The sequence below is a fragment of the Dermacentor andersoni genome, chromosome 8, assembly GCF_023375885.2.
Source record: "Dermacentor andersoni chromosome 8, qqDerAnde1_hic_scaffold, whole genome shotgun sequence".
NCBI lineage: Eukaryota > Metazoa > Arthropoda > Arachnida > Ixodida > Ixodidae > Dermacentor > Dermacentor andersoni.
Window position 1 is genome coordinate 134,105,591 of NC_092821.1, and position 71,091 is coordinate 134,176,681.

The 71,091-nt window shown below is 46.4% G+C and overlaps 4 protein-coding genes and 1 long non-coding RNA gene across 6 annotated transcripts in view; all 5 read right to left on the bottom strand.

The window, feature by feature from the left end:
- Positions 1-822: 822 nt before the first annotated feature.
- LOC126525723 (uncharacterized) lies at positions 823-20,100 on the bottom strand. The gene is made up of 8 exons (XM_050173641.2): positions 19,554-20,100; positions 17,697-17,985; positions 15,841-16,004; positions 10,868-11,074; positions 8,406-8,771; positions 6,022-6,345; positions 2,816-3,112; positions 823-1,622 (listed from the first exon to the last, which is right to left on the bottom strand). Exons 1-8 carry the CDS (start codon positions 19,833-19,835, stop codon positions 1,506-1,508), a joined length of 2,046 nt encoding a protein of 681 aa, XP_050029598.1. The 5' UTR covers positions 19,836-20,100; the 3' UTR covers positions 823-1,505.
- A 3,897-nt stretch (positions 20,101-23,997) lies between these two features.
- LOC126525757 (uncharacterized) lies at positions 23,998-26,686 on the bottom strand. Its single transcript, XM_050173679.2, has 2 exons — positions 26,536-26,686; positions 23,998-24,438 (listed from the first exon to the last, which is right to left on the bottom strand). Exons 1-2 carry the CDS (start codon positions 26,683-26,685, stop codon positions 24,241-24,243), a joined length of 348 nt encoding a protein of 115 aa, XP_050029636.1. The 5' UTR covers position 26,686; the 3' UTR covers positions 23,998-24,240.
- Positions 26,687-34,895: 8,209 nt separating this feature from the next.
- On the bottom strand, positions 34,896-38,562 carry LOC126525729 (uncharacterized). Its single transcript, XM_050173653.2, has 2 exons — positions 38,406-38,562; positions 34,896-36,670 (listed from the first exon to the last, which is right to left on the bottom strand). Exons 1-2 carry the CDS (start codon positions 38,545-38,547, stop codon positions 35,361-35,363), a joined length of 1,452 nt encoding a protein of 483 aa, XP_050029610.1. The 5' UTR covers positions 38,548-38,562; the 3' UTR covers positions 34,896-35,360.
- Positions 38,563-51,191: 12,629 nt separating this feature from the next.
- On the bottom strand, positions 51,192-54,735 carry LOC126525726 (uncharacterized). The gene is made up of 2 exons (XM_050173646.3): positions 54,596-54,735; positions 51,192-52,960 (listed from the first exon to the last, which is right to left on the bottom strand). Exons 1-2 carry the CDS (start codon positions 54,690-54,692, stop codon positions 51,273-51,275), a joined length of 1,785 nt encoding a protein of 594 aa, XP_050029603.1. The 5' UTR covers positions 54,693-54,735; the 3' UTR covers positions 51,192-51,272.
- A 12,801-nt stretch (positions 54,736-67,536) lies between these two features.
- Positions 67,537-71,091, bottom strand: part of LOC126525756 (uncharacterized) — a 21,555-nt gene continuing 18,000 nt past the window's right edge. For both annotated transcript variants that reach the window (XR_008611144.2, XR_011889947.1), the window contains 2 exons: positions 70,522-70,692; positions 67,537-67,946 (listed from right to left, as the gene is read on the bottom strand). This is a non-coding gene — a long non-coding RNA (uncharacterized lncRNA). The remainder of the gene's footprint in view (positions 67,947-70,521; positions 70,693-71,091) is intronic.

Below are 71,091 nucleotides of genomic sequence, written 5' to 3' on the forward strand. Positions count from 1 at the left end.
AAGTTATCGATCGACACAGCCATCACTGTATTCGTGCCAAGATCGCCACCGCAACCTGTTCTCGCGAATTGGCTCACGTTATAAAAATAAATGACTCGAAATAGTGTCTCATGGTGACTGCGCATCCAAGAAAAGAAAAAAGAATAGGTTATCGCACGCATTCTACTCCTTAGCAGGTGGCCTTTAGCATATGCAACCATTCTTCTCCGTCTAACGAGGACAATGACACTGCTTTTCGGCTTGCTGCGTCAGCGGACCGCATGTGCAAATGGAGCATTTATTGCGAAGTAGAAGCATTTCGAACCCCATATCAAGGCAACTAAATAGTTCAATTGCTGGCTCGTGCGACGCCTATGCCGTTAAGGTACAAGATAAAACATTAAACACAATTCCCAGCACAGCTTCACAGTATACTGGCCTATAAATTAGATTTGTCCATGAGCCTTCGTAGGCTTCCGACGTGAGGAACTTATAAAATTCCGTGTAGTAGCAGAAGACGAGCTTGACGCTGCATGGGACCAACCCATCAAGTTTCTCGCGATGCGATGGAGACTACGGCTTACTTACTGCTCTCTGTATACGGGAAGACTAGAGTTGTCTGAAGGCATGCGGAAAGCTATTGCTCACGGGCATGAATATACCAGGTGGCGGGCCCAGGAGGTTGCACAGGTAGCAGGGAGTCCCCACTCCTCTCGAAGGCGCGAGAAATAATCCCGATTGCGTGTTCATTTTTTAAAACCAAATGATGTTTGTTTTCCTGCTGCACGTAAGTATACTGAACAGTGCAACCAGAAAAAAAAAAGGAAACGAAGGAACAGCATGCCAAGAATAAGCAAATATACTTGAAGGAAAAGAAGAGAAGCATGTACGTCAAGCTATTTTTTCACGCTATTTTTTCACGCACTGCGCACAATAAGCATCGTTGACTCCTTTTGTCCACAGCCACACACGGGGAATGAGGCAGGCATGCAGTTTCTTATTGCATCAAAAACAGGTGCCGGAATCAAGTTGCTGAATATAGCGCAAAAACAAAGTAAACGTGTTGTAGACTACGCAGATCATCCAACCAGCACAATGACAAGCACTTTTACTGAGCACGTTACGGTGGCCGTAATCAAGCGCGTAAACACAAGTTTCATATTTCAAGTACGTTTTATTGTATTTGGTTAAAGTAAGCCAGCGGTGATCATTGAACGGCTGCAGAAGCAGCGATTCCAGGGGAATCGCAAATTGAACGACAGCTCAGTCTGTCTGTCTGGCGCAATAGCAAAGCATACGGTCTAGATCGCCGCAAATAGCAAATGCCGATAGTAGCGACGATCAACTCGGCTTCCATCGACTACAGTGAAGACGTGAATGCTACGTAAGATCGCGTTGCGAAAGCGTAGAAGGAAAAAAAAAAACGCTTTGGACGCCGCGTGCTTGCTCCTCAGGTGTCCCGGAAAATGTACCGATCGAAATGCGAGCACGACGCTGCAGCGGTGGACGAAATGAGGCCGTGGTGGTCACTCCAGCGACGGCTGCTCGGAAAAAATCGCCTCATTTTTTTTCTTCAGCTTTGGATCGTCACTGGGGCCGATCGACGAGCGTGGCTCCGAGAAGATGTCAAGCTCAGTTGGCACCTAGCAAGGTAAAAAGCAAAACAAAAAATGATATTGTGCCATAAGACATCGTAGATAATTGCCAAAGCTAGCGACAGCTTTCATGCGTGGCCCTGCTGGCTGCCTCCATGTTATCTCGTGATCCACGGCAAACTTAAGTTATGACTGAACCAACCGACTAACTGCGAGATAAAGCACAATGCTATATATCTGGTTACGTTAAGATGAGGGTGTGCTGATTTTATATATTATATATATATATATATATATACATGACGGGAACCATATACGCACATTGTCCACGTGATCGCGATGATGTCATGCAGCGCACGTGCGTCAGGAGCGCGCTTTGCTTTCATCGCTCCTCGCCTTATCTCGATGACGTCATCGCGAGCAGAGTGCCGGAATGGGGGGATCCTCCGTTCCATTCCCAGTCTTTTCCGGAGAGAGTGGAAATTCCCCGTTAATTTCACTCTCCTCTTTTAACTCCTCGGAATGGTGTGAGAGTTGGACCATTCTCACTCCCGCAGTGGCTGAACTGAACAATTCTATTCCTCCAATTCCGGGAAATCAAAACTCTTGGTCTACAAATGTTGAGTGCTTGTGCGTTGCGTGCCATTGAACTAAAAGCGTGTTTTGGAAGTCTTAAATACTTTACAAATAACGTTACGCACAATTTCTTTTTTGGCACATGGAACACGTTACTGTGCTATTTTTTCTGTAGTGCGTTATTCCCTGTAATCACTCTCACATGAACCGTCTTAAAGCGAAGCTTTCTTTTCGAACCGTCCCGGACTTTTCTGACCGTAGCTGTTGACCGTTGTCATGCTGAAAAGGCCAAGTTTAAAAAGAAAAGGCAGAAAAGTGAATTAGGTGCGAGATGGTGGGATCGAAGTCAAGGTCAAATCCACAGCAGCTCTGTGATCTAACCACCCCTGACTGGCCAACCACCAACGGCAAAAAAGCTGACGCTCCGCCGCTACCAAATCTGTCGCGGCCGCTATGATCCCGTTTGGAGAGAAGTTGAAGCGGTTGTTAAACGCAGCAGAGCGCGTCGTCCTCCGTAATACCCAGGCCATTAAGAGCAAAATGTCATCAGCAATAACAAAGAAAAAGAAATAAAAATCGTCATTCCTCTCTAGGCACCTTTTCGGTCGGGCAAACTCAAGGGAGGGAGTCTCGCGCATAATTGCAGTTTCGAAGAAATTTCTTACCTTCGGCGAGGCAGGTCCTTTCGGCGGCGCACGGTATGAACGCACCGAGTGCATAGACACGTGCGAGGCACGGCGCTTCATCAGGTCCTGCCGGAGCTGCTGCACAGTCTGTTCGTCCAGATCGCCGGTCTCTGACGCGGGACCTGCGCCGGAGGCGTCGGGGATGGTACAAAGTGGCAACAGCTTGACCCTGATGCCGCCGGCCTTAGGGTTGGCGTCCGCATTGCCTGGCGAACCGGCTGCGGCATTGCTTTCCGACAAGCGTTGCTCCGAGAAGATGTCGAGCTTGGCCGGAACCTGGGCACAGAGAGAATAAAGTTAAGTTTTTTTTTTTCATTTATCAGCCAAACAGCAGGTGACCGCTGAAGCTGAGGCTGGTGAGTGCTACAACAACACCGTGCATCTAGTCACAAAGAGAGGGTTGCGTAAGTAATCAGGGCCGGGTCGGTAACGGTACGGGTCAGGGCGACTGGCATGGTCGCAACATTTCCTTCTCGTTTCCTGGCCTCTGAAAACATTTATGTAATAGGCTCTATAAACAGTCTGCCTGATGCTTCCTCTAACAGCCCAACGTACCAACTCGGTGCATTGAGATCTTAAGCGTGGATGTTTCGGTTTATTACGACGAAGACATGAGGGGCTGCCGTGAAACGCGGCGAGAAGAATGCCGCCCTCCGCCTGGGAAAAAAGAAAGCGGAACTTAAACCCTTTGAGTTTTATCAGGTGGCACTGAGATCATGGATGATCGCCGAGTGTGTGGTCAGGAATCGAGAAAAACTGGCACAAATGTTTCGACGCATTCGTACGTTTATGAGCGTCCACAGGCGATGTTCAAAACAGTCAATACACGTCTTCGGCGCCTGTAATCACTTCCGAAGCCTCCACAGCGGGAAAAAACAACCCCGATCATTGATTTCCGTTAAGACGAGGGAGTCATCGACTAGGCGTGCGATATTGGCGCCAGCTGTTGCGTTCGAGACTTCCTTATTTTAGCCTCGTGACAAGCCGTTCGTTTGCATGCGTCAAAGTATGTTTAAATAATTTCGAACGACGTGCTGTCATGAATAAAGAACAGCGTACACTGCCTGAAGCCAGGAAAGTCCATGCCACTGACCATAGCGAAGGCTTTTTGTTGGTGGCTGGTCATTCATCTCTCGATATCGAGAAGCAGTATTACGAACCTTCCCCCCCAACCCCCCGCCCCTGATAACACCGAGACGTTGATGCCAACGTGAGGTGACGGGATGCGGAAGCCTACAAAACCATCCCGTGCTTGTAAAGTTGCCGGATAGTGGAGAATTTGCTACGTATTTCCTCTGAAGAAGGCAGGCAGGGCGATGCCAGGTGGAGCAATGATGTCCTTTTCACCATACCCTATCGAAAAAAGAACAAGAACAAAAAGAAAAACAAACTATATACAACTAATATTCACCGTAACCCTCATATCCAATAGCCGCATTAGAATATTAAGAGAACCCCATAAAAAAGAACGTGTGTTCTTATTTATCGTGTGGGAAATTTGGATGTGGAGGTTGGGAAGCATAAGATATTCTGTTTTTTATCATAAGGCGGAATCAGCGGGAGCCCTAGTCTTGTACTGCTTCGGTAGTAAAAAAAACATATTTTGTTATCTGCAAACACATAAAGTTCGTATAAGAAAGCTGGAAGATATGTGCAGAGAAGTATGCATGGTCTCGTGAACTTTCATATTGGGAAAATGGAAGAAAGGTTCACTTGCTAGCTGGAGGGTTACGTCTAGAATAACTTAAATTGTGAGATTCAGCATACCAAAACTCTCCAGAAGCTTGTGAGGCACGCAAAAGTGTTTAGCGTAGTATAGCGCTGGATTAATCTAGACCACCTGAGGCTTTTTTGACATGCTACCAGTGCGTTGTGCACGAACGCGTTTGCATTCTGTCCCCACAAGAGGGAGGCGCCGCCGCCTTCGCGAACCTGCCTTCGTCTGGTCTGCTGTACAACGCCGTAAGTTGAAGAAGAGTTACCGCGCCTGGAGGGTCACGTCCAACTGTGAGAACTGATAAGAATTTGAATACTGTTTATTAAGTATGTTCACGAATACCGTCCTTCTGACAGGGGCCACTGAGCATGGATGTTAGTCCAGTATCTCATTAACTAATAAACCAAAAGGACAAATGGATCTCCCTGAAACTTTCGATTACCCTTACCTCAGCCAGCTGGCGTTGACTCTGTTGCTTTCTCTTAGTACCCATTATGTGATGCTAACAAGTTACCCGCCGTTTTTTCAATGCACTGAACATCCGGACCCATAAAATTTTATCTTCTTGATCTCAACCAAACCACATTCTAGTGGTGTTTGAATCTTGATCTATACTACTGTCTTTCGGTGCCTTTCAATGCCCATGTTTTCAATGAACACTCAAAGTAAACTTTTAATATTGTACGTATGTCAACCTTTGGGCACAACCATGCCGTTTTGTTTGTGTGCCAGAAATAACCGACCTAAGCGACCATTGCAGATAGCGTAAGAGTAGAGGTGTATTGAACTTGTCCTGGTTGTAACAGAATAGATAACTGGGCTAGTTGGTTTACCTGCATCTTGAAATTGCAAAAGCGTCCAAAGACGAGAAGGAAGATAGTGGACAGGAGAAAGTGCTTCCTCTTGTCGAATGAGGTCATGTACGTAGGCACTAATATGTGCCGGCAATTTTTGAGGCGACGCTCCCCTGGCGCTGATTTCGTCCTTTACTCGCGGAAAGATGGTGTCTCATTCCCAAAAGATCACCAAAGCAGTATGAGTAGTTAGACATCAATAAACTTTCCCGGAAGAAAAATCCAGTAAAATTGGCCAATGTATCTTTTTTTTTGTTGTGCTAAAACGCAGCGGAATTAAGTTTTCTACTACCGTCGGTCGATTACAATTCACAAAATATAAACGGGAGTTGTCGCATCAGAATTGCTAACGCGTTTTCGCGTCTTCGTCATTTACATCGTGATCTCAGTTTTGAAACAATTCTTTTGATAATATTGGTACAAAAGTCTTCGCAACGCAACTCCTTGCTTTATCTTGGACTTTTTCCTTTGGCGTATGACGTGGCACCTGTCAGTCTGCGTCGCTCGTTGCAACGGATACGTAGCTTACGCATAGTTTATACGTAGGATACACAGAAACTCAGTCGAGTGTTACAAGAGGCTTTACAGGAATGAACACGAGCGCACGGACGCACCTTGGCCGCATCGGCCACGTGACGTAGGGAGCGCACAGACACGTGTGATGCGCGGCGCTTGAAGATGTCCCGCCGTAGCTGGTCCACAGTCGACTCGTCCAAGTCGCCGGTCGGTGAAGCAGCACCCGCGGCGGTGGTCCCTGTCTCGGCCCCCCGAGGACCGGAAGTCTCTTGCGGGCGCGACGTCGAAGTGGCCGGCTTGTGCTTGTGCTTATGCTTGTGCTTGTGCTCGCCGCCCGTCTTCGACTTCTCCGGTGGCGAGGTGGTCTCGAGGACACTCGCCGAAATGTGTTCGTCCGAGAAGATGTCGAGATCGCTCGGCACCTGTGCGAATTAAAGTGCGGCGGCGAGGTAATAATCAGACGTTTCTGGGGACTTGGACGAATAAACAGCGCCCGGATGGAACAACAAACTGACGGCCCAGAAAGAGCACTGTTTGTCTGCTTGTGCCTTGAGTTAGCCTTTTCTCTGTGTAACTGTAATATGGAACAACCAGTATAGTTCCACACCCGGCCACAGTTCTTCAATAAGCAGTTAAGTGGTAGAGCTGACACATCGTTACGAAATGTCCAAACACATGCATGCGAGAGCCTAGAGAGCCCTAAGCCCTGAGGCGTAGCTGCACCAAGAAATACTGCAAGGCATCCTTACTGTGCCCCAGTGTCTTAGGAACCAGAATGGTCTTCATTAAGAAATTCAATGAATGCTCTTTTTGCATCTTCTAGATGCTCTATTAGTCAAATGCTGAAAATTCGGCACGCTACAAGCCACGTCACTGCTCACTCGTCCCTGAGCATAATGCAGACGACAAAAATCTAATGCAGTGACCAAACTTCCTTTACCATGTACATCGGCTCACGCAAAAAAAAAAAAAAAAAAAATCCGGCAGCTCGGTTGGCAAGCCCTGGCAAGCGCAATGCGGCATAATCATAACCTCGAAGACAAGTTGCGTTTGACGCTCTGCGTACAACAGGACGCTGATGCATTTTGGTTGCCATGCAAAGCCACGTTGTCGTACTGCGTCAATGTGTTACAGAGACGGAAAGCTTTTGGTAAAAACGGAAAGCCTTTGCACTGCTTCAATAAATTCTGTACCTCAGCGCTACAAGAAACAGCTCGCGCAGGAGCTCTTGTTTTATATTGTTTGTGTATTCTACGAATGAGTTTAAATACTTCCCGAAGACGACCAAATTAACAGCGTAACGGACACCAACTATCTTAAATACAAATATGGTTCCAATTCTGACGAAGTCAGCACAGTAGAAAACTTCGCGAAGACATCATAACCCAAGGCGATCCAGGCTACTTTGCTGTCCAAACAAGATTTAACTCTTTGAAAGGAAGGTGGAAAGCGCGCTCGCGTGCAAAAGATCGCAATCAGTTTTTTTAGTTGCATAAAGTAATCCACGTTGCGTTCTTTCTTGGCTTCGCACACCTAACGTGTTAACTATACATTTGATTTTCTGATTTTGTTTTTGCTGTCGACGTGAGGTCGTCTCCATGGGCGCTCATTTGGGCGCTCATTTGCATATGGGCGCTCATGGGCGCCCATATACGCCCAGCACATGGGCGCTCATTTGCATATTCGAGCACAGCGTGTGCAAACGGCGCAGAAAACCATTGACAATGTTCTGGTAGACTCTCGCAGTATTAATTCAGCGATAACTGGGGACTTATTTACCCTGTACGAAGCCTTGCGTTTTATGGACAGTGCATGAATAGTAAGTGGATCTGCGGTGTTAAAACGCAAGGTACTGCCTGAAAAATTAATGGTAGTGCATAGGAAGGAGAAAAAAAAAAACACTCAGTGTAACGTACTTAGTACATCAACTAATATGTAGCTTAACAAATACCAGTACTTAAAGGTTTATATACGACAGAAGGCTTAAAAAGCGTGAGCTTGGAGGTATGTGTGATCACGTTGCATCACAAATGCATGATAATAGCCTAACCACGTTCCAAATGCGCTCCGATTCTATGACTGCAAGCTGTCGTTGTAAGCGTTCGACTAGCTTCAATCAATGCTAGCCGGAATCGGAACATGTCCTACAGGTTCTACGAGTTTGCGCTTTGCGTGGGAGCCGGTGGTACTGTTGTGCACAATGCGTAATTCCACCACGTTGCCAACTTCCGCCAATCAGAGAGTGCCGCCAACCTACAATCCAACAGTGGCCGACAAATATGGCGCAGTCGACAGACGCCACCTAGCGCCTGAAAAGACCACTCGGTGCCGCTTGGACGCCACCTGTCTAGGAGGAGGAAGATGAAAAGGAAGGAAGGAAAGGTAGGGAGGCCAACCTGACACACGTCCGGTTTGTTACCCTACAACCACCTATCTAACATTTTTAAGGTCCATGTGTACCTCCTTTTCTTGCGTTGCGTACCTTGGCCACACGCGGTGTGGGCCGCAGGGAGTGCTGAGACACGTGGGATGCGCGGCGCATGGAGATGTCCCGGCGCAGCTGCACGAGGGTCGATTCGTCCAAGTCGCGGGCCTGCGAAGCGGGGGCCACGCCGGCGCTCGTCCCAGGCGGCGATGCGGGTCCCGGTGGGGGCGACGTGCATTCGGACGTGGAACCCGAGAACGCCACGTCGGCGGGGACGAGGTTTGAGGCCTGCCGCGAAGGCGACGACTTGCGCTTGTGCTTGCGCTTGTGCCCGGAGTGCGACTGCTTCTCTCTCACCGCCGCTGCCCGGGCTATGCTCGCGGTCGAGTGTTCTTCCGAAAAAATGTCGAGTTCGGTCGGCACCTGCGCCAACGAAGTGTTTGCTCTCTCTCTCTCTCTAAGAATATTATTATGCAGAAGACAGACACAAGTGTTCCATAGCCTGGCGAGGAACAATAATTCATGATCGCCAGCCAGCCTCTAGAGTATGTGCAGGTGTACGCTTCTCTAGGTTAATTACTCACAGGGGACCCTGTTTAAGAGCAGAAAATTTGCAGATTAGAAATGGGTTGGATTGCATACAGCAGGCTTTATCGAATCCTGGTTGGGGGCTTATCATGGTCGTTAAAAGAAAGTGCGCATTGCATTCTACCGGTGCTTAACATATGGGGTCGAAACTCGGAGGTAAAGAAGGTAGAAAACAAGTTAAGGGTCACGCAAAGCGCGATGGAACGAAAAATGTTAGGCGTAACACTAAGAGACAGCAAGAGAGCGGTGTGGATGAGAGTAAATGAGGGTGGCTGGTGTTCTAGTCGACATGAAGATGAAAAATTCACCGGTGGTTACGATACTCCCTAATGCAAAGTTTGTGCGCAGATTTATGCGTAATTTCATTTTGCGCGATATATTGGCTGGTGCGGCCAATCTTTTTCGTGTGGAGCGAAGTTTGGCGCGACGGCCTAGATAATTGGCTAATAGGCCAAGGTACCGTCCTTCTGTGGTCTCTCACCCGAAACGTTTGGGATGCACCTATCTCGCTCGTCAATCCGATTTTTGGATCTATAAATATATAGGTACTTCGCTCCGCTTCCCGTTCGACACAATTCTTTTTCTTTTCCTGAAACTCAAATTGAGAGCGCAGCGCCTTGGACAAATAGGACCTGCATGACACCGGAAACAACCAGCGTCTCAGTTTGATTGAAGAAGCCCTTATATTCTCCTCGAACTCAAGAAAAACCCAGCGTCTAGAACTGCTACTTTCGCGAACAATGAAAACGCAACACATTGCTTACCGAAACACCACGATCACCTGAGCAGCGAACCAGGTACATGCTCGCGGATAAAGAATCGGGCTTCTGGCGTACTCCGCTTTTCAGTACCCAGAAAGTGGAGGCATAACATTGTGTAGCCATTCATTATGTGCACACTGTATCCTAGGCTGTTACGCAGTCTCGGGGGGAATTCGCACCGTACTTCAAAGGCGCGCATCATGGCCAAGGAGAATTTGGCGGTTTGGCGCAAAATAACGGCGATTCTCTGCAAAAGCGGTGACTATGAAATCCTCGACTTGTATTGCCGCAGAATGTAGTCTGCAGTATGACGAACCATTTAGGATTTATTTCGTCAAATAAAAAGTTCCAATCAATCTTGCTTGCGTTCTCCATATGCAGCGCTGCTAGCCAATTATACTTTTCCCGTGAAGAATGCCACACACAACTCGACGCACCCTAGATGCGCCTGATGAAAATTTCGCTGCAGAGTGATAGCCTAAGAAAATGCGCACAAGATAGATGGCAAACATCGTTGGAGGACAAGATAAACCATTAAGTGTGTAAGATTTCCCAAAACTGCTTATGAGGCTTCAAACAGGAGCGGTTATCCCGGCCACGGCGGCCGCATTTCGATGGGGGCGAAATGCGAAAACACCCGTGTGCTTAGATTTAGGTGCATGTTAAGGAACCCCAGGTGGTCAAAATTTCCGGAGTCCTCCACTACGGCGTGCCTAATAATCAGAAAGTGGTTTTGGCACGTTAAACTCCATAATTTCTTTTAAACAGGAGCGGGTATCTATGTGGTTTTTGGTTCCATTCAGAATAAGAAAATCTGGCGTTCTCGAGCGAGGTACAAGGATCAGAGGAGGATGAACTCTCATGACGTTTAAGTCGCAATGGAACGTATTTTCAACGCCTTTTCGGCATCGACTGGGCGACGATTTTCACCCGACATGCTGAAGTCGTACTGTTATTTGCGGATGGAGCGCGTGATGTAAGCATGTATGCTTTTATTGTCAACAACCTCGTGGAACGTATTTCACACATTTCGGTCAGAATTGTAGTGCTGTTACCATGCAACGTATGTGAGACGAACATGCCGAGGCGAGGCGGTACGACGGCGAAGGTATACGTTAAAGAAAACGCTCCGCTCATGGTTGTGGCCAAACTAATAGCTCAGTCACTCACCTTGGGGGATTCAGCCGCAGTACGCGACCGGGCTGAGCGTGTAGACACGTGCGAGGCGCGACGCATCATCACTTCCTTGCGCAGCTTCTGGAGGGTCGAATCGTCCAGGTCGTGGGTGTCCGAGGCCGCGCCGTGGTCTACGATCGCCACAGTCGGGCTCTTGGTGCCAGGCCGGGATGCTTGCGCTACCGCTTGGCTCGGCTGCTGCTGTTGCGAACGCGGGAAGTGCGTTAGCCCTCAATCCCGACTTAGTGTCCTTGAGAGGACAGCGCTTCATGCCATGTCGCCTACTTGTAGATCTGATGCTAGTGTATTATGTACGATTGGTCGCGGTAACTTAGTGTCTATGGCGTTCTGTTGTTGGGATCGAGATCGCGGCTTCAATCCCGGTGACGGCGACGGCATTTCGATTGGCTCTCAATAATATTTTATAAATGTATGCGCTTAGATTGAGATGCTGCTTAACGATACCCAGGAGGTTAAAATTTTTCCCGAGCTCATGTCTGCGCCGCCTAGGAGCCCTAGAGTTGCTTCGGGGCGTTGAACCCAATTAATCAATATTGAACTATTTATCTGTTATATGTTCGTCCTTCAATAGCAGCGCTTGACTCAACAGGTAAATCGTCTTAAATATGCAGATCGAGCATCGGAATAAAGGAAAGTAGAGATTATACTACAAGTCACTGAGAAGGTAAAGCGGCGCCGCAGTGTTCAGTGCGTGGAAATCACGTGGAGTGAAGTGTTTGTGTTGGTATGTCTGAGTTAGACTCGTTGAAAAAAAAATTATGTTCAAAATCAAAGTGTCCGGTTTAATGTGCCAAGGCAACATAGGGCATATTCGAGGATGCCGTAGTTGGCGATCCTGGATTATTTTCGACCCACGGGTGTTCCATAACATACGCCTCAACGTGAGCGTTTTCGCATTCCGACCCCTCAAAAGGGGATTGCCGTGGATGGGGAATTGAGCCCACGACCTAGGTGCTGAGCAAGAAAATGCTATAGGCACTGATTTACAAAAACATTTACCAATCGTTTTCAGCTGCTTGACTTGTTTCTAATGCGCTTGCAGTTAGTAGCGGTAGCAAAGATAACAGCTGCTCAGTAAAAAAAAAAAAAAGAGAAAAATGCACATTCAGAGTTTGCTTTAGTTATTTGATGTACCATGACAGTAACATTGCTGAAAAAAGAAAAAGAAAAGCATGCCACCACACGCACTTAGAATGTTGCGTGCCCAGGATGAGATACAGAGGTAAGAAATTCATTAATTAGTCTATGCGCAATGTAATCCTACTCAATGATTGAAACTTATTGTACAAAGTTTGACTGACCCGTGCGCTCGTCGTTAAATTGCTGCCGTACTGCGGCATTCGCGGCTGTCATGCAGCAAAATGCTTCGGAACAAGCCCTGCTTTTGTCGGACTTTATCGTCCCTAGTACCTAATAGTAATCCCTTATATTCGAAGAGAAACGAACACTTCACAATTGTGAATTATTGATTCTGGGATATACCGTATGGACTCACGTAAAGGCCGCTGTCTGCTTTTCGTGATTTTGATGAGGCGCGGCCCTTACACGAGACTGGGCCATTCAGTCAAACTTTTCTCGCTACGCGTTCCGAGAACATGTACGCTTTCCCGCGGAACGCCTTTCTCGATTGTGTTCGTTGCGGTGAGCTCCTCTTTCTTCCTCAGCCACCGAGGTGTACACTCGTCGTTTACGCCGAAGTTGCGGCCGGCTGCCCGCTTGCTACGCTCGTCGGCCTACGCGGCCGCCTTGGGCCCAAATGCAGCGTAGAAAAAAACCGGCGGAATCGGAGTACCGTTCTAGACGAGATGAAAGCGCGGTGCCATTCTAAAACTCAGGCGTATCGTGAAATTTGGTAATCGCGGCATTTTGACCCAATCGGAGAGGCCCTAGCAGCCCTCTAGGTCCGTTCTCGGCCAATCAGAGCTGACAAGATGTTGAACTCGACAATACGGCGGTGTTTGTCAGTGCTCAGAATATAGTACCCCCAGTTCATAGGCGCGACCCGGGACGATCGAGGTCAAAGGGCAACTCTACTAAATGCTGGTGCGTGCGCGCGGCATAAGCCCACGCAACGGGATTGGCTTCTCGGTCGTGATTTTCACGGCGAAGCTGTTAGCCTCTCGGTGGTCGGCATTTATCGTGTCCGTCCGTGGGAGGAAATTGTAACCATCAGCAATGGCTCACACCCACGTAAACAAGCAAAAGATGCAAGGGCTCATACTCCCGTAAGGCAAAGACTACAAGCGCTCGGCAAAGTGAAGCGAACAGTGCGCACATTCATTGAAATCACCCATACAACTCAGGAACAGCATACGTTTCAAGAACAAACAACCTCAATACAAGCATCCGAACCATCAGTGAAGAATCGCACGCCCGTCTCAACAGTTATAGTGGTGGTTTTTCAGGAGCTTCGCTGGACAACTATTTTCGCGGGGTAGGAATGGCGAGTCACTTTTATTTCTTCCAAATTTCGGACTGGCAAGTTCGGGGTGCGGCCTATACATCGATACGGAGCTTACTTGAGATTATAGTGTACTAGAAAATTGACAGCGAAATCTACTAGATTCGTTATTTGAAATGCCGCATATGCGCGCACCCCTCATACACAAGCTTGTCGACCTAACACCTATAAGCTATACTGACTGCATATATGGGAGCCTTGATGTAGCAACCTATTAAACCTGTCCTAGAAATTCAACTACGGTTGACATACGCAAACGTCCCCCGTTAATACCGATATCACGCAGCTTAATGGACTGCAGATGAGAATATGTAGTTTTCATTCAGATCTTCGTGTACCTGTGATCGCCTTACGGTTTTGAATTGCATGCGAAATTTTAGTACTATCATTTGCGACGCTACTGCTCCAAATATGAAAAATTTGTTTTCACTTGCTACGTTTTAAATAACCGTTTTCAATATGGCCTGGTACCTAAGCAGTGTGTCTTGTGAGCCAGTGTTCAGTTTGCGATCCACGTGCTGAATACTCAGCCTCCGTGAGAGTTATCTTCTGTTGAATTAGTGCACAAAATTCTTAACAGATGTGCTGACGCTACGGTCTGCAGCTATATTATTCAACGGCAAACTCAACCTTCGAGTCACTAAATTTGATTGACGGACGAGTATGTCGGCACACACTCTCCGCCAGTTTGAATCGTCGTGTGAGCCCAGTAATTCGAGTTGTGTTATGGAAAACCAATGGTTTGCCATGGCGCCTGACTTTCAGGGAAGCGTTATTACGTCAAGTTATTTAAAAAGGGAGCCAAACGTTCTACGTCCCGGCACGCCTGTGTTTTCACAGCGCCGTTCAGTGAATTTTCATAACGGTGGCGTCCGGACTTTATGTGGATAGTATCATGGGAAAGTTAATGACAGGTTGTCCAAGCAGCCGCTGTGAAACACAGTACTAGCTTCCATTATGCGCAATGTCTCATTTGTGACTGAATTGTCGATGCCTCTACGACAGCTGATGCCTTACCCTTCATACCCGTCGGCCATTTACTGTTGTTTAGGGTGCAGCGCACTCCATGCGCGAGCTTCTGGCTCAAGACAGAAAATCTAGTGGCTGGCTTCACATAACTCGCTAGATCGCTCGTACAGCGTGCGATTCCGTGCAAGTGACTCTCTTTTCATCGCGGGAGGTTTAATTAGTGGAATATTTGAGCAGCCGATAAGTACCTCTTTTACTCTCTCTCTCTCATATATATATATATATATATATATATATATATATATATATATATATATATATATGAGAGAGAGAGATTTTTTCCTTTATTCATTACTTCTCTCCACCTTGCGGGTTTCCGCAGAGCTACTACGTCAAATATATATATATATATTTGACGTAGTAGCTCTGCGGAAACCCGCAAGGTGGAGAGAAGTAATGAATAAAGGAAAAAATCAGACATCCACCCGTTTGTAGCCATTGCTACAAAGGAAACCCATACGGATTCCTCGACAGAAAAGCCTCATAGTTGAAGAAAAACTCGTCCTGGTCCGGGACTCGAACCCGGGATCACCGCCTTTCCGGGGCAGCCGCTCTACCATCTGAGCTAACCAGGCGGCTAGCAGATGGCAGGGCGAAGTCGAATTTGTCGACAACACGAAGCAAAGGCAAGAGTTTGACGTAGTAGTTCTGCGGAAACGCGCAAGGTGGAGAGAAAAGGAAATATATATATATATATATATATATATATATATATATATATAATATAGAACTCCTTCTGAAAGGGTAATCCATCAGTGAGAATTTTGTGTTTGCTCTAAGCGCCACAAGATGGGCATGAAAAATCACTTGGCTCAGTGACAGCCTGAAAATTCTATAGAAGCTCTGGCTCCTTGTGTTTCTTCCAAGTTCCTCTTTTTCGTAGTTACTTCCTCCGCATCCCCTCTCCCGACCCATTATTCGCGTAATGCTCTTTTTACCCACATTAGAACGCGGGCTAGTTCAACTACACGGAAGGCAGACAGACAGTTGCAGTGACAGCGGCCACATCACTTCTACCATCCTACTAGTACTACGTATATTGATTTTATATTGTATTAGCAAATATTGAATGTATCAAGGAATGAATGAACAAATCAGTCCATCAATAAACGCGTACTGCACCTTTCCTTTGTGCATCCGGTCCACACACCATTTTACCGAAAGCCGGCTATACTGAATGTTGTTAGCTTTGATGTCACGATAATAACGGCAGGTTTCGACAACCGAAGTTACGCATATTTTTCGACATTTACATCACTGTATTTGCCACTGCTTCTTTCTGTTGCCACCGATAATAAACCTGCGGCTAAAGCCTGCTTGCTGTGCGGCTGAGGTAGGGGTGGCCTGAAGAACACGGGATCGTCCCTTCCCTCCGCCACACTGCGTTAGCAATGGCTAAAAACACGGCCAAGGTCAAGCCCTCCTAATTTGCCTCGTCACGTTTGCGACTCCTTACCAGTAATGCTGGCGACGTAGTATCGCTGGTAGGCTCTTGTGGGACACCTTCAGATGGCGATGTCGGCGAAACTACCCCCGCGTCCGTGGTCGCGTTCGCAGCATCCGGCTGCGTCCCAGATGGTTTGGATCGCTTAGGCTGCTTGCTCTTGCGCTTCGAGAAACCTGCGCCAGGCACGCACCAGGCACAATTGTCATTGTCTCTGCTAACCGCGCATGTGTCTTATTATGGCCTTAGCATTAGGGGCGTCAAAGTGGGAAAAAGTGTGTGTGAAGTAAGGGATGCCCGTCGCGGTGTAGGGTTAGAGAAGGGATGGGGAGAGCTTAGAAGAGCGTGTATGTATATGTGTGCATATGCATGAATGTACACACACACACGCACACACGCGCGCACACACACACACACACACATACACACACACATATTATATATATATATATATATATATATATATATATATATATATATATATATATATACTCCGGGTCTCCCGGAGGATACATACTCCGGGAGTCTACTCCGGGTCACCGACAGTTGCACTTCGCTCGTCGAAGAGGCGGGAATGTGTGTTTAGTCAGCACCTGAACAAGAACTTTGAAATGTGGCGAACGTGGTTTAAATCATGCATCCGGGACTTCAAAGTGTTGCGAGGTAACGCTAACGCGTTTCTCTCACATTTACCGCTTAATTGCCACTGTATTTTTTGCACTGAGGAAACAGATTCGCCCTGCGCATTTAACTGAACTATTTAGGAACCGACTGCAACGACAGGTCGTTTTGCGCATTCGGGTGCATGTTTACTCGCATTGTGAGCGCCTGAAATCAATGCAGTGATGATTATATGAACCTATGCTTCCTTGTCGAATATTACAGTCCTTCAATAGATTTTACTGCCCAGTATTAGTTTTCTGCAGCGCCGCGTAAGCTGTGGGTCACAACAGCCCCCCAGAAACGAACGGATGCATAGCGTTCCAATGAAGCGTCACCGAAGAATTAGCTTACATTGGGCGGGCCAGTCTTGGAGCCGAAAAGCGCAGCCGGAAATCATTACTGATTGGCTGGACACTATCTCTAATATTCGCTGTACTGCAGAAGAATGTTGATGCGGATTATGCGTTTTTATTGGAGGAATACTTTTTGCATGTTTTGGCTTGGGAGTGCGAACTTTTACTGGCCTATGTGCGACACGCGTTATGCATATAAAGAAAAAAATACTTTTGCCCTTAATGTATCGATAACACTCGTGGTCAGGGCGACGGCAGCCTGCAGTTAATTTTTATCATGGAATATTGCCTTGCAAGCTGGCATTTAAATGATCACTTAAACAAGAAATTGAAAAGAAATGTAAGGACAGATACAACAGATGTTGCAACGGGTCGTAGCATCAAACACGATTTTCTCTCCAGTTTGCCCACTGACCAATTACGCACGTGGTGTACATGAGCGCCTGTCTTTTCTCACGCTCTAATACCCCCATCAAACCTTGTCAATTTTGCACAACGTGGTCGATCCTTGGCTAACACCTATCTTCTTCAGTATATGTGTCATCGAGAAGAATAGCGTAACGGTAATGTCTAGGAGGTGTTCAGTAACGTTTCGCAGCGTTTGTAATGCAGAACCAAGAACATATTACACAAGATAGGCTTGAAATCAATCAATCAATCAATCAATCAATCAATGAATCAATCAATCAATCAATCAATCAATCAATCAATCAATCAATCATGATAAATACTGTGGTACTCTCAAAGACCGGATTAGTCAATCTGCTCAAGGTAGCCGGAAAGCCAAGATGAAAAAAAAAAAAAAAACACAGATGCCCAATTTTCTAACTTTTTGATTTGAAAGAAGCCTACCGGAGTCTACAATTGTGGGCGAACGCTGGTCGGACTTCTTGGGCTTCTTCTTGCGCTGCTCGCCTTTGGGCTGCTGCTCCTTGTTTTGCTCCAAAGATCCAACGCCAGCAGATGAGCCCTCACACTTTTTGCCACTAAGAGCTTGTGCCTTCGCCTCGACTCCTTCCTTGTCTGCCACTTGCTTGTCGGCGAGCTTGTCCGCTGCCTTGTCCTTTTTCTTGTCGGTCGTCTTCCCCATTGGCTTGTCCTTTGGCTTCTCTGCTGACGCCAGTTTTTCGCCCGGAGAAACCTGGGAGTACGAAACCAGCAAGACTCTCTACATACATGTTGTAGTTGAATGCGTGTGTCCTTGCTAGACACAATACAAACCGCGATCTATGGTCACGATCGCAGCACATGGTCCATGACGATTATCAATAGCGAATAAGGTGCGCTATAGAATATGCCATGAAGTATACCTAAACCACCAACATGCTACATGACGTGCTAGCGAATTGAAGCTAATTGGAAGGAAAAGTGCGAAGGATCGCACACGTTAGGCTGCTAAGTTTGCAGTGCGGCACCTTACTATACCGCACATCAGCACCTAGCCAAGGAATGCGCTGTTCCAATTCTGTCAGTGTTCTGCATTTTAGCCCTAACGGATCCCTATGGTTGCAAACAAATGTGCACTACCACTCATCATAGATGCGACCCCCAACCGCAAAAGTTATGAGTACGGGACCTGATAAAAAATGGCTGTGGCTTAGCTAAGGTTAAGCCGAGGATGCGAAGCATACTAGCCTTTATTTTAGTTGTTGAACCACTGTTTAGCCTGGTGAACTGCTGTTGCTTGGCTATATTTGGTTCGGCTAATAGAAGAAACAACTCATGCGTTACTCTGCTTCGCCTTCAAGAGTGGAACGCGACAGCGTTCCCGTCGGCTACGGCGCAGCGACTACGCGCCCCGCATTGGACGCGGTGAGCGTCGAGCAACGCAGCGTTCGGCGCGGCAACGAAATGTGCGCCTGAGCAAGCGACGCACGCCTGAGCCTTAGAAACAGCTCGTTTCTAAGGCAACACCGCATTCACTAGAGGCGCTTTTGTACCGCTTCGAAGCATCGTACTCGTGGCTCAGTGGTAGCGTCTCCGTCTCACACTCCGGAGACCCTGGTTCGATTCCCACCCAGCCCATCTTGCAAGAGTTGAGCCAAAGCCACCTAGAAAAAGCGCAGCTGCTTATATACCGCCGCGACGCCGCGAGCGACGGCGCGAGTTGGAGCCCCGTTTCTCCTCTGTCGTGACGTCACGGCGTCACGTGGTATTGAAGGCGACACCGCCGCGCCTGAGGAGCTGGGTTGAGCTCTAGTAATATGCTTCGCATAAAAATGAAGTTAAGTTGAAGCGTGTGCACTCTCCTTCAAATTGAATGGTGCAGTCGATACTTGTAAACAGAATTATCGCACTGCCCATAAAAATTCCAGGAATTGGGGCCAGGTAGTGAGGAAAGTAAGCACTTTAATGAAAGTTGTGCTCCGAAAAACTTTTACGGTCGACTGTGCGATCAACCGCAAATGCCCACCAACCGTGAAATCTAAATATCTCAGAAGCGTCGGAACGTACTACTTCGATATTCGAATTCACAGCCTGTAAATGAATGCGAACAACGTAGCGTTGTGCAGTTTCACTGTACATACGGTCACAAAGTGCTCGGGAATTCGTCGTTTCTTCAGATTCCGAGCTCTCTAAAGTTTTGCGGTTGACTGTGCGTCATACTATATTAGCGTGAAGGCTCCGCACTCCTTTCACGGTAGTCTACGGGCCCGAACGCTGTACGAGTCTGTAATACGCATCTATTAGAGGGCGCTGTGTACTCACCGCGGGGGTTTCCTTCGGTCTCGGGTCCCGTTCCCCGGATGCTCGCTTGGTGATTTCCATGCCGCTGACGCTGGGGTATTCGTTCGGTTGTTTGCACGGGCCGAACACAGTTACCGTCGTCTCTGGACTCACACTGGCCGGCGTGGCTATCCTCCACGGATCGCCTTCCCTGGGGTACTCGCGGTTGTACTTGCGCATCAGCAGCCAGATGAGGAGCGCGATGAGCACGGCGCCGATGGCCACCAGTGCCATGGCTAGCGTGTCGCCGAACACCCCCGTCATGGCGCGGCCGGGGTCGAGCACTAGGAGACGCGATGCTCGAACGCCGAGTGAGGCCTTGCACCGCGAGACGAGGGATCCAGGGTCTTCCACTCGTCCGAACCTCTAGTGCAATCGCGGTCTCCACGACACTCTTCGATACGGGTCTCGCTGGAATTCGGACCGAGCGTAGGAGTGAAGCGTCGAGAGACCGTCCCTTCGAAGCTGCTGGATCCCCTGGAATCAAACGCAGCGATCAAGCTCGCGCGATGCGCTCGCGCCAAGGTCACGCGGCCCTAGCTCGTCTTCTTTTCTTTTTTCAGCTCCGGTAATAACACGTGGTGTTTTTGCGACTATGAAGGAATTTTCGAAGAAGTAATTTTGAACCGAAATCCAAATAATATATATATTAAATGGGCAGACACCTGTTTTGCCAATAATAGTTGGGGCTGTACTCATGTTTTGTAAACATATTCTCAGGATAAATGATGACGATGATAACTTTGAAGGCCGTGGCACGTGCGGCCTCAGGAGGTATTGGCCAAGTGTCTGGCGGATCTGAGAAGACATTCTTCCCATGATTGGGAGTTTTTTGTTGTTCAGTGTACTTCTTATACTGAAGAAGAGCAATAAATAAAGGCCTTGCAGCCTGACATACGCTTTTGCTATTGCTGATGTTCGTCACGGAGGCACACTTGCACTTAATACTGATTTATTTACAAACATCCAGCACTGATTTGGGAACATACATTTTTTGCATGCGTGCTGCATACAGAGGTAATTCACAACAATTTAGTCATGCATCCGACAAACTGTGAATTCAGCACAAAAGAGTACACACACTTAAATTTTGCAGCTACAGTTTGCGTTGTGTTATATTTTGGGAACGATGCAGTGCACAAACATAAAAATTGCATGATAATAACATTGTGACCTTTGTGGTGGGTAAACCTAAACATTAGATAAGATTAGACCTTGGACGAAATGAAAGTAAATAAAGATTGCAGGCACAGCCGTTAGGTGGGAAACATTAAATGAACCGCTTTACAAAAACATTGCTTCACATAGATTTGAACATGTTCGTTTGCTCCGCTCATGTGTAAACCCTTTTTTCCACGTTTTTATGAAATTAAAGCCTCTGCTAAGAAAGTTCGGCGTTTCTTGCCGGCATGCGCATTTGGTTGTGCCCGAAACATGAGTGGCGCCTGTTCCATCCCAGCATCACAGACGGGTGGTCCATTGGTGCAAGTCGAAGGTTAGAGTAAGGTAATAATAAACAGACAATCTTTTAAATCTGTTTTGGTAAACACGAGGAAGCCCCATGATTCTGGCTCCTTCGGCCGTTTCGGGATGCAGTGCAAAGCTTCGTTCGTGCCGATCTCGCTATCCTGAACGCAGTAATTACGACCAGGAGACGCGTTTCTTGAACGCACTCCATGTAGCACTTGCACTTGCACTTTGCAAGTGCAAGTGCTACATAGAGCACTTGCACTTGCAAAAAGAGAAGTCGCAGCACCAGAGATGGGAACGACCTGCAGAGCTAGTAAACAGGAGGCACAAGACTTTCGTTCCGATGTTCCGATAGGCTGCTGTGAAGTATATGCGAAACTGGAATACAGGCGTTGGTTATCGATAAAAAAATAAGTTATGCGGACGTTTCATATAGACACAATTAGAAAAAAAAAAAGAACGCCGACTTGAGGTTTGTGTTGAAGATTCGGTTCGAGCGAACTGCAGTGGCGGAGAAGGGAGCGGCTGATGAAATACGACTTGTCCATAGAGGCGCCAATTTTATCTTCCAAAACATTAGTTTGAACACATTTCTCGCACCCTAAGTATCAGTAAGAAGTAAGCTGTAGGAAGAATAAGGGAGTTTATCGACATTCTCAAAGGCTACAAATGTGGATTTCATAGCAGAACTTCCGCGAATACACTATGTAAGAAAACGCAATGGACAATTTTACGTGATGTGTACTTGCAAACGCCAATGCAATTGAAAACTGACCACTGCTGAAAAGGATGGAAGAAGTGAGCTTGTCACATGGAGCGATCTCTAAAGTTAGGAGGGTTTTTGAAGCACACATCTTACCTGGAGTGCTTTGAGATGCAAGCAACGCGCTCTAAACGCCATATTTCGTTGAAAAGTATGATTTCGGAGCGTTATCTTAGCGTGTGCAATTACACGGAACTCAAGTCGTTACACTTCATTATCTACAACATAACTCTCTTTGTTGACGTGTTACTATCGCCTCCCATGCATAACGTTCACAAAATATTGCAGATGAGATGAATATAAAGCAGACGAATCAACGGAATTGCAAAACAGGGTCACCATGTCGAATCAAGATGCGAAGACATGCATTATCGAAATGCAGTCAGTACCGTTCCCACCGGCGTCAGCACGTTCGTATTTTGTTATTGTGTGCTTTAGAAAGGAAAGTTGACGATCCTCTTTTTTTCTGACGTACATGTGAAGGCTCCTCATGCAGTGAAAGCCATGTTCACGTTGACTTTATTTCAATACAGTCGAATCCAAACGCAAGAAACTCGGACAACGATAACTCTTTATACAACACGTGGACTCTTATTGACAGAAACGTTAAAATAACTGCTTCGTAACGAAATCGATATTGGATATACCGAAATCATGGCGTCCTTTACCAGCCCAATTCATGCAGGAAAGGAAACTGCAGCAATCCCACACAATCCTGCGTATTGAGAATGCCATCATTAGTGATGCCGAGAAATACCATAATGCGCAGGCAAAAAGTTACTGCCTATGACGCGCAGTTACATTTTTTTTTGAAATTAATCGGTTCCTCCCTTGCTTCTTTTTCTCCACGGGAGATAAGCAATCAGTATATAACGGAGACATCATAAAAGGTTCTCTGTGTTTGGTATAGGCGAGTTCGGATATATTGATTTTCCTGACATACCGACCTTATAGAGCGTAAGCCTATTGTAACTGTATTCGACTGTATGCTTAGCAGGTACTGGATAGAAATTAGGAAAGTTATTTAACGTGACGAGAAGTTATCATGTTGTTCGGAAAACAAACGATAATTTAGAAACACTCGCATGCGGGAACTGCCGGCTACACTGCCTGGAGCATCTCACGTCGAAAAGCTAAAGTAAAAGAAAGCATGGTCTTTTGGGTATTGACAGCAGGTGAAATGTTTTAATGAACTTCTCTTCTAATGACCTTGAAATGCTTTGGTGCACAGATGCATTTTTTGTTTCAGCGGCAGTTATATTTACTGCAAAGTGATGTCTATTTAGGAGCACTTTGTGACAATAACTTAATCCAGTAAGACACAGTGAAACGAGCGAATTGGTTTAATTAGGCCCTTGTGCCCATGCCTCTGCCAAGTTTGTCTTTGTAAAACCCTGGAGAGTGCTTCTATATTTTAATTGCGTTCTGGTGTAGTGGTACTAAAAAAACGCGGGTCCTTTATCCGTAAGACCCTCGGAAAAACGTAGTAAGGTGTACGTAAGATAAAACAAGACAAATCTGTAAGTTTTGAAGAAAAAGATACAAATGCCTAGGTGTTTGTTTGTCAACATTTATTGCTCTTTCGCACTCAGAGGAGTGAGTCAGATTGTATTAAAGTGAATGAACTTCCAGATTGAAGTTTTGCAACCACCAGCAACTCTCGATGATTGTGCATATCTCAAGTAAGCACTGGCTGCACTCGGAGTGAGCGGGTAGAAGGATTCATGTTTCGAGATATAGAGGTTTTACAATTATGACTGACTCGGTCAAACAGCCTTATTTTTGAAAGATAATTGATCGAAAATAAATTTTCGAAATGCGCGAGGCAGGGGAGAGTAATATGGCACCTTCCAAGAAGTAAAGAAAGTACATATGTTGCCAGTTTCAGCAGTTCAGCCATCGCTGAGAAGATTGGCATTCGAGCAGCCGACTAAAATGTTTTGGAAGGAAGTCCAATTCTGATTGTAACTACGGGGCCTCGCATCTGTATATACATTTCCGGTAGTTGCATCTTTGCTGCTGACTTGAATAAAGTGATTCGGATTATGAAAAAAATCCCAAGTGAATTTAGTCAAATTTGAGGGTGTCAACAGGGATAATTCCCTACGTTGTCCATGCCATCGGAAACCCAACGTGCTTACTCTCTACAGCGGTAGCTTGTCGTCAGGAGGTACGAACACTGAAGCAAATGGCGAAGCTGTCACGTGCCACAAAGCTGACTCAGGCCTGCCAGCAATTTGTTTATGTCCCGAAATCCGCAGACAGATGAGAGATAGTAAAACCCGAGACACGCCCAAGACCCGAGGCACGTGTGTAAGATGGCTAGGGTTCCGAATGAAAGAAAGAAAAAAAGAAAGGACACGGGGCGATGCATTAGGGGCAGTCATCTATGCAGCCAACATCGAGCTAGTGTCCACGCGCTGCAGGAGGTGGCGTCTATTGTCGAGGATTGCCCGTGCCACCCTGCTGTGCTGAAGCTTGGGCCGGATCCTGCGCTGGGCCTCGCCGAGCCGCTTCTGCCTGCGCGTGGCCCTGCGCCGTGCTCTGCGCCGCGTTGAGCCCCGTTGAAGGCGACGTTATTGGGGACGCCATGGACGAATGTTCTCTGGAGAAGATGTCCAGCGGTGGTGGGACCTGCGGCCGGAATGCATGTCGCCGCATTGCGTTAGGAGCAGCGACACAATACAGGCGTCCTCGCGCTTACGTTCAACAACGCTTCGACCGGGCCTGGTTGGCGCGTGACATCTTTCCGTTTACTGCGCAGTGCTGTTCACGCAAAGGGGCAGAACAAATAAAACGGACACGCGTGTGTGCACACGTCCGCGTCCGTTTTATTTATTTTGTCCTTTGTGTGAACAAGATAGCCGAGTAAACACATGACGCTCACGTACAGGTCAGCGTGACTGCGTTGCGCTTATGCAAATGTAAGACTGCACACGTCGTGTAGTTAAGAACAGGGTTATACAATAAGCGCACTCTCAGGCGGAGCGGCAGCGTGAGATTGCATCCAGTATGCAAATTATAGAAGCGATCTCTTATTTCAACCTGTATGAGATATCGTGTTACAACTACGCTCATCAGGACAATTGATTAGACTTATCCTGTAGACCGAAGTTCCTGAAGGCCACTATGCCCTCCCATATAAAACTTGTCTTTTTGTCTGTATATTTGAGAGCTTTAAGTTTTTCCGCAAACTTATTAGCGTTAGTGGCATGCCGGGTTACCGGAAAGGCCTACGGCAGCAACAACATGGCTACCGAGATCTGATGACGCAGTGTCTAACCAAAATGCACGCAAAACTAGTACTGCAGTGACCTACATATCTGACTCAAACTGTTGATGTAATTCCTTGGTGGGGACAGAACCGTTCACCTGCCGTACTTTTGTGATTTTCCTTCGGCGATATCGCTTAAGAGGCGCAAACGTGTTTTTCTAACGCACTTTAGTCGGACAAATCGTCACGAGAGCTCACCACAAGTTTCACGATTGCTGTCCACGGCTTCCGTACCCACGAAACCATAAATGATAAGATTACCGACAAGCTAAATGTCACATATAGGTAAATACGCATGTAAGCAACATTTCCTTAGTAAATTTCGTATCTTGGTTGTGAATGTCGAAGTGGGATCCACACACTTCGATATGGGCTGTTTATAGAAGAATGCGCAGAAAATAATCGACAAAGCCATGGAGCGCCATGCATCCATTATCTCTCTATGGAAAGTGCGATATATATATGGTTCTCGGCGAAACACCCATACCTATAGATGTCACACCGAGTAACACGCATGGGGAAAGGACCTACGCATTAGCCCAATCGCTTTCCGTATCGGATGACACTAAACGCAGCGCCCACAAGAATGCCGCATTTACTATAAGTTTACTATTGCCTTGTCTCCTGTATCGCGCCACTTTACAATGAAACCAACCGAACATACTTGCCGTACCCAGTGTCAGAAGGCAAAGAAAGCTTAGTTTCAAAAATATAAGATATAAGATGTATATATATAAGATGTATAAGATACCGCATTTCAGAGGTATCTTATACACAACACCTTTCGAACAAACTGTATACTTTTTTCTATGAATAATACTGCAAATCATAGAAAAAAGTATACAGTTTGTTCGAAAGGTGTTGTGTATAAGATACCTCTGAAATGCGGTCGGTCTTATGTAGGGCAGACAGCTAGATGTCTTAACGTTAGGTTACAAGAACACAGCAATAAAGTGCGCAAAGGGCGGGAAGGGTTTCTAGGTGTTCATTGCGCACAATGCGGCTGTATCCCGCTTTTTGAAGAAACGACTATCTTAGCTAGGCATTCTAATGAATGCATCCGACTTATCATCGAAGCAGCAGCGATTGCCCATGGTGACTCCGTTAGCAAGCCATCAATTGCATTAACAGACAAAGATCTGGTTCTTCTGAGGTCGCACATGCGCTCTCGTTCATCTTAGGTCATGAACTTTGAATGCATACTCATGTCGGGTTGATGCTTTGTAGGGGGCGCTTTTGTCTTGGTGTCTCAGTATATATATACGTTTGCTTCTCAAAATGAAAATCATTTGGAAGTCAGCGATTGCCTTCGTCGTCCTTTTCTGTCCCTCGTCTATGTATGCGCTGTAAGTGACGATTGATGCCACGGAATACCAACTAGCCCGTACCCAAACTTTGCTGTGGAAGATGCGGTCGGATGACTCAGTAGACAACGCGTTCAGAGTCACGTGACTCACCTTGGGCTGGCCGTGCACGTAGCGCGTTTCACGGCTGGAGCGGTCCTTGGAAGACTTCGAGGATGTCGAGGACTTGGACCCTTTCCGGATGAGAAGAGCGGGAACAGGTGGAGGGGAACCCGGTCCCGCCGCCGACTCGGAGCCCGACATGACCTGCAGCGTTGGTAACAGACTGAACTTGCATATGCACAAAGCACGCGTAGATCGGTCGCGCTCAATGAATGGCGAGGGCCTTGGCAGTGACGCCTTAAGTTGTGCCGGAATGTTCGATGTCTAGTAAGTTCACCTACAGCGTGACGCCTACGGCTTAAATGGATGTTCTACATTTTCCGCCGTGGCCCTAGTGGCGTTGGTTAACATTCCGAGGCGAAGGTTTACTTCATATGCGCCTGTGAATGGGGATGTGCGGATTGCTGCCATCGTAGCTCAATGGGCAATGCGTCGCACGGCGCGCGCACAGAATGTGGGCTCGAATTTCACTGGTGGCAAATTGTCTTCTACTTTCGATTCCCCTTCGGAAAATAATTTTACATCGGAGCAATAGCGCAAGCTTGAGACAGGGACCGAGGAGGCAAGGCTGTCTCAAGTTTGTGGTATTGCTCTTACGTTGTCTACCAACAACCCCGAGGCGCTCTTGCATAATTTTACAATTTACTTCCTAAATGCTTCCTAAGGCTTGATTGTCGGTTTCATATTGTTGTTGCTGACAAGAACTGAGCCCCTTGGTTCCATGATTTGTTTGCTCTTGGTGATTGAGAGAGTTATTTAGCGGAAAGGCAGAACCGCGGAATGTCCTGTACCGTATTTACACATGGTTTTTTTCGTTCGGACTGTCTGGCCTCTCTCTAGTTGTGGCAGTATGAAGAAACGTATAGTTCATTTGATGAAAAAAGCAGGGCTTGTAGCATTACGTTACTGAATGCAGTATAAAACAGAAGAAAATATAGCATGACAAGAGATATACGATGTCCAACATGAAGTTGCGGTGACGTGCGGGCCAGCTGAATCGAATTTTTCACTTGTATTTTCGCTGTGGGGAAATTAGCAATTTCAAGAAAGTACGGATAAAGTATGAACAGTTATTTACTATAAAAAGACCATTTGCGTTCTATAGACAGCACTTACTCAAAGATGAGCTGTGAAGAAACTGGAAAATGGAATGCCAGTGCAAACCAAAACTGAAAACGTAAACGCTATTTGCATTTACTACAACAGTAGTTGCCGCGATTCACCAGTGGTGGATCGTACTATGTCGAAACAGAGAAAAAATGTGATGCCACACGCGATCCTCAGTTAAGATAATAAATTCTGGAACATTTGATCCGGCCTTCCCAGAGCCTGATGAAAGTGCATTTAATACATAAGAAAAATCGAGCTGTTTTAGATGACTTATGATCAAATCGATTCATCTGTTCGTGTAATAATGCTCTGGAATATTTAGGCTACTTCACGCAATTTCCGGGGGCTATGCATCTAATCTATCCATTTATGTATGTATATGTATCTGCGTATGTTGTCACCTAATCGTTTCACCCTCTACCTGCGTCACTGCGTAGTAAGCGATCGTAGGGGTAGTGCATCGGGGACGCTGCGCTGCGGTAACACAAGGTTCGAGGTCAACCATCAGACCGACTTGTGTCACCGATCATGCGGCAACGTGTGTACATATGCCTCGCTTGGCATCGGACCTCTTACTCGCAGACATGGGCAGTGTTGACGCGAAAGCGTTTAGGTACGGCTGTTCGAAGAAACCTTTTTTGGCGCCGACTTGGAGCACCGTGTGCGTGCCACTCGCTCACTGCTGGTCTCCAATGAACTTTGATGCGAACTTGCTTCACTGAGCATGTGCCATTAGGTGTGTGCCGTTTTCCAATGAACGTCTTTGACGCGAACTTGGCTAACTAGATACTGGGAATGTGCCGGTCTACCGTAACGAAAAAAAGATCAGGTAAATTTATCCGATGCTGAGCGGACTGTAACCCACGTCGCAAGGGTTTCTCAAGGAGAGAATCTCGATGCCGTTAGAAGGCTGCCCCACAAGCGCACTGGGTACGTGCCGTTCTTCAACGAACCTCTCGGTAACTTGGGCGACCGAGTGTGTGCCACTGAGTGTGAGGCAAGCGAGGGAACTATTCGCAGCGTTCGTATGCACCGGCGCGCCACGCTCCTCGTCAGTTCTCGGACGCGCCACTAGATGGCTCAGCATGTCCACAAATACACGCGAGAGATGAGCCTGGTTGCCCCACGAAACGTTTCTCAGCGTTCGCCATGCCCCGGCGCCACACGCATTTCGGAGGCCATGCGCAGGCTTCGCAGCGGCTGCGCTAGATGGCGCCGTGCGTTCTTATAGAAACGCGGAGTCCCGCTGCAGTACGCGTCTCAAACAAAACTCGTTTCCACGGTGGCAACCGGTTGTGTCGCTACATTTGTTCAGCGCCAACAAATGATCGTAGACTGCCGTTGTAAAATGAGTTTTGGCGTAATTATACTTTTGCAATCTATATTGCATTGAGGCGGTTCTATGGACTGCGGCGCATCACATCTGGAATAACCTATGCACTTACTGAAATGTGTAACGGTACGAAACGGCGGAGGCACTGCTGTCTAATTCCGGGTAACCAGACGAAAAAGGAGAAAGTTGAGAAGCTGTATCAGTTTTGAATTTTTCGGAAGGCAAGGTTAATTACACATGGCGAGATTTTCAATACTTGCTTGGCAATATTAGTGTTCAAAAGGAAAGCGTCGAATCACAAACGTGCTGAAGTGCTAATCTACTTTGTTGCATTAACTAGGTTCCTTTGTTTGCGAATATGCAAATGTCTCACACTTTTTCGAATACAAATGTCAGGGACGTACCGCGGAGGCAGTGCCAGAAGCAGGAGCTACTTGTCGCTTCCCGCTTGAGCTGGACGATCCAGCTGAACAGGTTGACCCATGACGTTTCTTTTTCTTCAACTTGGACTTGTTGCTACGCTTGCTGGTCTCATCCATGGGCTCTACACGTGCGTCAGCCAATCTCGGACGCCTGAAGCACGATAACTGCAAACCCGACCATGCTATGAGGTTACGAGAGGTACGAAAGAGGCGGTATACGGCTGAAAAGCATAAGCGGGGTCGCAGAATAATATGGTGGCTCTAAAAAATCTGTATAATAATATACAGCTTTTTTATCAGAAGCCTGTGAGCGTAGGGAAGGTGGACATAATTTCACTTTAATAACGTGAGCACGAGAAAAATGTTTGCAACAGATTTTAACCTTATATTAGAAACTTGAGCGTAGTTGTATATGGGCAAAATTGGGCCATTTTTGAAAAAAACCTTTAAAGTCTCACGTAATTCAAAACATTCATTACTGAATTTCGACGAAGATTTTTTTTTAACACTGGCTGTACATTAAAATTGTGACTGCGACCAAATTTCTCATTAAACAACTACCCTCAAGGCTCTAAAAGGAAGTTGTTACGTAACAAACGACGCCTCCAAACACTTATATTAACGTGTTTCTCGACTCCCAGCCGCACTCTTGGCGATAGGTCATGATCACGTCGAGGGGAGAGAAACATTACAATCTAAGTTTTGATTTCTCATTTCTATCTAGCTGAGAGGCACTTTGTTTAGCGCTGTTTCAGAGCACGCTATAGATGCACCGTGAAAAAGCGTGGCCCTAACGGCAAATAGTTCAGTAGATTAACCTAGGCAACATAGCCCGATGAAGCCAAAAACGCTGTTACTGCGCCAGTCCTGCATCCTGGGAGTACCGCCATCCACACCTGTTTGTAACTGTGTTCGTAGTTCCTGCGAGACTCGTCAAGCTGAGCTTCCACAGTCACATAATTTTGTTCGTAAATGAAATACCTCTAAACGTTTTTTTTTATTTGTAGCATGAGTTCGCACATGGCAAATTCCTGGCACAGAAGTTTGATATGAAATCGAACAAACTGAATGTAATTGGGGGCAAGGTGTACGCTTCGTTCGTTCTATATAAAACATTTATGATCTTTTATTTTTTTGGCCTCAATAGTTGGCGGTCGGCTGCTTTCACGAGAGGCCCTATTGCAAAAGCTCCGGGGAAAACTCTTTCGAAGAGGCAAGGATTACAAAATAGAAATGCCTAAGAATCGGAGCTTCTTTATTATGTTTCATGTTTGGATTTATGGAGATTGTCGGAAGCCACCAAACAGCACTGTTCTGGTTTTCGATTGCGGCGGGCCTTAACGAGGAACTTGTTTGTTTATTTCGCCATACATACCCGACGGCACATTGACTGATAGCAGGTCCTGTCTCGAAGCTACGTCAGCGTAACTACAGATGCTGCATTGGGTTTCTTCTGATTACTTGCCTCCTCACCCTGGTTCTTAACGAGCTGCCGAAGTGCCAGTGAACAGGAGTTCTTTCTTTACATTTAGTGCCTTCTAATGAACACAACTACAGCGGCTAATAAAACACATGAGATTTTTCTAACAACTGAGATACCAGTTTTCCAAATAATGTCGCTCGATACCATTGGATATCCGACCAAGGCAATGCTCCTTTCCATATTAACTATTGATTCATGCTATCCAAAAATTTTTGACATGAGAAAGTCTCGAACACACGATGCAACCACACTGACAGGGATCCGAAAAACCCACTGAAAGCATACCTGATGGACATCGAAATTTTTTCGGGCGTTGCAGTAATGTCAAATTTCTTTCTTTCTTTCTTTCTTTCTTTGTGAGACTACACAATTATTTAAATTGGACGCGGAGAGTATCACATTAAAATATTTCGTTTTATCTACAAGCGAACTGCTTCTTTAGCGTTCGTATTTGCACAAAGCATGCAATGTTTCTCACATAGACTCGCCATAGAGCTTTGGTTAAAAATGCGCAAAGAGTAAGGAAGCTGCGAGTGCAAGGTTTCTGGCTCCTGAGAGAGACAAATTTTTTAAGGGCTAGCCAGCCTCATAGATCCGTTAACATTGTTAGCGCAAAAACACAGCGCAGGACAAGCGCTATGTCCTGCGTGCCTTCTGTCGTGCCGTGCGTTTCTTCGCGCTAAAAATATTAACATGCAATACCAACTGGCCCACCAGTCTGTTTTGTTGAACTTCATAGATGCGCTTCCGCTGAAAATTGGCGAACATACTTTATTTCGCTGATTCCCTGGGCGTGGTGGAGCATCTAGATCACTGAACGGAGGCTAAAGCAAGACAATATGCCTTAGACTGACACCTTCTGCGCAGTGGGGCAGCGGATATGCATCTTTCCTATGGATAACGCGGCGTGTAAGACGGCCCTTGACTTCCCATACAAAACTCAAGAATCCATGTTTTAATTAATTTCAACGTGCGCAGTTTTCCATTTTTTCATTGAGCCTTGCGTCTTGAAGAAACAAAGCTTACCTTGACTGGTGCAAGCACCGCAGGCCAATCTTCTTCTTTCTCTTCCGCATCGACGACAGCACGTGGTCTTGGAAATACGACGTTCCATTTATCCTTGTAGTTATCAACTGAATTAAAGAAATGATAATTATTTGGAAATTAAAGTGGATAAAAAATGCTTTCTCATCCACTTTCATTTGTTTATTTAGCACTTCTTTAATTCAGTTATTAACTGCAAGCAATTTCCCCTATGCTGTCTATTGGTTCAGCAGGACAGACCGGTGTGCTGGTTGATATGACATTGTTTACACAGCTGCGCAGAAGCACATGGACGACGAAAGGAACAGGCGGGACTACGAGCTGTGTCCAGTCTTTCGTCGTGCATGTGCTTCTGCGCTTATGTGTAAATAATGTCCTTTGGTGCCACTGTGTGTTGACTTCTTATGATATGACCGATAAAGAACGGGCCCCTTGGTTTCCTACTTTATGGTTCACATACATACATACACACATACATACATACATTTACATAGTGTTTAAATGGATGAGCGATGCCATCACTTTAAATAATTCAACTGCCCTGTTTTCTTTATGGCAAGCTTGTATCCGCGTGGTCGCCGAGACAGGACATCGATCGATGCCCTGTTCTTTTTTTAATCTAATCTGATTATCGATGGTCATTAAGGGTTACGGACTGGATTCCAAGGGAAAGGAAGCGTAGCAGGGGGCGGCAGAAAGTTAGGTGGGCGGATGAGATTAAGAAGTTTGCAGGGACAACATGGCCACAATTAGTACATGACCGGGGTAGTTAGAGAAATATGGGAGAGGTCTTTGCCCTGCAGTGGGCGTAACCAGGCTGATGTTGTTGATGATGATGATGATGATGAATTATTGATAACGAGATTATGAAAAAATATCCTCCTCATGGGGTACGTCACTGCTGCCAGAATACCATTGGTTGCGTACTCGTATATCCTGTTTATTTTTTAAGAGCCTGTCGAACGTTACTTGGGGCACCCTTTTTACATGCTTGGTGTCGGCCTACTGAACTGTTTATCTTCACGAAGACAATGTGGAATGTTAAGAGGTAGCTTTAGCACTGCCCAACTCCATGCCACCTATAGAAGTACATATAAAACGCAGAAGCACTTTTATGAAATAACTGCTGGACCGATTTTAATAAAATTTCTTACATTTGAGAGATAAAGTTAAATTATAGCGACCATCGGAAGCTAAATTTTGCTTTAGCGCCCAATTTATTAAAAGAAACTTTCAAGAATTGGTAGATCTGAAAAGAACTGGCAGCACGTCGTTTATAAATTTGTAGCTCTGCACTAAGAACAAATATCGCAGTTATACCAACTGCTTCCGTTAGAGCATGCAAAGGGGATAAATTTTTATCACTTTGCATCTGACGTGAATTTTTATTTATTTACGTGAATTTGTTAAATTCTTTAAAAGGGTTTTGCAAAAGTCGTACTAGGCGCCTCTGCAAAGCTGCATTTACCGAATAAAAATGTTTATTCTCTCTTTCTCTCACATTCTCGCAGTTTATATTAAAGCCACGTTCTCAGAGCCTACTTTATAGCCACTCACAGCCTAATTTGGAGACATGTACAATACATGAATTTTATCCGCTTTAGATGCACTATTAAATTCCATTTACAGAATCGTGATGTCTTTCATCGCTGCTGAGTTGCCAGGGTTGTAAACTTCATAGTTTCGTTTTCTAAAAATGTTACGAAAAATTGACGGCCTAAATAAAAGATTCGCTACCAACAGTCACTATGTTAGAAATTTTTCTTTTAAATGCAACAAACGTCATCAAATTTGGTGCAGTGGTTCCCGAGAAAAACGATTTCCCCTTTCCTATGTATTTAGATAGGAGATCCCGAGCTAAAGCTTCCCCTTAATAGTCTTGCACTCGACAGACGTCAGTAGAAGACACCCGCGGGGTACCATGTAGATAAAGATCTCATTGATTTCCTTTTCTCATTCCTCTTATGGAATACCACATATATGAAGAGAAAAGCACGAATGAAGCACCATAACTTAAATGGCGCACGCGGTCTCTCTGTCTATTCGGCCAGCAATCCTAATCGCACTCCGGTGACGTACTTTTGCCGGAACACGTGCAATGACTCCGCAAACATTTACTACAACGGCAGCTAGAGAGAGCGCAACTGTGTTCGCTTGGTGTCTGTCCGTCCTTCAAACCGTCGTTATCGTGTAGTTGTTCGCTTCCCGCTCAGGCTGAGCTTCATCCTCGCCGTTTGGCAAAGAAAAACAAAACTTTGTCCATGACCACCCCTTGGAATTGAACTCCTGTAACTGAGGCGATGTATACACTGTATACTAGTTGAAAGCCGGACGCGCTAAGCACCCCGCTTCCGTGCAGCTTTGGCGCTCGGTGAATCGAGTTTGGGCTTTCTGACACACGTGGACTCCGAGAGCAGTGGTGCCTCCAGATGCACTTCAGAGGTGACAGAGGTCAATGTTGTAGGATACAGTGACGATGCTGTTGCATGCATTGCAAAGAAGCGGCTGCTTTAAGATGGCGCATAACTGTTACTCTCGCCCACGCGACCACTGGTTTTGTTGCACTAGCTTTAGAAGCTTCATGTCTTTCTTGCGACCTTGAATCTTTAGTTGGCACATCTCTTACCATAGAGCTTCGCTTGACAGAAAGCACTCTTGTCGTCGGCATTTTTCTCCTTTTCTCTGCCTTTTCGCGCTGCGAATCATGACGAATCTGTTCTTGAGAATAATGCGGTGTTCTCTGCGGAAGCCTGGTGCCGTCGAAATAATTGAGCTCAGAGCCGGATGCATTGCGCAACTGTGATGATTTTATTATTTCACTGTGGCAATTATTTGCGCATTGCGCAAGACATCCGTAGAAGTGAAAGCTGCTATAAAAGCAAAACGCTTCAGACGCGCACCTTTAAGCCTGTGCTCACATTTGGCAGTGATGCGCGCCCAATGAACTTTCGGGCTCAAATTCAGCGAAACGCTTTGCTGTAAGCCATTTTTTTATTGATTCACATGTAACTGCTGGGAGAGGGGTAGAGAACAGGAACAGGCAGCGCTTGCACATCGCCCTTTGTTACTAAACTTCCTGGTCTGTAATCAATCCCCTTATTGTGTCTATCTCGCTTATTTCCACAGCCAATCGCCAGGGCATTCGTGACCGCAGCTACATCAGTCTATGCCGATATCAATACCATGTTTTTATAGAGGCGGATATTGCTTGCACTCCTCCTCCGCAATTTGCAATGACGCCTGGTAATATTAAAGTGCAAACATATGTTGTGTTCATGTGATAAGAAGGGCAGGTATGAAAAACACAAGTGTTTGGTTTTCTAGGGAATTAGGGAAGGCTTCTTTATTTGTACCACTGGCGCCTTCCCATCAGCACGTCTACACTTGCTTTAATGGGAGTTAATCACGGAGTACTAGATCCGTACTACTCCTCCTGCTGCTGCTGTCGTGCGTTTTGCCGCTTCTGCTCCTGCTTCCGCTGTCGTCGCTGTAATCGCAGCTGCTGCTGGCGCTCTCGTTGTTGTTGTCGTTGCTGCAGACGTAGTCGTCGGCGTTGTTGTCGCTGTTGCTGCTGTTGTCGTCGTTGCTGTTGCTGCTGGCGCCAAATTAGTCTCCTACTCTGGCGGCCGTTGCCGCCTCTCTGACCAGCCCCGTAATCAGAGCCACCATCATAGCTTCCGCCGACTTCGCCACCTCCGAAGCCTCCGCTGACTCCGCCACTGCTGTAGCCACTGCTCACTCCTCTGCCGCGCCCACTGCCTCGGCCACCAGCATGAACCCTACCGACTGCGCGACCTCCGTAGCCCATGCCGGCTCTACCACCAGCGTGGCCTTCATTGAACCCCTCATTACCGAGGCTTCCACTGACTCCACCTAAACCATAGCTCGCACCGTTTCCTCTACCAGCGTCACCATTGAAGATGCTTCCACTGACTCCGCCTAAACCATATCCCGCACCGTTTCCTCTACCCGCTTCACCTCCAGTGAGTACACCATTACCGAAGCTTCCACTGACTCTGCCTAAACCATAGCCCGCACCATTTCCTCTACCAGCGGGAACTCCAGTGAGTACACCATTACCGAGGCTTCCACTGACTCCGTCTAAACCATAGCCCCCACCAGCTCCACCACCAACATGGTCTCCGCCGAAACCCCAACTATCATGGCTTCCACTGACTCCGCTGCCACTGTAGCCTGCACTGGCTCTGCCCCCAGCGCGGCCTCTACCAGCAGTGTGGCCTCTGCCGGTTCCGGCCCCAGCGCGGCCTCCAACTAACCCTCCGCTACCAAGGCCACCGCCTACTAAGGGACCGACGAAGCGTGTACCGGCTCCGCCCCCAGTGTGCACTCCAACGGCTCCACCGCTGTCGTAGCCTCCGTCGAGTCCCCCACTACCGTAGCCTCTGCGGAATCCCTCACTACTGAGGCCTCGGCCACCTCTGATACCGCCGTAGCTACCGCCGAATCCACCACCCCCGAGGCGTCCGCTTGCTACAGCGCCACCGTAGCCGCCTCTGTCACCGCCAAGACCATAACCTCCATAGAAGAGGCCAGGGTACCGATTCCCGTAGGCTCCATTTCTATAACCACTACCATAGCCGTAGTTGCCGTAAACGCCATTGCTGAAAGCAGCACCACTGTTGATGTCACCACCGTAGGCGCTACTTCCTGGGAAGCTACTGCTCAAGTCAGCATAACTGCCACTGCTGTAGCCTTCAGGTCCGTGGAAGCTTCCTGAAAAATACATGAATTCAGAAGATCATCGTTCTGTACTGGTCCTTGCAGTAACATTTATTACTGTCTTAAGAAACCATCCTACGGTTCTTCACCGTTTGTCCCATTGTGAATTCAGAGTAATGGTTCGCTCGACGGTTCTCTAGTTTCCCTAGCAGGTGCAACATATATAACAGTTTTCGGTATCGATCGAGTGCAGCGTTCGAGTCGGTGGCATAAAAATGGGAAGTTCATGTTCGTGTCCAGCAAAGAAATAAATGGTTTCGAGATGCATTCCTTCTGTAGGAAACATTGTTTTTGTGCATCTGAGCACAGAATGGCAAATTATGTTCTAGAATACAAATAACAGCTGCCTTCGATAAGCCATCAGGACGGTCCCGTATTCGCTAAGCGACGTGGAAGAAAAGAGTCTGTAATGTATGTATTATAACAGGTGCGTCTAATTGAAGTTTCAGTTTACCTACACGAGTTTACCCAAATCGACCATGTACATAGACCCAAAATATCGTGTATGGCCTCGAAGGTGCTAAAATAGACTGTCATTTTTGCGATTGTTTTCTCATTTTCTTTTGAAATTCAAGGTGTTCTTCAGCTGAACAGCTCTAATCACTAACACAGATCTTGGTTGTGTGCCATGCACATCTTAAGCCTTACGCGGAACTGGCAATGCCGTCGTGGTTACAGTTCTATAGCCAAATATTTATTATTGCGGCAAGGATATTTCAGTTTCCTTTGCCGCTTTCTTAACAGACCAATAAAGCCTGAAAAAAATATGATAGAAAGCCTAAACTACAAAATATAGCACTAATATTTAGCATTGGCAATAGGCGAAGTCTGACTGCTACACACTACTGTAGCATTTATTCGCAGTAAAATATTTGAATACCGGCTGCTCTGGTGTCATTCAACATCTCCAATACCTTCTTATGGATGAAAAAAAACGGTATAATGTTATAAATAAATAAATAAATAAATAAATAAATAAATAAGGCTTTCTCTATGGACATGCTAACACTGAAACAATCAAAAACAAGCGATACCCACACATGTGCATAACTTCCATGAAGCCATTTATTCTGAAGAAATACCAATAAAAATAGCTAAATATTTTATGCAGTAAGACGTCGGTCATCCGTTCCGAATTACAGGAATTGCTTACGTCAGAGATAAATTGACAGTATGCTACTTAACCGACAACAAACCTAACCGACATATTTCTTTTTTTTTGTCTCTGGGATATCACTCGCGTTAGTTAGTGGCTATGCCTAAGCAGGATCAACGTGTACACGAACAAGGACCCTGGAAACAATGCAGCACCAGCGTTGTCTTGCAACAACATTGACACAATGCCTAAAGCTAAGCGCCTTTTTACCACGCTTCGAAATCTGGCAAACCAGAAACAGCGCGAACCATAGCAAGTTTCTCTGTATAGCAGATAACGATGGTTGCAAGGCAAATTTTAGGCAGAGTCCCAAAAAAAAACGCCCTTTCGTGGTGCGCAGGAATTCGAGAATTCTTAGTGACCATTACCCGCCCATTCTAGTTCATCCTGTTCGGCCGCTGTTCCCAGGACTGTCCTCTGCAGGAAAGGACAGTCATGGGACAGTCCTTTACAGGAGAGGACAACGACTTCTTTGACAGAATTCCTGTGTAGGATAGTCCTCGGAAACGGTGGTGGAAGTCAGAATTACGAATTTTTGGGTTAAAGAGATGGCTATAAAAGACTGGCACTTGCCTGTGTAATAGCCACTGTTACCGGAGCTGTCACTACTTTGTCGCCTCCGGCGGCCTGAAGCAACGCTGGCCAATGATACGGCGAGAACGCACACTACCCATAGGCGAGTCATAATTTCATACTCGCCTCGCGACAGCAGCATAGAGACATTAAAAAAAATTGTGTTCCTTTATATACAGATGTATGAGCACTCACTTCTTTTCCCCTCATCTGTCTTGAGTAAGGCGGTGCCACGCAACGACTTCAGATAAAAAGGTCCGCGTACTCTTTGTTTGAATGCACGTAGGCGTAGCTATTGTGTGAGCATATAATACAGTTTTTGTCATAGAAAGACAGTGCTCGTCGACAAGACACGGGCGCTCTTGAAAGTTCCTTGCATTGCGGTAGTGACCTGTCGTGCATTATTCTCCCTTGCAGGTCTTACAAAGGCAGCCAAACAAGTGACAAATAGGTGCTCCGCACTGTATCACATATGCACAACGCTATGGCTCACGAAATAGTCTCATTCGAGATAGATGGTTGAACTGGAGACGTAACAATGCTCGCTGGCTTCGTTGTTCGTACTGTCGCAAGCTTCTGGAGCAGTGCTTCATTCTTTTATCGCTGCGGTACGCCTTGTTCACAGAGTTTTGTCCTTGACAGTGGCGACACGGAAAGAGACGCATAGACTGTGGCAAGTGCCGGCCAAATCTGCCAGGCTAAGACCACGTATGTAGCAACGTCACTACCCCAAGCATCGAGAATCTGACCATCGCTTCTACCGCAGAAGCAGCTTTCCTCGAGCTATCTCGCAGGCTTACGTTTCAAGGAAACTACGTCATCGCTCGACACGGTGCAATGGAGGACAGCACACATTTATGAAGCCGGTGTATCGCTATAGCCATCTGTACTGCCGAGGTGCCGGTGTCCGGCTCTGTTCACTATGAAATGACGCACCGAAACAACAAACGCTATTTAATATCCTCACCGAGTCCTGCATACAGCATCAAGCGCTTCATTCGTTTGATTAAACTGAATCGATGCCTGTGACTCTTTCCCCAGATTTAAAACAATCAGCTTTCTTTGGCTCTTTCCATGATTTCGTACTCGGACTTTCTCCGCTATGGGAACTTCTTGATGCCGCACAAAAGAACGCTTGTGTCATTAATCACCGATCGCCCACTAGTTCCTTGGACGTGTTGCGGAGCGAGACCTCTATGGCGCCTGAAGGTATAGAGGCTGAGGTCGGTATTATATCACCATGTTGCGTTTGTCCACCGCCAGAGCTAACGGTGCCAGACCACGTTTGTCTCCGAAATCTGTTGCGAGTCTATTGTCGAGCTGAGCCGAAATGTACGTTTCTCTAAGGTACATTTTGCTTTTTTGTTTACAAGTTGATATTTTCATTTCTCAGAGAGAAAAAAGGATCAGGTCAAAAAGCTTCACAGAAAGCCATATATATATATATACATATATAAACGTAGGAAGCAAAGGCTATATGGCATTTCAGTGCCATATACTCGCAAATCTATTTGCGACTACTTTCAATGCTCCTATGCCTTATTTTTCATTTATTAGTTCACATACCTACATATCCCGAAAGCGGGTTTTACAGTAAGGGTAATTGCGCACCTCACATTGTGCACTTACACCACGCTATGTATACCATACAAATAAAAGAGAGAAAATAAAGGAACATACAGTGTGCGTACTGAAAATTGTGCAACCTGGATCTATTAGTGCAATGGATAAACAAGAACACAAGGAACGTGAGCGTATAGGACCGTATAGATTTCTTGTGACAAACGTTCTGATTGCACCAAAAGCCTTGCTTCATAGAAACACAAACCTTATAAAACTATTCATACAAAGGAAATGCAACGTTACAGCACAGAGGTTACTACTGCAAAAAAAAAGAAAAAAAAAGAAGAGTCGCAACTTCACTCAAAAGGCGAAGCATCTATCGCGATAGCAAATTAGCGGACACCTGTACGAAATAAGAAAAGTAGTTCTAACGGCCTTATAAGCCTGGAAACATTCGCTTACTAACTATATTAACAAGTATGATGCCAGCGCGCAGGCAAACATGAACACATGCTTGCCTGTTTGCCGAAGCCGTGGTTTCAGAGTCAAATCCCTCTAAATTTAGGCAGTTACTATCAGGCCATTTGAACCCAAAATAGACACTTTTCCTCGCGTTTACTCTCCCAAAATCGGACTTGCTTGTGTCATCGCCTATTCTTCCTTCACTTCTTTTTGCCACTTTTGTTTAGCGTTTTTCACATCTACGTGTACAGCTTTCTTTTAATTTATGCTACTCAGTTTGAGGTATTGTCATTGTTATGTTTATACCTGATGTTTTCTACACAGTTTATTATTTATTTTTCTGTTACCTTTGTTTGCTTTTTTTTTTTGAGCTGATGTATGACACTTTCCCATTGCTGTCGTAAAGAGCTAGGAGTGAATCTAATAGATTCTAATATGTAATACCTTTCGGTAGTTTCGGAATATTCAGGAGCTGTTTTCCCCATTAATATAACATTATCTTCAAGTCCCAGTATATTTCCAACGCTGGCAAGCTTTGTCGTTACATTGGACGTTATGTAGTGCTGTATACTAAATAAAGGTAGCATTAAGAGTAAACAGTAGGTTGGTTTCTAAACTCAGGACTCATTTGAGAGCTCACACAATGGCAGGTTAGCCGAAAAGTCTGCGTCCCCGAGTGACAGGTTGCTCCGCTGCATAGCATGTCGTGTTTTATGTCAATTATGGCCACCAGAACTATATTTGGCGCACATTCGTGATTCTTATTCTTCCAAAACTATTCGACAAAAATTCGTATTTATTAGAAGCCAGCATTCGATTAGAAAACCGAATCGAATAAGGAAATGATCAATATGTTAAACAAAAGTTCGAAATTTCGCACACCCTTCCTTTCTGCTGCCTACCTTGGCTAATCTCGGAGGTTGTTCAGTGGGTAAATAGGCGGCGCATTGTGAGCTGGCGTCGAAAGCGATAGCTGCTACCAGGAAAGGAAATTGGGAGCCCGAACGCTCTTACTCTTACACTTGCTGTTATGCGACGCCGCCGAAGGCACAGGCACGTACTTCAGCGGGACTGCTTTTTCACGCTGCCCTAAGAACAGCCGGCACCATATATCGGCCCCACCGCGAAGCCTGCGCGTGACCTCTGAAGTGCGCAGCATGGGAATGCTGGGAGATGCGCTTCTTTCTGGACACGCTGCGCCAAATAGTGGCAATTGCCGCGAAGCCCGAGCGAAGCAAGCGACACGAGAAGCCTGGCGCACACCTAGTGAAAGCACTCATAAACAAATGTAGATGATAGTGATCTAAAGAAAGGAAGGACGCTTGATTCTGCAAACAAATGTAGTGCGACTCCTCTCTCGTCCTCCCTGCGCCGGCGTTCACTCTCTTCTGTCGACCGTTGCTCCGCCTACACGGTGCTGAACTAGCAGACGCTCTCCGAGTCAAACGTTGACGCTACGTGTAGCTCGCGCTTTTGAGGTCGTATGTTGATTGGAAATTTTTTTTTTTTGCGTTATGTTAGAGAGTTTGAGCAATGCCAAGTTGCCATACGGTAAGTGCGGTAATACCGTACCAGTCGAGGACTGCGCATGCACGTAATTTACCGCGCGGAAAGACTTTCCGTATGGCGTACTAGGCGGTATGGAGTCGGTAAAGCTCGGCTCGCACCGAGTTTTGTGAGCCGAAGGCACCAGCGAAAACAGTGAGAAACTAGCGTCGGACACAGAGTCCACGCCGTGCATGTCCACGTCTCGCGTGCGTTTTTCACTATGATAGGAACCAAGCACGAGTTAACATTAATTCACTTTGTGGGGCGCGACGAAGTGGCAGCAAGTATAAGAGCCCTGCTAACCGGAAGGTAAACTTGGGCTGAACTGAACTGAACTTGTAGCTGTACCCTAGGTAAAAGGCGATTAATATGCTCTGACCGAATGAGAAAAGAAGAATATTAAAGAAAAATCAAAAATCACCTAAAAGAAAAACAGAAAATAAAAAGTGGCATAAAAATACTTTAGGTTGGTTGCGCCATCTAGTGACACAGAGTTTCCTTAGAGGGGAGGCAGAGTTTTCGTCGCAGTAAATAACTATATTCTACTTATGTGCTGGTGTGAAGTGACCGCAGCGGTGCAAGTTACAGCAAACAATTCATTTTTTATATATTGCTCAGACAATGGATGGATGGAAACAACTTTATTTTAAATCCGGCAAAGTTTGACGACCCAGGCTCAGGTCTCCCTTGAGGGGACTTCGAGGCCTTGCCTCGTCGCCGCCTCTCGGGCCTGCTGGACAGCCCACGCTTGCGTCTTGAGGTTGGAGCTGCGCAGAGCGGTGGTCCACGTTGACGCAAGAGCCTCCGGAGCTACTGCCATTGTAGCTGATGTAACACGACACTCCCACAACAAGTGTGAGAGCATCGCTCTAGTTTCATGACATAATTTGCAAAGAGCGCTCGGGTATTGCGCAGAGAAAATGTGCCGCAATCGTACCAGACTGGGAAGGTTTGTGTCTGCAGTTGTTGCCAGACGACTGCCTGGCGACGTTTGTTTGGGGTGAGGGGAGGGCAGTAACCTCCTACCTAGCTGGTAGTGCTAGGTGATGTCATTGTACCTGACTAAGCGGTCTCGCATGTTTTGAACCAGGAGTTCCGAACTCGAAGAGGCGGTCTCCGATTCTGCGCGGCGGGTCAGTTCTCGCGCAGAGCGGTGTGCTACCTCGTTCAACTTAGGGGGGCCCTCATCGGTGGTGGTGGCGACGTGCGCTGGAAACCACATGATAGCGGTGCTATCGAAGGGCTGTCGACCAGCTTTCCTTAGAATCTGGAGAGTTTCGGAGGAAATGCGCCCCCGCGCGTAGTTGCGAACTGCGGATTGTGAGTCGCTAAAAACTACCTCACAGAGGGGGTCGGTAAGCGCAATCGCTACCTCTTCCACTGTTTCCGGGTATTTCGTTGCGACACTACACGCGTACGTAAGCCGGGAGTTAACGTCTACTACTACCGCCGTGAACCGGTGTTCTCGTGTGTATTCTGCGGCGTCTACGAAGCGCGTAGTCCTCTTTCCACCCACGGAGCACGGCAGTGCGTTGGCATGGGCCGGTTGTCTGTCCCGATTATATTCGGAGTGCATGTTTCGAGGGATAGGGGCGATAATCAGCGCGTGGCTGAGGTCGGGTGGAATGACCTGTTTCTGACCGTGTTGGACGGGGTAATTGAAGCAGAGTTTCTGCAGGATGTACCGGCCCGTGGCTGTCAGAGACATGCGTTCGAGTTGAGAGGCTCTTTACGCATCCACGATTTCCTCAAGCGTGTTGTATACCCCCAACTGTAGCAGACGAGCAGTGCTTGTGGACTCCGGCCGGCCAAGGGTGATCTTGTAAGTCTTGCGTATAAGGGTGTTGATTTTCTCCCGTGACATTACAGTTCTGGAAGGCAGCTACATAAGTAATGTGACTGATTGCGAAAGAGTGTATGAGGCGCATGACGATGTCATCCTCCATACCCGTGTGCTTGTTTGCAATGCGTTTAATCAGGCGTGTAGCCCCTATTACCTTGCCTTCGATTTTGCGGGTAGCTTCTATGTTTGACCCGTGGGCTGTTATATGCATGTGCAGGATGCGTGTCTTCGGGACTCGGGGAACGCAGGAGCCGTCTTGCGTACAGAGGATTATTTCGTCCCATTGACGCGATTCGCCTGTAGGCTTGCGCCGGCGGCGCGGGCGCTAGACGAGCAGCTCTGAGTTGAGTGGAGATAGTCGGAGACCTGTGTCTTGGAGGTAGGTTTTGACTGCAGAGACCGCTGCTTGTAAGGTGCATTCTATCTGACCGTCACTGCCCTTGTCGACCCACAGGGTGATGTCATATGCATACAAGGCGTGATGGAGGCCGTCAATCTCGTCGAGGTAGGCCGGGAGACCCAGCATCACGAGGTTGAAAAGGAGCGGGGATATGACCGACCCTTGAGGAGTGCCGGTGCTTCCTAGTGTATATTCGTCGGATGTCATGCTGTCGACCTCGAGGGTGACAATGCGGCGCGACAGGAAGTCTCTGACGTAGTTGTCGCTTCGCTCGCCCAAGCTGAGATTGTTTATTCGGCTCAGGATTGCTGCATGCGCTACATTGTCAAATGCCTTTTCCAGATCTAGGCCGAGGATGGCCTGGTTACCGCTTGTTGGGTCATTGATAATCTGGTGGTAGAGCTGGAGCATGACGTCTTGAGCGGACAGGTGTGACCGGAAGCTTGCCATAGTGGGTGGGTAGGCTCCAGTGTCCTCGAGGTGGCGGTTGATGCGGGAGAGTAAAGCGTGCTCTATCACCTCGCCAACGCAGGATGTGAGGGAAATGGGCCGCAAGTGATCGAGGCTGCACGGCTTGCCGGTCTTCGGTATCAGGACTGTCTTAGAGGGTTTGCACGCCTCTGGGATGCAACCTGTTCTCCAGCATTTGTTTATGTATGCCGTAAGAGCAGTTATCGAGGCATCATCGAGGTTTCGTAGAGTCTTGTTCGTAACCTTGTCGGGACCAGGTTTTGATTTGCCATTAAGGTCGTGGAGAGCTGCGCGGATCTCTGACTGAAGAAATTCGTCATCAAGTATCACATTTGTCTTTGCAGTGTAATCTCCGAGTTGAACATCGGGTCGTTGAGGGAAGTACTTGTCTAGCAGGCGTGTCACGAGCTGATGATCCCTCGTGGTAGCCCGTTCCTTGAGCAAAATGGGTTGCAGGTTTGCTCGCTGAGCAGACTTGCTCTGCGTTTCCCCCAAGAGGTGACGAAGGAGACGCCACGTGCTGACATTGTGGAGCTGTTCATCGACTGTTGGCGGCTTAAGTTGGCATCGAACCGCTGTTGGCGGCTTAAGGTCCGGCAATGTTCTTCTAGCTGGCGATTGATGTGTGCGATCTTCTTACGAAGCTTTCGGTTGGGCCTTTGCTTCTTCCATCTTGCGTGTAGTGATGTCCTGGCTTCCCAGAGGTGGGCTAGTCGGCTGTCGATACTGTAAACCTGGACTTCGGGTGCGACCGTCTGTGTCGCCTTGTTCATGTCGTCATTGAGCGTCTCCATCCATGCCTGGATGCCATCGATGTTCTCCTCACCTCTCTGTTCGACTCGATGCTTTCGGAACTTGTCCCAGTCCGTCCATTTGAATAGCTTAGGAGAAGGGGGTGTATCCGCCTGAGGAATTCGTGTTTCTATGATAATGTGGTCACTACCGAGATCTACAAAGGTATTGCACCACGTTGCTTGAGGGATGTTTCGGGCCGCCGTCAGGTCTGGTGTCGTCTACCGGGCCGTTGTGTGGCCGTGCGGGTCGGCACCATGGGATCGGTAATAAGAGTTAATTCGGCATCATGAAGGTCATCCCACAGGCGTCGACCTTTGGCGGTGGTGTAGCCATAGCCCCATAGCATAGTGCTTAGTCAAGAACACTTATGTAACTAAAAAAGGTTTCACGTGTTGTAGGAGAAAGTGTCACAAGACGTCGCTACCGGCCTTGTGACTGGCGTCTACGTGCGCCGTAGCCGGGCACATCCGTAAAGAATAACGTGTGTATGGACAAGGTAAGCTTTCTAGTATTCGCAAAATGAAAGTTTAGTGCTCAGCTCGGAACTACTGTATTCTGCAAAGCCCCAATGTTAGCCTCTATCATCATTATCACATTACCGTACGCATCGAGCTGCACACGCAGATAGAACGTCTTCGGTCATAGCGGCAGGTTAGTACGGAACGGTAATGCCGTACCGTATACCGCACCCACAGTTACGGCGCTGCTAAAGCTCTTTATTATGATTGGCTGCCGAAACATCAAAAGAAGACATCTAAATGTCGTTGCGCTTGAGTGATTACTATTTGCGGTGAGACAGCGAGCAACGCCGCACGCGATCGCGGTGTTCGTCGATTTACCGCCGTCACCTCCGCGCTTTAGCAGCTTCATTTCCTCGTCGGGCAAGGACAAACGTGCACAGCGTGCCTTGAACCTCACGTTGAGGCTGAGAGAGCGAATGATAGACGAGCAGTACATGTGTAGTTGTCTTGCACGTTTAGCCGACTAGTGAGCTACCGATCAGTCGGCAGAAGCGGTCCGCCGATAAAGAGGCACCAGTGGCATCGCTCGCTTGCAGGGTACCTTACACACTTCCACATATGTTTTCTTTTGAGTACTTGAAAAGCGTGGCAGATGTCCTCTCACATGTGTGCGCAAGGCTGCTAGTGCAACACATCGCATCTTGCATGTGTTGCGCGCGGGCGCGAGAAATTCTGCGCTGCGTATTTTATCCACAATGTTGTGAGAATGAACGCAAAATAAGAACAATGTGTTAACCTCCAAGTTTGTCCTGGCCACTGACAAAGCCACGCAGAAATTAGTTTACTCTAAAATCGAGGGAACTGCAATGTGGGTAGCGTTACTTGTAGATTGTTACTTGGGATTGTTCGTTTTCGAATATTGGATAACTGAATGAATGCACCCGCCACACGCGATCTGTGGTCTATATAAAGTGGAGGTGAAGGAGCAAGCTTCCGCAATAATTATCCCCGGTTATATCAAATGTGGAGTGAGAGTAAACTTTATTCGAGATGTCCGCCGATTTGGGTGGGTTACGGCCATAAGCACCCCACCCAGCATAGGTGACGGCCTCAAGCCCTTGGACACGGCCGGTTTCCTTTATCCATGCGTATGAGAGTTTGGTCGAAGACGTGAAATCACTGAGATAGCGTTGCGTCATGCGCACTCCCTCTACGCTGTTTCCACATTTACAGACACATACAACGCAACAAACGCAGCAAAAAAAAATGCACCTGCAAAGGAGGCCAATGGCTTCATTTGTCGCCATTTCATGACGCCGCGGTTAATCCCCTAGCACCTGCTGGCCCGACATCATAGCCGCAAAGGGATTAACCACAAACTGAACAGACTACCCGCGACGTCATGACAATTGGTCGACATCATTGGTCGAAGGGTTTCCTCCGAGGAGCATTTGGCGCTACACTCTTCAGTTGTACCCGACACCGCGAATGCGCGAACACGCGACTGGAATGCTCTGCGCAGTTATCGCGAGAAGCGCTTTCTACCATTTCCTAGATAGTTATCGGTCCTCCGGAAGTGTTTCAGCTCACACGACCGCAACAGGAACGTTGGTCTCCGCCAGCCACCGAGTTCAGTTTCTTTTGAAGGAGCAGAGTCGCCCCAAATGAGTTCGTCTTCCCGCATGCAAGCGCCCCATGTTCCCCACGTATCGTCTCCGCTTCGTAACGTGCGGCGAAGCACCCAAAAGATGCTGCTCGCATTCATTCAGGCCAAACGCGATGTCATGGAATGTATGACGAAATGGATAAAAAAACACGTGCTTTAGAAGACGACCTGATTGAAGTCGGGTACGAATGTTGCAAATAAATGCAGCGTGGACATGCGGCGCATAGGAGATACGAAACACTAAGCAAGCCGTATACACCAAGCAGCAGCATATAACAAAAATGATGAGAAAAGAATCGCTCGCTTGCCTCGCAGGGCCAGGCCCATTGCGTTGCGGTCAAATCAGCCCGGCTGATTCTTTGAAGCCATACCTTCATCAACGCCAGGTCTTGCTTCGCAGACGGAATCCGGAAGAGTCGCTTACCGTCAGTTTGAGGTGTGCTGCACCCGAAGGCACAGCAACAGGGCGTGGCGAACACGGAACTACGTTGCAAAAGCACAAAGGGGGCGCAAAACGTGGTGTCTGCATACGCCGCTCGCAATGTTTGGCACCGCGATGTAAGCGAAAGCAAAAAACAGGAAAAAAAAAAAAACGCGCGAGAGCACGTGACGGTGTTCGGCCATTGGGCGGGCCCAGCATGGAGGAAAAGCGCCGGGAAAGAGGACGGCTGCAATCTTTGTAAGATGAAGTCACATTTAGTTTTATTTAGGGGTGTTATGCGAGCGCTGACACTTGTTCCCTGGCTTACAGGGCACTCAGCGGCGCACACTCAATAGCACAAGTTGGCGAGATTTTCATTGAAGAGGGCCAGCTGTCCAGTGCATTCCTGGCGCAGCTTTCTTATTCGTCCGGTTGCTATCCTTGATGAATCCTTGTGACGTGGTTTAGATACCACTCAGCACCGGAGAAATTTACGGGACCTTTTTCGTGATTGTAGACCGGCCCATTCCCAGTGGCACGCACCTAGTTAGCCAAGTTGGCTTTAAAGACGGTCATTGAAGAGCGCCGCATGCCTACTGACGGATACCCAGCAGCTCAACTTGGCATCAAAGATAGGTTCATTGGAAACTAGCAAAGACTGAACGGCACAGACCCAATACTCGAAGTCGGCGTCAGGGTTCTTTCGAAAAGCGGCACTTACCCATTCTCTCGTCTGCAGTAAGCCTCAACAAACGGGAAAGACGTTTGTTGAGGAGCAGCACGTATGTACACACATTGCGGCATACTCAGTGCACACACACGCACACACGCACGCACGCACGCACGCACACATCCTCCGGAATTTGATTGAAGTACCCTCAGGAAGTTACGGCAATAATAATACTGCGTGGCGTTTGATGTGTAAAACCTTGTTGGAGTGGTTGGCGGTGGTTGACGCCTGCTTTCTGCCGATAGAGAAAGTTCTCAGTGGCGGCGTGCCTGTGGCGGACCCTGGGATGCGGTGGTATGCCCTGGGATGCCAAGACTCACCATTGTAGAAAGTATATACCGACGGACATACCGAAAAGTGCGTAGACATTTCAATATATGCCAATCGCATTAAAATGAACCATTTGACCAGTTACTCATGCTTTCATGCAGCAACGGCCCCAAGCCCCCCAGATCACGCATAGGTTATAATATAGGTAGTATTGTTCTCATATTGGTGTCTTCTTGCAAGCACGCTGTCAGTATCCTGTACCAAGTGGTTTTGAAGGGCCCGCAAACAGAAGTCATTCAGTTTCGGAACCGTGCGCTGGCCATTCAAGTGCTTATCAGCCAATGCTAAATATTAAAAGATTCGGCGCACAAACGCGTATCGATTGCATCCAGGTAGCTAATTCGAGTCTGCCGTGAGAAGCAATCAAGGTGCAGGACATATTATCCTAAGCATGAGAAAATATGACCAACCTTTATATATAGTTTTAATTGATTACGAGAAAGCATTGGATTCAGTCGAAACCTCAGCAGTCATGGATGCATTAAGGAATCATGGTGTAGACGAGCCGTGTGTAAAAATACTGAAAGATATCTGTAGCGGCTCCACAGCCACCATAGTCCTCCATAAAGAAAGCAGCAAAATCCCTATAAAGAAAGGCGTCAGACAGGGAGATACGATCTCTCCAATGCTATTCACAGCGTGTGTACAGGAGGTATTCAGAGATTTGGATTGGGAAAAATTTGGGACAGGAGTTAATGGAGAATACCTTAATAACTTGTGATTCGCTGATGATATTGCCTTGCTTAGTAACTCAGGGGACCAATCGCAATGCATGCTCACTGACCTGGAGAAGCAAATCAGAAGGGTGGGTCTAAAAATTAATCTGCAGAAAACTAAAGTAATGTTTAACAGTCTCGGAAGAGAACAGAAGTTTACGATAGGTAGCCAGGCACTGGAAGTGGTAAGGGAATACATCTACTTTGGGCAGGTAGTGACCGCGGATCCGGATCATGAGACGGAAGTAATCAGAAGAATAAGAATGGGCTGGGGTGTGTTTGGCAGGCATTCTCAGATCATGAACAGCAGGTTGCCATTATCCCTCAAGAGAAAAGTATAGAACAGCTGTGTCTTACCTGTACTCACGTACGGGGCAGAAACATGGAGGCTTACGAATAAGGCTCTACTTAAGTTTAGGACGACGCAACGAGCTATGGAAAGAAGAATGATGGGTGTAACGTTAAGGGATAAGAAAAGAGCAGGTTGGGTGAGGGAACAAACGCGAGTTAATGAAATCTTACTTGAAATCAAGAAAAGGAAATGGGCATGGGCAGGACATGTAATGAGGAGGGAAGATAACCGATGGTCATTAAGGGTTACAGACTGGATTCCAAGGGAAGGGAAGCGTAGCAGGGGGCGGCAGAAAGTTAGGTGGGCGGATGAGATTAAGAAGTTTGCAGGAACGACATGGCCACAATTAGTACATGGCCGGGGTTGTTGGAGAAGTATGGGAGAGGCCTTTGCCCTGCAGTGGGCGTAACCAGGCTGATGATGATGATGAGGGAATGGTCGAGGCCTAATGCATTTAGCTCCCAGAAAACGGTAACGTGTTATTTTCCTAAAGTTAGCCCATTGCAAATTCAATAGAATTGCAGACATGCCTGTTACGCACACACATAATAAAAGTAGGACACTGCATGAATATTTGGGCAGCCACTGTGTAGGTAATCATAGGAAATGCTGGCATGAAAAGCAAATAACCCCATAGTTTAAAACGCACCAGTAACGACATAAGAAATCTCTTCGAGTGGCTCTTTCTTTATATCCTATTTTATGTCAACTGTTCAGAATTCATGGATATAATCATTACAGAAACATACAATTTTCGCTGTTGCGCTCGTATGAGTCAATATGCTTAAACGTTTTTCATCATACCTACAATTGTTTGTTTACTCCAAATCAGTTTTTTCCAGACATTGCTTTGAATTTTGACCGCGGAATTGGAGGTCTTTGCATTATTTTCATGATTTTATTTGATTCGTTGCTTGTCATTTATGCTGCATGAGTGGTACATATTCGTCATTTCATAATAAAAGCAAAAGCGCATGTAATGGAGGCAGAAGTGAAGTGTAATTGTAATTTAAAAAGCACAGAGTCTGTTTCTTTGGAAGGACAGGAGGAGTTGTTTATTTTCACACAAATATCTTCTCCCAAGGGAGTCTCTAATTTACTGCCGCAAATTAGAATGAGATTATCTTCTGCTGCGAACTATCGCTTTGACTTCCACCGGAGCCACCTCCAAAACCACCGAGACTGCTAAGACCACTCAAGCCACCACCCAGGCCGCCGCTGCTGCTGGATCCACCGAAACCTCCACTCATACCGCTGCCACTGCCAAATCCTCCGTAGCCACCACCCATGCCGCTGCCGCCGAATCCACCATAGCTTCCACCCATGCTGCTGCCGCCGTATCCACCGAGGCCTCCACTCATGCCGCTACCGCTGCCGTATCCACCAAGGCCACCACCCATGCTGCTGCTGCTGCCACCAAATCCGCCGCTTCCTCCACCCATGCCACTGCCACCAAATCCGCCGAAGCCTCCACCCATGCTGCTGCCGCCGTATCCACCGAGGCCACCACTCATGCCGCTGCTGCTGCCATATCCACCAAGACCTCCACCCATGCCGCTGCTGCTGCCATATCCACCAAGGCCTCCACTCATGCCGCTGCTGCTGCCATATCCACCAAGGCCTCCACTCATGCCGCTGCTGCTGCCATATCCACCAAGGCCTCCACCCATGCCGCTGCTGCTGCCATATCCACCAAGGCCTCCACTCATGCCGCTGCTGCTGCCATATCCACCGATGCCTCCACCCATGCCGCTGCTGCTGCCATATCCACCAAGGCCTCCACCCATGCCGCTGCTGCTGCCGTATCCACCGAAGCCTCCACCCATGCTGCTGCTGCCGGATCCGCCGAAGCCTCCACCCATGCTGCTGCCGCCGAAGCCACCTCTTCCACCATAGCGCCTTCCGTGTCTACGTCCACGGCGTCGGCGACGTGAGCCTCCACTGCCGAATAGCCCACCGAAGCCACCGCTGCTGAGGCCACTGCCGAAGCCGCTACTTCCTCCAAGGCTGCCAAAGAGGCTACCCAAGCCGCTGCCTCCTGAAAGGCCACCGAAGCCGCTGCTCAAGCCGCTACCGCTACTGCCACCACTGCTTCCGCCATAGCCGCTCCCGCTGTACCCGCCGCTACTACCGTAGCCTCCTCCGTAGCTACTGCCGGAGCCGCCACTGCCGAAACCGCTGCTTCCGCCGTAGCCGCCACTGCCGAAACCACTGCTTCCACCGTAGCCGCCACTTCCGAGGCTGCCACTGCTAAAGAGGCCGCTGCCGAGGCCACCGCCGAGGCCACTACCTCCGGATCCTCCACTGAAGATGCTACTTAGGCCTCCACTGCCGCCGCTGCCGAACATGCCGCTTCCGAGGCCGCTGCTTCCATATCCTCCATTGAAGAGACTACTTAGACCTCCACTGCCGCCACTGCTGAACATGCCGCCGCCGAGGCCGCTACTTCCATATCGTCCCCCGAAGAGGCTGCTTAGGCCACCACTGCCGCCGCTGCCAAACATGCCTCCGCCGAGGCCGCTTCCACCGTAGCCGCCGCCGAGGCCGCTACTTCCATAACCTCCACTGAAGAGGCTACCTAGGCCGCCACTGCCACCGCTGCTGAATAGGCCGCCGCCGAGGCCGCTTCCACCGTAGCCGCCGCCGTAGCCGCTACTTCCATATCCTCCACCGAAGAGGCTGCTTAGGCCGCCACTGCCTCCACTGCCGCCGCTGCCAAACATGCCTCCGCCGAGGCCGCTACTTCCATATCCTCCACCGAAGAGGCTGCTTAGGCCGCCGAGTCCGCTGCCACCACCTGTCAGTAGGTTCACAAAAAGGTTAATTGTTACACATCTCTTGTGACAAAGTGGCGCGGGATTTCTTTGATGGGAAGGAAGCTACTCGGCATTTTAGTTTTCTGATATACCAACACAATGTACTCAATTCTGCTGACAAATACATTGAGAATTGTATACACCACATTTCTGACACGAGGTGCATACTGCACAGACAGCGCTACCTTTCTATGCACTGATCTTTCAACAGCTTTCCCTCCTGTAAGCGAAGAGGTTGCAGCAGTTGTTCATTTCAGATTGATTACAAGATAGGATAGTTTCTATGTAGTCAACGTAAACAGAATTTCGAATGTGCAAACACAGTTTGCATAATTGCAACTGCTGTAACGCACAATATCGCCGAGCCAAACTCACAGCTGCATCAATCAGACCGAACAGGTTACCTCTTACTCTTAGTGAAAAGTATGGTAGTGAACTTCTTCTGTGCTTTTTGAATTATCACGAGCAGATACAAGTTGGCTCCCGCTTGCACCTTGTTCTCGGTTTCCTCATTGTTATGAGCAGATAAGCTTCTTAGAGTCATGTTGGGCATCATAGCTTCTCAAAAGAAATGTGGGGACCTTGTAATGTACATTATTGTGTACGGACGAATGCAGCGATCATTTTACCTTTGTTTAAAGTTTGTAAGACTTGTGCTATGAGACACCTTTAAGAATATGAGCACATAAGAACACTTTAGAGGAATGTGTGTTTCCATAGAAGTAGTTGAAGAATATTAAGCCTATTCGTCTAAATCTGGGCCTCATAAAATTTGATTCAACATCGACTAAATTCCCAGCTCCTTGTTTGGATTTCTCTCGCAGTTGGCATTTATGGTCGAGCTGCTGTGCGTCATAAGTCATGCATTTCGAATCATATAGGAATAAAACAGCTGAAAAACGTCTTTTGATAGGCGGCGCGTGAATAGAGAAACATTGCGATCCTATATAGAGTTGTCTGTTGGCGCACTCAATGCACCATAAAACGGCAAGCAGCCTGTCGTTTGTGCAAGTTGCGCTTTCTCGTTGCGCTTGCATCCCGGCAGGGCTGCCTCAACTGACGTTGGCGCCCTTTGATTGCGAAGGAATAGCTTTAGAGGCACTTTGGCATAAGGTTTGTCGCGTATACAGGACACGTGCTTGATGTCCATCACTTTTAGGCCCACTTACCAGCTGTGACGATTCTAAACACACGGAATGAGACTCTGCGCTTGGCCGAGGCAAGAATACTCAGTGTTGATCCACCTTTGGTCTCGCGAGCACTCACACCTGTGGTAAGCGAGCTTTCGAAAAAGGCATGGTTCTGTCAGAGTCTGAGGATTAGGGAAAATACTGAATTGGACTTCAAGACGCCACTTTAGGATTTTGGCAAGAAATGTCCTTAAGGAAATTTTAGTAGTGTGCGCTTACCGTTAGTTACCCCGCCTTTAACTGTAGTACAATTAAAGTAGATTGTAAAGACAGCACGTTGGTTAGGAAAACCCAAATCAGTGCTGAACGTAGCGTTTGGGCCGACTACGCAGAATGCCACGAGGTTGGCTCAACATTGTCGCCGTGTAACTTGCTATGGCTTGGCGGAGATACGTAGATGATACAGAATTGGCCAACTGCACTCACCTAAGCCATTGCGAATGAAGTAGTATCGCGTCTGGTAGCCAGAGGCGAGGCAGGCGAGCGACACGGAAAGCGCGCAGACCAGCAACAGCCGAGCCATGGTTGGTTCCTGTCCCGGAAAACAGCACGGTCTCGGGAGTCTCCGGGACACCGGCACGTCTTATATACAATATTCTCGTTCCCCCTCTTTTGTCATGGGGAAGGTCAGGTTATGCGCGCACGCGAGAAAAAATAGCCCTCGGAGATACAGTTTGCCAGCACGAGTATTGTTTCGTGCGCAGAATATGCAGCTTTTTTTTTCTCTCGCATGAAATACGCTCCCATATGAAGGATGCACTCGAAAGCCTGTCTGCGTCTTGAGACAGTGGGAGACCTTGGTCCCTTCTGGCTGACAGCGCTGGAACTGGTTGACGAACAAGTGTTCACTTGGTTAGTGATTGATCTGCAGACATGCTTCATGGCTTTGTTCCTCTGCCCACGTACGTTCATGGGCAAAGTCTGGGCTCCTGCTCGTCAAAAGAGGCTCCTTTCATCCTCTTACGCAAGGATGCTAACGAAATGCGCTCCTCGAATAGCAGTATTGGTGCGGCGAAATAAAGGCGCCACGGGTCCCGACTTCATGCTACCTTAGTAGCACCAGCGTACAGCTGTAGACGGCGAAATGTGGGCACGCTTGCTCTCCTGAGAAATTCAAAGCTGTGATGGTTGGCCGCGACAAGAATATCTAATGATGGTCGTTCGATATTGTGACGGATCAGTTCTATTCTAGCACTAATAATCAGACTGAGGAAGACCCGCCTTCACAAAATCTAATGAAGTTCTTTCTCTTTTTTTAGGACCAAAGCTTTTCTTGCCTATACACGCAGACAACTTTTTTGGTTATGAAGTGAAAGCTTCGGGGCCGTAGCTTCTGCGCATGACTGTATTCGTACGCAATGTAGTCCGGGCGCGCTCGGCACCGGTTTCGGTTTCGCACAACCTCTTTTGTGAAGGCAGATACAATTCACTCGGCGTGAATCAATGTTTATTCACATCCGATAGGTACCAAGTTCTGCACCGCGAGCATCGCAGCCTGCGTCGGAGCTCCGAAGCAGCCGCATAACGACGGTTAGGAATTTGACGCGAAACCGACGCTGCCGTCGATAGAGCCGGCGGAACAGTCAGCTCGCTCACTCGTTTGTACATGCCGATGGTTGCGATTTCCAGATGGGTTCGCTTGGTTTCCGCGCAGACTCTGGAAATACTTTTTCGTGTGCTTCAACAGTCTTTCGTTGCTAAAGTTGGTCAACAGCCTCTCAGGTGAGTTGAATGGCGAGACAGCAAGCCACGAACACTCACCAGAAGGCACGGGCGTCATTGCGCATTTGATGAATGTGCAAAACGTGCGATGGTCTCGGCTGTGCGAAAACTCGAAAGAGCAAACTAAATATACAATAAAATACCAATAGCTGACAGGTGAATGTTAGGTATCGTTTCAAATTAGGTGCTGTAGAAAACAATAAGAAGGTACTGTTTCCTATTTCCCACGTAAGAAAATATGAGCAGAACCGTGGGACTACTTCCAGCAGCGGTGAAAGAGGCGTGCTTAGTTTCCGTAGCATTCTCTTCATGGCCAAGAAAAGTTGTCCGCGAGTATAGTCTATGTCCACCCCGGTTTCGCGAATATCGTTCGCTCAGTATTTCAGAGGACATGTCCATTGATGTGCGTATTAGCAACGGCTTTTATTACCACTGCACGTTGACCGAAAAAGCGCCGGTAGTGAGGGTACCTGGGCTCTGCGTAATCTAAGAATACATCCCTAAATAAAACCATTAGGTAAAATGCATCCTCTAAGGTACCTCTAACAGCTCATTCAATTTTATTAACTCTATGAAATTTAGCCTGCCCTATTCCTGATCCCCTGGGTGAAGGCCACTGGGTATGTATCACTGTGACACTGGGAGTGTGTAAGCCATAAATATATCTGTGTGTGTGCCCCATTACTCTCTGCTCCCCCCTTCCCCCTTCTCTCTCTCTCTCTCTCTCTCTCCATTTTTATCTTCAAAAACGTGAAATATCGCCTTTCTTCGCATGACATATCAGTGTCACATTGCGCATATGCGTGAATTGCTGTTTTTATGTAGGCATAGCTTGTGAACTGCATAGTGCATAAGCATGCAGATTAAATTACATGAAAGTCGGGATCCGTGCGGTACATGTAGACTCTGCGATGACATCATACGTTCAATTGAATTGAATAAAGGTGACGTTACGCATCAAATTTAGCTACACAGGAATGAGTTAGGCCATTCACCAGTTTTTGGCTTCACACAGGTAGCACCAATTTTGACTGACTTTTTTTTACTTATCTTAATTTGAGCAATTCAATTAGTACAGTAACACCTCTGCTCCACGCGGAGGGCCTGCGTGGTTGCGGTTCGGAATGATTTTGCGCCGAGCGACGTCCGACGCCGACATCGGATTTCTGGCGACATAGGGCCCTTCGTCGAGTAGGCATACTGTCTTCTTCTGAAATCATTAGGAAAGTTCTGGCGCTGCGATCCTTCGGTTGTCATGGCGTTGATGGCTAGTACGTGAATTTGTCTGGCCTTCATGCTTGTGGCTGGAGAAGTTTTTGTGACTTTATTCGCTACTTTCTACCGGCCTTTATTGGCCTGAATTTCCAAGTAAATCCCATTCACTTACACGCAGACGGCGATAAGAGTCCGCGCATATGCCTGATCATTGCGATTTGCAGCGCGGGCGAGTTATTTATTCTGATGACATTTAAAATGTTGGACATTGTTGCGCCACCAGCTTCTTCACAGAATATGGATTGTCCACTGAGCAAACAATGATAACATGAGCTGATATCAAAAACAAACAAGGAAACAAACAATTCGGCAACAAAGCCCTCTTTGTAAAAGTGCTTAAAAAATGGAAAACAGCACACACATCAATCTATACCCCCACAGAATGCTGCGACATAACAATAACGCACAAAGATACAGAAATTGTCTGCACATAGAGACAATGTCCCTTTCAGTGAAGAAGGTTTTTGAAGCCTCCAAAGCTGATTGCTGTAATAATGCGTTATCCCTCGCGGAAGCAAATTTTCCACGATGAGAGGACGTTAAGATTCAGATTCAGGTTCAGTTATATTTGTTCCAAAAATAGAAGTAGTTACAACATCACAAATATACAGACAAGGCTACCAAAGTGAAAGAACTATACTTGGACGCTCGGTTAATAACAACATCGGTGGTGATAGCTATAGACAGTAAATGAGCGTTATTATCAAATAACATCGACAAATCAAGCACATTACCATACGATCAATTTAAAATCAAACATGAAAAATTACGTTTTATAAGAAAGGCGGGAAAAGGCAGGGATGAAACACAAGAAATGACGTGTGAGACAGATACACAGATACACAGCCATACCGTAGTACAGTTGTCGCAGGAATTCATGCTTAAGGTAATTTTTAAAGGTTTCAAGAGAAGTACAGGGTTTTATCGTTGATGGTAATTCATTCCAAAGAGAAATTGCAGTGAACTCATATGTTATTTTGCCGTTATTGGTATGAACCACGGGTAACAAGAAATTGTTGTTAGCCGCAAATATGGTTATATTGTTATTCTGCAAAAGATCAACTGCAATAAACTGAAAGTAAGGTTATATGAAGCAACTTGTGGAATAAAACGAGTATATTAAATTGGATTAAATTATCAACAGGCAAGACATTGTACGCGCGAAGTAACCCAGAGGCACTGGATTGCATGGAGCTAGAAGTGATAATGCGTATTGACTGATTTTCAATAAGTTGAATTGATGATAAGTGACAAGCGTACGTGTTTCCCTATGAAACAATGCCGTAATTAATGTGACTCTAAATTAAAGTATAATACAACGCTAGCAAAGCCTCACGATAAAAAAGAAGGGCGAGATTTGAAAAATGCACGGATACCAAATGCACTTTTCTGTTTGAGATGCTGGAAGTGACAGCGAAATGTAAGGTTAACGTCACGATGTATGCCAAGAAAAGTAACATCGTTTTAAACGGGAATTGAATGAATTCCAAGCTTTATTTCAGAAAGATAAGTTAAGGCCTTCTGAGCATTATTAAACAACGTAATTTTAGTTTTTAGATGATTAAGAACTAAGTAATTGTTGCTACACCATTTCATAACGTTACTCAATGTCATATTTAACTTTGAAGTAAGAGCAGCAATAGATTTATCAGATGGAGATATAGTTGTGTCATCTGCTTGTAAAATGCAATGAACGTAGTTGTCTTTGAAATATCTCCTCGTGCAACAAAAGTAATGTTTACTTGAATCTACTTGATTAGGGTGAAGTCTGCTTAAGTAAATTCTACATTCACATTGCATTCGCCCTACCATTGTCATCGCCCTTGTCTTTCGGGAAGCAACAAATATTTTATGTAGTATTTCAGGCTTTGACTTGCGAGCCCTCTATCTATTGACTTGTGACTGAGGTGTATTTAAAACATCATTTTCGTATGTCGAAAAGAATGACGCTACAAAAATTTTAGACACTTTTGTCATCACTTTTCCGAACTGGCGCCGCTGATATCCAAGGGGGTAATTGCAATCATTTGCCTACATCATTTCATGTTTTTTGCAGGTAGATTCATTCCTGCAGCAGAGTGTTGTCGTATTAGGGATATTATTTCTGAAGTACTGCCGCACTAGCAATTTCACTTTTGTGTAATCTTTGTGAAACATGGCACTCATTGTAAACAGCGCCTAATACATGCGTCAATGAAAGCGCCAGCGCTGCGAGTATTAGTAATCATCATCATTGTCACGATTAGACTATCTTTATGTCCACTGCAGAACGAAGGCCTCTCTGAGCGATTCCCAATTACCCCTGTCTCGCGTCAGCTTATTCAAAGTTACGCCTGCAAAGTGGACATTAAGTAATCATGGAAACCAAGGAAAATTATTGCTTGTTCACTCGGTCGAAGAGATTTTTCGCGGCTAGTGGCGCCGTCTGGAGGCAAAAGACGGTGTTGTTCATTTTCCTTTGTTCACATTTTCCCACCAGATGGCAGAGTGTGTCCAAACACCGCGCCACCTAAAAAATGTGGAGCATGCAAAAGAAAAGCCGTAAAGGAACGAAAATGTTAAGTATGGTATGTCCAATTATATTACTCGAAAAAGGTGGCTAGTTCCTCTCGTTCTCTTCAAAATTTCTAAAATTCTTCTAAATTCACTCACGGTCACTCTTCTTCTTGCCACTCACATTATGCCTCAAGTTAACATATCGTGTGGGCTGCAGGGTCTAACGTTTTTTTGCTGAGCACACAAGATCTTGAGTTTGATTGCGTGCCGCGTTCCGATGATATGTTTATCATTCTTGATAATAGCAAACTAATCGACTCGCCTAATAATTTTAAGCGTCTCAGACATCTTTATTTACAGAAAAGTACCACGTAGCGTAAATATTTTGTATAATTAACTATCGATAGATTGTATAACCAGTTGCGTTAATTTTCGTATGCTCAGTTCGTTGATATTTTTTTTTATCATAAGTCATCAGCTGCAGAGATAACTTGAACCGTTTCGACAGTACTTCTCTCGAACCCTTGTTATTCCCGATATTCATTAATGAACTAACCTTCAATATAGCAGAATCAATATAGTATAGTTTCTTTGCACAGATCACTAAGTCGTGTACCAGGAGATTTTGTTTTGCAAGCGATCACGTGGTAATTTATGGGTCTTTCGCCAGGTTCTACACCTGCAATGCGGACTCGTGGAAGCCTGATTATTTCCATATATCCATCCCTGTGTCATTTATTTAACAAGTTTAAAATTATCACTGCGCACGAAATCTATAGGCGTCGACTTTTGTAGAAGTTTTATTACATGAACAGGAAAAACGATCTATCCCTTGTTAAATTATCATGTTTAGAAGAACGTGTCCCCTCACGTTTCACAAGAAACACAGAACCCTGGACTGTGCACCATTTTAGGACTAATCACAGCTCACAAATGCTACAAAACAACTTACCAAGGCTCTGAAGTGCTTACAACAAATCTGGCATTGATATATGTGCCCTTACCCCATCAGAATTTTCTCGACTAATTCAGTGTGACTAATATTAATGTTTATATGGCCAGCTATTTCAGAAGTGCAGATTAGATGAGTTTACAGCTTTTTCTTTGCATTTATATTACATATATATGTGTATATATGTTTTTTTTCATCTGTCATATGTGAAACGTTTTGTAACTTCGTTACGCGCAGCTACTCAGTTTTCACTTAGCGCTTCTCATGCATTCTTGCAAAACTGTGTATTTTTGTATTGTTAAAAACACGCGGCCGCTCCGCGCTGCCCATGTCTTGTGGTCATAGGGGGCAGGTTGTTTTTTCAAGCTGCACTTGCAGCTTTTCTTCCCTGTCTCCTCCAATCTGTTGGAAATAAGGATACATTCAGTATTCAATTTACGATAAGTCATTTTTCTTCTAAACAGCAGAGCAGTTCCTCCAAAGTTTGTTTGAAAGTAAGTGGACAAAAACAAATGGACAAAAAGTGGACAAAAGGATAGCGCATTTGGTAAAACACGGCGTGCGTAACGCGGTGTGAGGGTAAGGTCCCCACCCGTGGGACGTTATCCCTTCGCGCGCTATCACTTTCATTAACCTAGCATTTAATCATTTTAAATAAACACAACCCTCTACTTTTCCTGCATCCCATGTGATCGTTCTCTGTTGCTTCATATGGTTGTGGCGTATGATTCTGACTTTCATGCCCACTTTGTCAAAAAAAAGAAAGATAACTCGGACGAACACTAAAATGCTGTTGTATAAATAAGATTTCGCCACGTCTTCTGCTATTATTTGTGCATCTGGAGCACGTTAAGGAGTGTGACATTCACAAAATTCAATATGTACAATATATGCGGCTCGTTTTATTTGTCAGTGTGGCGATTGGCATTTCCTCCTCTCATGCGCTTTGGCACTCTCGACTTTGCCCCTCCTGCGCAATTTGAAGTTAGGGGAATTTTTTTTAACGATTCCTCTCGTGATTTTATTACTCAGGCATGCATCGCGTTTTTCAGTGCGTGCTTTCTCAACTAGAAAATGACATGCCCTCTACCTAAAGCCTTTCTTTGTAGGCTCTTAAAAACTTAAAGCATAACCTTGTTTTGAGAGTTGCTTAATGTGGAAACGCGTTGTGTGGTTCTGTCAGTGTACAGCCACTGTCGGATTGTCTAGAAGCAGTGCAGTGAGATGATGTATTGCACTTTTATATACCCGATCATGTTCAAGTTTACAGCACTGCTTCTCCTTTCTTGTACTTGCCGTTGCATTCATTCCTGCAATGACCATGAATGAGGCTGCAGTATGGGAAAATACTAAACAAAATTGTTGGAAAGACGAAGGTCTATATTAAATTTCTCGTTTAGGGAAATATTTGTTGCGCCTGGAATATACAGAATGCAATACGGGATTAAATATATACACAGGAATTTTATTATAGCAAGACGCGAAGCCCTCTGGCTTACAAACTTTAATAGGAGTTTTCATTTAATTCATTTCTACTAACGCTTACTATTAGACTAAACAATGTCAAAATAATGAATGCTGCTGTTTGATGCCTTTTTTTAACGGGATCGCCTTGCGACTTCGTGTTACTGTTGCTGCACTCATAAGGTTTGCGTGGATCACGCGATAGCATACATAAAGGCAGCAAAGTAACAAATGAATACTGCCACTGGTTACGACGATAATCTGCGGTGGTTTGAGCTGCCCGATCTGCTCATGAAGACGGCATGCAGGAACCGATTCCGCTGTCGAGAAGAGATGCTGCAGCGAAGCTTCGAGTGCTTGCATGTGATACGTTACAATGGTTGGGGAACACACCTTGTTTCCAGCGCACGCGTCTACATCGACTGGACCCCTGTCCGCAACTTCATTCTCCACGAGGACGATCTCGGCTCGAGGCAATGGTACTTTGCCGACTGTGGCTTGGCGTCGCATTTGCGAAATCGTTTGCTTTCGCATCGGATGTGAGGATAGGGCTGCGTGTGACCAGTGCGGCGACGAGGAATCTATCAAACACGTTCTTTGTCATTGTCCCCCGACACAGCTTACGTAGGCACTCCCTCGCGACTGCGCTGGTGCGTCTTGACGACCGGCCACTTTCGGAACAATCAGTCCTGGGACGCCGACCTATGCAGTCGTCATGTCGCAAGACAGACAACGCACTCTCGTATTCTTTTACGTCGGAGTGGCCTATTGGCGATACTGTAATTCTCACGGACGTTCACGTCTTTCCCTAGCTTTTCTTTTTGTTTGTTTGCTTTTTCTCTCCACTGCACTTTGCGTCCTACATTTACCCTTAAGCTTCCTCCCGTGCAGGATAGCAAGCAGAATCTTATGCAAATATCCTTTCTTCCCTTCCCATCCCGTTCACCTCTCTCTCTGGTGGTGGGGGGCAAGATCTTGTCTCTGGTGGTGGGGGGCAAGATCTTGTCGGTGCCATTCACTTTTGAGCCATGTCCTCAATGATGAAGGGTTCAATGCCATGTAATTACGAATTATTCGCTGCTCTGCCTTTTGCGGTCAAACTCACAGAACTTGTATGGCCGTGTTCAAATGGTAAAGGCTTGCTTTATTGCACTAGAGACGTCTTCTCTCACCCATGATAGATATTGCTCGTCATGGTGTTTAGTAGATGTACAGAACCTATTGCTGCTGTCAGGAGTTCGGGTACTGCTACTATACGGTAGCTGCGACCGCATGCGCTACCTATGTGGTCACGCCTGCAACTCCCATCCAGGGAACGGCTCATGTGGCCTCATTGAGGGCCGCAGTGACTGCTGATGGGGTCGTTGCTGCAACTTTTGCTCCTCTTAGCGAAGCCCGCCGAGAGCGCTAGCGGCACCTTCAGAAAGTTGAGGGATTTCCGAGCTTCCAGAATTGCCTGGTAAGCAGGCACGATGAGAGGTTAGCTGTCATCCGGTTCATTTCTCAGCGTATAAAGAGAGAACGAATGGAAGGAAGGAGGAAGAGAAAGAGAGATAAAACTTGAGTATGTCCTTGATGGGGTTCAGGGGTGGCGGGGGTCGGGAGACTAACCCCCAATACCCAATAGGAGGGAGGAGAGCAGGGAGGTTAGCTAGACTTTGTCCAGTTGGCTGCTTCACGCTGTTAGGAGGAGGATGGGGGCGTGAAGGAAATTATCATTGCGGCTAGGAGCCGAGAAGAATATTGTCTACAAATCATTTGCCGTACAGCTCACCTAAAATATTTAGGACAAAATCTAAGAGACAATTATAGCTCTCAAAGTGTAATTTAGGGCCAACCTTACAGAAGGTGCGGGCTAATCAAGGATTTCTGAGAGTTTACCACAGTTTCGCCAACTGCTTCATAGATCAGGTCAAGCAGTTCAAATTATGTTCTTTAGAAACTGCTTAAGCATATTAAGATAGAACTTAGTGATGATATCAATGCTCTTATGAGAAAAGTAGTAGAAAACTTGCAATATCGTTGATTCGCTGAAAAATAATTAATTTTGGGGATTTACATGTTAAAACAACGATTAGCCAGAGGCATGCGGTAATGGAAGGTTCCAGGCTATTTTAACACAGTTGGGGTTCCTTAACGCATCTATAAATTGAAGTTAAACGACGGTTATTTCATGTCACCTTCTCAAGATATGGCCATCCCGGGCGGTATCAAACTTGATGCGTTGCATAGGTCCATCGACAAAATTTATTTAACTTGTGCTACTGGAAGTAGTTATCGCTACTCGTCTGATATATCTGCCGCTGTTCAACTCCAACGCGCGTCGAAATGAAAGAGAGAGAGAGAGATGAAAAGGAGAGAAAGGCAGGGAGGTGAACCAGCGTCAAAGCCTCCGGTTAGCCACCCTGCACTAGGGGAAGGCAAAGGGGAAGTAAAGACGGAAAGAAGAGCGAGGACAAAAAGGAAAGCGTGAAAAAAAAAGAAAAAAAGGAAACAGGATGGGGTATGACCCATGGATGGGGCCTGCACTGGAGGTGCAATCTACGATATCGAGATGAAACATGTCGAATTAACAAAACCTACGTTCCGAAAACCAAGCTTGATTTCTTGAAATCTATCGGATTCGTACTAGAAGCTTCGCATCATATTACGGGGCATTTAATATATGTTCCTTGGAGCAGTCAAAGAAATTGAAAAAAAAAATGGCTGGAGATATAAACCTGTACTGAGAAATTGCACGCAATTAAGGAGGAAACTTGATTATTGAAGTTACCTTTCTTAATGAACACAGAAGCATTGACATGAGGGCGTTAATTGTATAGTAGGGACGTGTTTACCAGTGCTGACAAAACATGTGCGCATGAAAACTTCGGTGCAATTTCAATGAAATATAATATTTTCTTGGAAGCACTGGGACGCTCTAACAAGGAGGGGGCCGGGCATTTGGTTTCAGTGGTTTCAGACTTTGTTTCGCAAAAGAATTTCGGCTGCGTTAATGAAAAGGCAGGTATGTATGCTGTTTGCCCCTTTTGTGCGTGCCATTGTAGGCCTTCATCAATTAAGCTCTGCAAGACATGTATGAATCTGCCTTGGTCAGTATTGCGTTCATACACACTGGCAGAGGTTGATGAAAGAAACATCAACTACGTAAGACACAGCAAAGGGTCACGTATGTTAATAGCCATCTGCGCTTGTACCAGCGTGCTTCAACATTTTGTACGTGTGTACAAGATGTTGAACAATTCATGGCTAAAGTAAACCAGTATTTACGTGCGTACACACCGTTTTTGCAGCCATGCATGGTTTAACATTTTTTTCCCTACATATTTTAGCACTTCAGCGTTGTGTGCTTTCTGTTTCGATTCTTCATTTGTGCTTCGGACATAGAGTTTTCAAAAGTTATGTTGCTCTATTCACCTACAAAAGCCCCACCGCTCAAAGCGACTAATAGGAAAAATAGCGAACATAATAGCATAATGTCTCGCGATCAGCACATGGTGCTCTGATTACAGATTAAGATGTGCTTATCACAAGATAGCTTCGAAGAAAATTAAGCTAGTTGACAGACGGGAAGGGCGCAAGCGGTGTTTGCAGGCATCCGCACGCCACACTTCTCGTATCGAAGACCATGTGGGAACTTCTCGGTCGTGCTATTAGATGGCGCAGTGTGTCCAGAAAAACAAAAAAAGCGCGAGAAAGCAGCCTTGTTGCTGCATGACGCGCCTCCTAAACGTTGTGCCGGCGTGCAATGCATTTCAGAGGCCACGCGCAGGCTTCGCGGCGGCGGCGCTAGATGGCGCCGAGGGTTCTTAGTGAAGCGGCGGTGGCGGCAATGGAAAAGAAACCTGCCATGAGTAACTGCTTAAGGGGAAGAAAATGAAATCAGGAAAGAAACAATTTATGATAACTCAAACGGAAGCTTATTACTTTTCGAAGCGAGATTGGGATGCCTTAGAACACGCACCTATACAGCGAGGTATAAGAAGGAAGAAGAAGCATGGTGCTTGCTGCGGTAAAGCTAGGGAAACTATGGAGCATGTTTTATTAGAATGTGAAGACATCTGCCCAGCGGTCGATTTAGGCGCCACTGGCCTCCTCAAATCTATTGGGTTCAGCGAGAGCAGGGGGAAGAGTAAACATGTCCGCAATAGAGATTAGTAAGAGACCATTCGAAGATTGGTGGAAGAAAAGTAGGGAAACGACAAGAAACGAGGACGTACAAAGGAAAGTTCGCAAGAGGGGATCAGAAAATTTGGTTGTGGGGATTCATAGTGTTTTTTTTTAACCTAGGGAGGACATTAGGCAGTATAGGTAGCTTGGTGGCACAACCCACCGCCCCGTTCCAAAGAGGACGCTCATAACATCCATCCATCCATCCATCCATCCATCCATCCATCCATCCATCCATCCCATCCCATCCCATCCCATCCCATCCCATCCCATCCCATCCCATCCCATCCCATCCCATCCCGTCCGTCCGTCCGTCCGAAGCGCGAAAGAGGAGTCCCGCTGCCGATTACGCCTCCTACGTAACTCGTTTCGACGGTTTAAAGGTGCTGTGTCGCGTTATTGGTTTAACACTAATGGATTAACTTCGACAGTCATCGTGAGATGCGCTCTGCCGAATTTGTTCCCTAATTTTCACACTCCAAAGGGAGGATGCGGACCGTGCACGAGGGCTGGCCTTACCCTAGTCAATGAGGTGCACGCCTAATATGCAAACTATTGAAAAGAAATATAAATAGGGCTCTAATAAAACAATGACTACATTAGCAAGGAATCTTCAAGTTATGTCAAAATAAAATATTTCTGAAGAACATCAAGAGCTACGTTCGTGTCAATTACCTTTGTACTATTGTCTGATACGCCGGCACTTACTCAGGTAAGCAGGTGTCGAGGCAGCGCGTGGGTTTTATATTCACGAGCAACAACTCATAGAGGATGTATTTTCGCGCTCCAAGAGAAATAAGTACAGGAATATTCTAGACCTTCATAAAGGTGTGTTAAGTTTACGGAACGTTTAGCGAGATATCAATTTATCAGGCATCGCCTCATTGATTTACACATCATGCTTAAACTGGGCTACGGGGGTGATTTAAAGTGAAACTTTGGCATACCGCCTCTTTTTCATTCACTGAGAAAACTCCAGGATATCAGAAATACTAATTTCTAAAATTAAGAGCTTACGTTAGCACGGGCATGACTATTGTTGTTCATAGGAAAAAGAAACGTAATCGGCAGTACCCATTCTTTTATTGAAGCACACATGTCCACAGTTGTTTGATGTTGCCATACAGACGCAAAGCCGCAAATATTTTAATATCTTGTCACGCTATTGTTTCTTGTAGTTTATTTGATGCTGACGCACTACAGCAGCATAGCTATTAGCAGCTCCTGGGCTTTCCTCTTACGGCCTCTACGAAGACGCACAGACGCACGCAAGAAGACAGGTTGCCTATTTCACCTGCAGAGTGATGAACCTTGCTTTATTATATTATTGCCGGGTTCTCTTAGATAAATGAGCTATTGATTGCCGCCGTGTTTAGTAGAGAATCAACTGCTAGTGACAATATTAGTGCGGTTGTTGTTCTTGCTGCCGTTGCTGCTGGTGTGGTCGGGGCCCCATCCATGACCACTGCTGTTGTCCCCATGACACTGGTACCCATGCCTGCGGTCCCCACCACTCCTGTCCCCACGGCTGCTGTCCCCAGGACTCTTGTCCCCAGGACTGCTGTCCCCATGGCCACTGCCCCCACATCTGTTGTCCCCAAGGCAGTCCCCACATATGCTGTCCCCACTGCTGCTGCATCTGCTGCTGACCAAGCCGCCCTCTACCACCTCGTGCGCCAAGGCTTGAACTGGAAGAGCCTGCAGCATTGCATGGGAAATGTGCAAAAGGAGAGTATTATGAGTTTATTTTATTAGTCTCTTCTGTACTGGGGGGGGGGGGGAGCGGGGGTGGAGAGGTGCACCGTGGGACCTTTGGGAGAACGTTTTCAGTCTGCATTTCTGAGCACTGTTTCTCTCCGGGGTTCGGGTGAAGTGACCGAAGGAGAGTAGTACACATGCGGGAAACAGAAAACATTGACGAATACGCAGCGGCAAATGCGCTTGCAGCAGTAAATTTCACTTTTTTCTGCTTTTTATATGGGCACTCTCTTTCGTTACGCATGCCTCTTTCCTAGACATTTATTGGTTAAAATTTCGTACAGCCTTTGGGCTTTATTTTTGGCTTAGGAGATTTTGGACTTCACGTTTCGCATTTGAACACTTAAATGTTGTTTCAGGAAAATGCTCTTTTTGCTGACAAAACGAACATTATCTGCACAACTTAAAAAAAAATATTGCTCAGTTGTTGTAATTTGTCTAATGCATTTACACGACTAAAATACTTGTAGTACTTTAAGTAGATGTATGAAATAAAAAAAAATGTTCCTTGCCAAGTCACGCTTTTATGGGTTTTTCAATGTTGAAGAAGTTATTTGAACGAAATTACAATTCACATGTTATTGTTTATTTCACTCACAAGCCCACCTTTTAACGATATTTTACAGCAGTTTCTGTGCATTACATATATTAAGTAATGGCTTATTGCTCTTTGTTGAAAGTAATAAAATGCATTGATGAAGGCTTAGAATTACAACACCTCTTAGAATTTTTAGACAAACTTCGTAAGGGCCCAATGACAAATGCCTTTACTAAGCACGTACCAAGTAAAACTAAATTCGTTTAGAGGAACTTCAGAAAATTACAAACATACACCGTTAGTCCTAAATGCATTTAACATTTATTTCGTCATTACACGCATTTGTTTAATACCCTTAATGTTTAGGCTCGTGTTTGCGACTTGGCTTTGCAATTAGCCCAATTTGTTTCAATTTTTGCATTTCAGAACATGCGGTAAATTTCCCTGTGGTTTCTGCGCTATAATTCATACAGAAGCAGTTTCGCAAGTATTAATATGTCTGTAAGTATACTGTATGAGTCGGTGGAGGATAGTTGTAGGTGTTTATTGATAAAATCCTATAGTCAGTTGTCCTTCAATTGTAACTGTGGTGTAATGCGTGGTGTCTAGAATTTATTACAAGACGTATTGAGTGTTTATGCGAAGCAGTGAGCATAACTGATGTCACATTATCGAATGGTTAATTTTCTAAAAGAAACAAGTGGGTCTCTTAAGAACGGGCCAGACGTCAGTTAAGAATTTTGGAGAAGGCCGTAGAGTTGGCGCTTAGACAACGCTATATAGAGCCTCGCGACATAATTCATTTGTAACCGTTACCATGAATATTCTGGCCCATAAGAAGAAGTTGATAGTGACGTATGTGAGTTTATTTACTTATGCCCAGATGGTGCTGGTAGATTCAAAGTATATGCAATAAATAAAGAGGGGGACAGAGCGACTTGAATAAAACTATGACATATTGAAGATGATGCAGGCATATCAATTCTGAAGCCTTATTCAATAGAGTATTGTAAGTTTAGCTGTTTTGCCTGTCTTATCGACATCATTTTGATTCGGAGACGATAGAACCTTTCTGCGACATGTTTTTTCAAGGACAAAATAATCATGAATGAATAACGATATTTAACATATTCGTGCACAAATAAATGACTACTACAAGACCCTCGTCCCAAAAGTACTGTTGGAAATCGACGCTCATGTGTTTAATACTGTGTATCCTAAGCTTTAGCAGATAGAAATGAAGGTATGTAAATGTGAGCTGTGCTGAGGACGGGATTCTTGAAATCCACCAACAGGCGATTCTGCACTATAAGAAGCAGATACGTTGAAAATGCAGATACCTGGTGGGAACTCCTTCAATTCGAAGTAATTGCGACGAGACGTAAGCCCCGTACACAGTGGATGTAACGCTATTGTGCGAAACAACTGAAATTGTGAGGTTTTCCTGGTTAACTCACAAAAGTTTCATCGTATTTATATCCCTTGCAAATCGAGACGTATTGACTTGGATATAAGGAATATCGGAGGATGTTGCATGAACTATTTTTCTGGGGATGGACAACATGGCAACAGTGAGGACAACAGCAACACGTGTCTAATTCGTTCCTTGAATTTTAAGCATTCTGGGCCAAGGAGACAGAATTTGGGTAGTGATCTTGCACTGGGTGGCGTCAAAAAACTTGAAAGTGAACCACGAAATAAACGGTGAAGGACGTTAAAAAACTGTTTTGAGGTTTCGCAGCCCCCGCGGATTGCTATTATTCACGTTCTAAATAACGTTCTAAGAAACAATGTTTCGAACAAGATTTCTAGGCCCAGCTGGAAAGCGTAGTTGGGAAACCCACAGACACGGTGCGCAGAATTTCTACAATACCGAACGCAAAACATCTAGGTGCTACATGTGAGAAAACATCTGGGGATATATGTGCGAGGAATCGTCGTCACGTATTTCATGCTACGCCTTGTAGTGAATCTCACCAATAGAGGAGCTGGAGCGTCCGTAGGCCATGCAGGAGAGGGACGCGGCAAGTGCGCAGACTAGCAAAAGGCGGGCCATGGCTCTGGATGCGGAATGCAGCAGGCTTGTGGACCCTTGGAAGATTCACGAGCCTTTTATATGCAAAAATCTCGCTCCAACTTCATTGTCACCTGCAAGGGGAGGAGAGGTGCGGTAGATAAGCTTGGAAAGAACAGTGCGAAAAATAGTTCGCTGGAATGTTATTATTTGTCGCCATACCTATTATGAGGAAACGCAAAAAATGGTTTCTTTATTTTGCATTTGAAGCGTCGAGAAAAAGTAGGAGGAGCGTCGTGGGCGTTATAAAAGCGGCAGCAGGACAACGAAATTTGCCAAGGACTTCTTTCCTTCCTTGGATATGACGTCAATAGACAGTAATTTTGTATAAAGACTGCCTTGTGGCGCCAGAAACCTGTCTTCATTCTCTGTGGTCGGTCCTCCTTGGTTGCCCTTTATTTTGCCTCCATTGTCTGTGTCGGTCCTCGATTAAGAATTTACATTGGCAAAGAAACCTTGAACACATGGTTTGG

Excerpts from the sequence above, each read along its gene's own strand:
- LOC126525723 (XM_050173641.2), bottom strand. The coding sequence starts at position 19,835 with ATGACGGGGGTGTTCGGCGACACGCTAGCCATGGCACTGGTGGCCATC. Across the intron at positions 8,772-10,867 it reads CTGCGGCTGAATCCCCCAAG|GTGCCGACCGAACTCGACAT; the intron begins GTGAGTGACTGA and ends TCGTTGGCGCAG. Across the intron at positions 6,346-8,405 it reads CCACACCGCGTGTGGCCAAG|GTGCCGAGCGATCTCGACAT; the intron begins GTACGCAACGCA and ends TAATTCGCACAG.
- LOC126525757 (XM_050173679.2), bottom strand. The coding sequence starts at position 26,685 with ATGTCGGGCTCCGAGTCGGCGGCGGGACCGGGTTCCCCTCCACCTGTT. Across the intron at positions 24,439-26,535 it reads ACGTGCACGGCCAGCCCAAG|GTCCCACCACCGCTGGACAT; the intron begins GTGAGTCACGTG and ends TTCCGGCCGCAG.
- LOC126525729 (XM_050173653.2), bottom strand. The coding sequence starts at position 38,547 with ATGCTGCTGTCGCGAGGCGAGTATGAAATTATGACTCGCCTATGGGTA. Across the intron at positions 36,671-38,405 it reads TAACAGTGGCTATTACACAG|GAAGCTTCCACGGACCTGAA; the intron begins GCAAGTGCCAGT and ends TGTATTTTTCAG.
- LOC126525726 (XM_050173646.3), bottom strand. The coding sequence starts at position 54,692 with ATGGCTCGGCTGTTGCTGGTCTGCGCGCTTTCCGTGTCGCTCGCCTGC. Across the intron at positions 52,961-54,595 it reads CTTCATTCGCAATGGCTTAG|GTGGTGGCAGCGGACTCGGC; the intron begins GTGAGTGCAGTT and ends ACCTACTGACAG.